The following is a 72,089-nucleotide window of genomic DNA, read 5'->3' on the forward strand; positions in this document are numbered from 1 at the left end:
ACTGAGATAATAGAGTCCAAAATTTTCCTTCCTAGGACGAAATGATTCTGTTGTCTCGAAATCAGAGATTCTAAAAAAGTCAAAATCCTAAGAGTAAGGACATTGGATATGATATTATAAAAAGAGTTACATAAACTAATGGTTCTAAACTAGTCCATACTATCTACCCTTAGCTTTTTGGGTATCAAGGGAATAAAAGTACCATTCAGTTCTTTTGGAAGTTTTCTAGAGCCAAAGAATTCTTTAACCCCATTAGTAATGACTATATGTGCTAAAATGTGGGCCTTTGTGATTCACACACACTTAAAAATGATCATTATCTAAAGAATCATACTAGAATGAACATGGGATTGTTCATTTTAAATAATCAACAAGTCAATTTGTTGCCTCCTAACTAGAATAATTTTGCTATTTACTCTCAAATCAAGAAACTAGCAACTAGACATCTAGAATGAAGGATTTTAAGCTATATGATATGCAATATTTATGCTAGATGAGATGCAATATTAATCTATAAATATAAAGAATAGATTAATCTATATGAATGCATGATTAATCTATATATAAGATTGCAAATATGAGAATATTAAGCTAAATGCAAGAGTAATTGCGTCAACAATTCAACATAAGTTTGATACTATTCAATTGCCAACCTCCATAATGAGGAATTAAGAGTTTCTTAAATAGAATTAAAGAATTGATCAATGGTTGAAATCAATTTTAATGAATGGTTAAGAGCTGAAGAAGATTTAGTCAGAATAGAAAGTTTCCTTATGAAAAGGAAGTTAACCGATTGCTTTTGAGTGGAATAAGGATCTAACTAATTTAATTCCTTTTCTAATTTTACTCAACTTAGAGTCTCTATTTCTCAACTCAAGAGAGAATATTGGAGAAGATATTTGATTTAAGGAAATTAAATATGACCTCATTATAGAATATTCTAATCAGTTGAATAATTAAATTCAATAATTACAATTAGGATATTTAATTAAATAAAATATATTTAATTCCTCATGTATATTCATTAAAGGGGTGAATTAAATTAAAGTAAAGTACTAGGACTTATAATCAAATTAATTCAAAAAAGGTTAATTTAGCCAATTCAAAGAATATTCAAGAATTAATTAAAGTAAGTGATTAATATAGATTAATGATTTTCTACATTTGACATTTAGGTCGAGTAGAGATTATTAGAATTAGAATTGCCTAGTAAAATATGACTTTAAGATTGATTAAATAGACCAAAATTGGTTGAGCATAGAAATGTGCCAATTTTGGGGTATTACATTTGCCCCTCTTTGAATGAATGTGCGAGCAAAAAAATTGATTCAAAGGAATAAATAGTATGAAGTATAAATCAAGAAATGAGATTGGTTCCGAAATTGATGACATGAAGACCAATTGATAAGCTTTTTAAGGTTATCTCCAGAATGAAGCTTTACCTTAGGGGATCTAGATAGAACACCTAGATAACAAAATTGATAATTTTTTTAAGGTTATCTCTAGAATGAAGCTTAACCTTAGGGAATCCATATAAAAAACCTAGATACCAAAATTGATAAGCTTTTTAAGGTTATTTTCATAATGAAGCTTAACCTTAGGGAATCTAGATAACACCTAGATACCAAAATTAATAGAAAAAATATTGTCAAACTTCACAAAATTGTTCCTAGAATGAGACTCAATTCTCAAGAGTTAGGGTTAGACTATCTTGATACATGTCCATTAGAAGATGAAAATATTAATCATGATTCATAAAATTATCCCCAAAATGAGGCTTAATTCTCAGGAGTTAGGGTTAGACTGTCGCGATACTTATCTATTGAATAGTGATTGAAAGAAAGAGCTTAGAATTATCCCAAAATGAGGTTGAATTCTCAATAAGATTTAGGATTATCTCAAGAATGAAACTTAACTCTCAGCAAGAATTTGGAATTATCTCCAGAATAGAGCTTAATCCCTAGAGTCCAAATAGAACATCTGAATATTAGTCCATAAAAGATAACAAGACCTATCATGATTTCTAGAATCATCCCCAAAATGAGGCTTGATCCTTAGGAGTCAAGGTTAAACTGTTCCAATACCTATCCATCAAACTCTAACAAGAAATGTTATAAGATCGATCAGCTAATCAAAAGATTAGATAGATGATATATGATGCCAGATAGAGGGGAACAAGATGCCCCAAGTGATGAGATACCCTGAGTGATGAGGACATAAGTTTTAGATTGAATTAAAACTAGTTTTAAAACATTCAATGATGTAATCATCCTGCCCCCTTGAGAGTGAAATCGAAAGATGACACACCAGAGCAATGGTGCAGAGTAGTATATTGAAATATACTAAAAAAATCTAACATTTAGAAAAATTTAGAACATATCGAAAGAGTTTAAAGAAAATTTGGAGTCGATTCAAAGTGATTTTGAGGTCCAAAAGACCAAGTTTGACCAAAGTTGACTAGATTTGACCTTTTCCAAAAATTTTGGAAAATTTGAAGAAAGATGTGATTTAACAATATTCAAAGATTCACAGAGCATTAGAAAATTGGATTGCACAAGCGTTCGATGGTGTTGGTCCCAAAATTTTAAAATGTAATTTTGAGTAGTTTAAGAGTGTCAGGTTTTGAATTTGATCCCGAAAATGGGTTTAGAGCAGCCAAATTAACCAGGGTTGATTTTTACACCAATCGGACCACTTTGAAAATTAGGTCAAAACCTATATAAGGCCCAAAAGGGTAATTTGCAATTCATTTGTGCATTTTGACTTTTGTGAGAAAGTAGATTTGGAGAGAAAATGGTGGTCCTTATGCATCATCACCAATTTGAGCATTTCAGGTGACATAGTTGGCTGATGAACTATAGACCTCTGGTGAGTCATTGATTATCCTACTTTCCATTTGAAATTTCATGCATTTTAAGAATTTTTAGCATGGTTTTTTATGGTGTTTGAGTTTTCCAATGTCAGATCTCACACAAGGATCTTGTTCTTTGCATGGTTTTGAATCACCTTTTGCATGAGGAAGTACCAAATCAATATTTTTTCATTGAGTGGATAGTTTCTTTGCACAGGAGATACCCATCTCTCATGTGAGATACCCTAGTTTAGCTTGAATTTTTTTTGTGCATAGTGATTGAACTTGTGCAAACATTTGACTTCTCGTGCAAAAAAGTGTGATCTTGCGCGAGGACTTGAATTCTTGTGTGAAAAACTGGTGTTGTGTACAAAATTTTAGTTTGAAATTATTATTTTTCATTGATGTTTTGCACTTTCCTCACATGTCTAGTACTGATCATGTTTATTTGTGTTTGTATTCATAGGTTAGCTTTCCAGACATCTCATTTAGTTCTCATTATCCTCCTTGTGAAGCATTGATTAGACAACTAGATGAGGTAGACATGACACATATTGACACCCTCGGCCTATCATATCTTTGTCAGATTCCCACCTTACTAGTGAATCATAGTTTATTGACAACACTGGTCAAGCATTTTCATTTGGAGACGAACACCTTTCACTTGCCTTAGGGAGAGATGACCATCACTCTAGAGGATATCTATAGGATTCTATGGATCCCATTCCATGACCCTTAAGTGGTATATGACACACAACCATAGATAGGTACAATGGCATTGAGAGCCATTTTCTAGGAGGACCTGATCATGGGTAGAGCCATCGCATGGGATGAGGTAGTGCATACTTATGGTCCCACCCAAAAGTTGGTAGTGGTACTTGGTATATTTATTAGCTATTTTCTAATGCCTAACAGAGGTCAAGATGGACTCAAGTGAAAATGGGGTAGGATGCTAGAACAAATGCTAGATTAGCTAGTTCATTATGGATGGGGTTAGTGCATGATCACACATATGTTCCATGAGATGCATGAGATTGTCTACCATGAGAGGAAGAGCATGGATGCAAGGGTCTATGTTCTTTAGGTGTGGGCATGGGAGCACTTTCCCATTACAAGGCCAATCTTTGCTGATGAGAGGCAAGATCTAGAGTGTTACATATGTAGATATCATGGATAGTTGACCTAGACAACTTTGGGTATGATTGAGTAGTGGAGAGGTTGATGAGATGACCTAGTAGCAGTGGTGTGAAGACCATGGAGGGAGACTAAGGCATGGAACAGTGCACCAATGGAGATAGGGTATATGTTTTCTTCTTGACCATTGATTGGTCACTTCATGTAGATTCTTGTTGACTCATGTATGGTGATAGGATGGTCAACCCCAAGACATCCCATAAGAGTATTGTACATATGCATGCTTTTCCACTGACTTGGATTGTGCGTGGTTTGTCAAATTAGACCTAGATAATTCAATGACTGATGTGCTTACCCTAGTTGCAACATAGTGGGATTATATGGAAGGAGTAGTAGATGGGGGGATGAATTTGTTATACTAAGCATCTTTTATGAGTCATCCTTTCCCTCGTTTCACAGATCTAGTAGGGATGACAACACTATTACAACCAGTATGGGCACTATAACCACTGTTGTCATAGTAGCCAATAGCCACAATAGGAGAGGCCTAGGCAAAGGACACAATAAGTTCATATTCCTCCCTGATAGATGGGAGATGATGCAGGTGCTAGCAGGAGTTAGAGAAGACAAAGATGTCCTTGTGGTGAGATGGAAACCCTAGGAGCTATTGGAGGAGATACATAGAGATCTCATACAAGGGAGAAAATAGCTTAGTAGGTGGAGCCTATAGTGGGTGATGAGGAGATGAAAGATCAGCCTACTTTTGAGGCACAATAGGATGTTTTGAGGTAGACTAGAGAGTGACTATGAGTAGCATAGCGATAGCTAGTTGATATGTAGATACAATTGATGGTGTAGGATTTACATGTTAGAGATTAAATGCAAGAGATCTAGGATCTTCGTGTAGAGTTAGAAAAGTTACATGAGGAGACTCAACTATAGAGTGCTGGCATGATGTACTATTATACAAGAAATATCACAATAGTTCTTGAGATTGCAGATTAGATGCCTCATGTTTCTAAGTATGCGATAGCATCAGATGGTGTCTGACAACTAGTGAGACCAGATGCCCCTTCTCCTCCTCCTCCATCGAGGGATGAGGGAGAGGAGAACCTTTAGATATGCTTACTTTTGACTTTTGATTCTAGCTATGTATCGATTGGTGTGCCATCACTATTTGTATCATTTTGAGATCAATAGCACTTGAGTACTATTCAAATTTGCATTGATGTACATAGTTGACTCTACATATATATGAGATTTTTTATTCGAGTATCTTTGCATGTGTCATCTTTTTCCTTTTTTATATTATTGTACATCAGATGTTTATGATATGATTATAAATGAAAATTTGATATGATGTGTGAATGTAGTGTAGATGAGATGAATCATGAAATTATGTATGTGAAATGAAAAATGTAAATGAAATAACATCTCATGTAGTGTTCCAATTTTGTTGATAGTGACAAGTATCCCGTGAAGATCAAGAGGATGAATCAAAGAACCAAATGCTTGTGTAGTTGTGAAGAAACATTATACTTTGAAGAAACCAACAATCCCTCATCATGAAGGATGCAAGTAAATTAGTTATTAAACCATGTGGTTATGAAATACGCTAGATGCAACCCTAAGTCTAGCTACCAAGATTGTAAAATTATCAACACGGAGTGTTTAGCTAAACCCACAAATGTCATACAATTCTCACTGACATTGCAATCATGAGAATATGAATATGACTCATGTTCCATTTTTGTTTGGATAAAATGTAAGCATTCGAGGCACGAGAAGTCAGAATGACTAGAATGTTTGTCCCTTTTGATATAGCAAGAAAACATAAGCATCAAAGCATAAATGCTAGGATGACTAGAATGTTTCTTGCATGTAGACACACTAGGCACACGAGAGATACTTCTTATGCTAAGTAATTAGTAAGTATTTTGTTTGTAATGACCCTTGTGTTTGTAACTTGAGACATAAGTGTGCTTAATATATTCATAGTGACCCGTACATTCAATTAGTAGGATGAGTATCCATACTTACTATAGCATAGAGAGTTCACTCAAAAAAGCAAGGAGAAGAATCAACCTCAGTGAAGAATACATATAAAATGAGTTGAGGTACACTTGACCATCCAATACGAGATAGAGGCTTTTATAGTGGACACCCCATTTATATGGATGCTTCAAACCATTGGAACTAAACCAACAAACAAAAAGTAAAGAAAATATCATACCCCCAGTCCTCGCTTCTCTAGTAAAAAGTGACATAATCAAGTTTCTTGAAGGAAAATGATTTAGTGAAAGAAAAAAACAAAGAAAAAATCAACATATTACAAACCTTGTCAACATGTTTAGTTCAAATTTTTTTTAGTGTTATAGGATTGATGTCAAATGTCAATGTTTAGAACATTTGTGATAGAAATCTCTTCAGTAGGAGGACGATAGTAGATAGACATAGTTTGAACAACTGGTGATTGAAGTCAAAGAGGAATCTTCAGTGAGAAGAACCTTAGTAGGAAACTGAGTGACAGTAGAAAAACTCATTTAGGACAACTAGTGATTATCATGAGAGAGATCTTCCATGAGAGTATTTCTTAATAATGGCATGAGCGACAATAGGTAGACTTAGTTAGAACAACTAGTGATTGACATGACAGATCTTCTTGGAGAGGAATCTCAATAGTGACATAAGTGATAGTAGGCAGATGTAGTTAGAACAATTGGTGACTGAAGCTTAAAAGATTCCTATGAGAGGAATATCAATAGTAACATGAGTGATAGTAGGAAGATGCAATTAAAACAACTAGTGACTGAAGCTTAAGAGATTCCTATGAGAGGAATCTTGATAGTTACATGAGTGACAATAAGAAGACTCAGTTAGAACAACTAGTGATTGAAGCTTAAGGGATTCTTATGATACTATAGGGTGTTACCCCCGAGTTATGACAAGATTCAATCCATGGATGCATGTGTGAAAGCAGCAAACTAAAGTAGGAAATAAACTATACAAGGAGCCAAAAGATGCATTGTGAGATAAAGAATTTGAAACAAGAGGTGTCTGTTTACTAGGTTTTCACTTTCTTGGTAGAAATTCTTTTTTTTTTACTACCATCATGCCTATTTTCTAGGTTTTCATCAATGATACTTTTTCTTGTTTTTTATTTTTTTATATTTTCCTCTTTTTGATTTTTTAAAATATTTTTTAGTTTTTGAATGTTTTTGGCATTACCAAGGTGCATATTTCTAGGTTTTCAACAAGATAATGATTTTTTCAAGACTTTTAAGTATGGAATCATGTTAGCTATAAAATTACTTCAGATGGAGAGTGTTGATGTGCTCCTTGAGCAACTCTTCCTCGGTTTCAGAAAGTTGGTAAGCACTAGATCCAAACACTATAGTAACTATGTATGGACCAAGCTAGTTGGGTTCAAACTTCCTTTTCTGTACCCATCATTGCTGATTCTTAGGGTTTTCTCTCAGAGCAAGATCATCCAGTTAGAAGCCATGTTGCTTTTTTTTCCTTATCATAGCTTCTAGAAAGACATTGTTGATAAGCTCAAAAATAATTGCATGCCACTTATTGATGTTTATCTAACAATTCTAGCTCTTGAAGCTAAGATATTATATAGTCCTCATCAGTAATGAGGCCTTTCATGGAGATTCTCAAAGTAGGAATCTTGACCTCAATCAAAAGCACAACATCTACTCCATATACCAAAGCAAAAGGTGTTGTACCCATTGGAGCTTTGATACTTGTTCTATAAGCCCATAAAGCTAGATTAATTTGAAGGTGCTAGTCCCTTCTAGATTTATTGACTATGTGATGCAATATCTTAAGGATAGCCTTGTTGGATGCTTCCACTTGACCATTACCCTGGGGGTAATAAATAGAAGACCAATGTTGCTTGATTTTGAACTTGTTGCACAACTCTTTAAGATCCTTATTTTTAAACTATCCTCCATTGTTAGTATTGATGGAGGTAGGTACACCATACCTACATATGATGTAATTCATAATGAATAGAGCTACCTTTTTTCCATTTACCATAGAGAGAGGGACTACCTCTACCCATTTAGTGAAGTAGTTTGTAGATATAATAATGAACTCATGTCCATTTGAAGAAGACAGGTGAAACTGAACCACTAGATTGAAGGATCATTATTGAAATGGCCATAGTTTGATAGATGGAATTAGCTCTCTGGTTGGAGAATGAATCATATTGCCATGGAGTTGGTATTGATTGTAGGAATTGTTGTATTTGATTGCCTCTTGCTCAATATTTGGCCAATAGTAACTAGCTCTAATAAGTTTACGAGCTACTGTCAAGCTATTAGAGTGAGATCTACAAATGCCCTCATGTACATTGATTAATGTATGTTTGGACTCATTGGGTTCTAGAAACCTAGGGAATGTTTCATCAAGACCTCTCCTAAACAAGTCATCAACAAGAATGACATAGCATGAAGCACTATAGATAAGGTGATGTTTTTCATTTCGATTTAAATTGTCTGAAATTGTTTGGTCATGCAGGTAAGAGAAAATATGACAATAGCGAGATGAATCATGTCCAAAAATAGAACCGATCATCTAAAATTCAAGGGCGTTATAGGCAAGGTAGAGTAATGTCTCCACCAGGAACTTGTGTAGAAGATCATTCCCTAGCATTTGTAATATGGAAGCAAGAGTAGCCATTGCACCAAACACTTTGTTATCCATCCAAGGAATTTCCTAAAAAGTGATATGAGAAAAGTATATCTTCAGGTCATCCACCATACATTTATAAGGTATCAATTTCTCATCCTTCATCTGATACATATCATTGATCTGGTTGATTATGAGCTATGAATCACCATAGCTATTCAATTCATCAACTCTCCATTCAATTTTAATTTTCATGCCATTGATTAGGGCTTCATATTTCACAATATTGTTTGTACAAGGAAACATAATCTTGTACGCCTTAGGCAGTGAATATTTCTGTGGTATTATGAATAAGAGCCCAACACCAAATCCCTATTGTGCAAAGGAGCAGTCAAAGAATATCACCCAAGTTTGATGTGTTAGCATTAGAATTGATTCATCAAGAAAGTTAATGTTCACAGGAAGAAGACTTTGTATTGGTACTTCTACTAATTGATCAACAATTTCTTGTCCTTTGATAGGCTTCTTTTCAACATACTAAATATCATATTTTCTTGGTATCTTGATCCACTTAGCTAACCTTCCTATTAGGGTTTCCTTGCTAAGTAAGTATTTTAGTGGATCAATCTTAGCAACTAGTTATGTAGTATGAGTGAGCATGTAGTATCTTAGCTTTTGGGAAGTGAAGATGGCTACCAAGAAAACTTTCTCAATGATGCTATAATTCATGTCATAAGAAATTAGTATACAACTCAGATAGTAGATAGCTTGTTCCTTTCTATCATTGTCTTCTTGAGCTAGCAGGATACCAAGAGATGACTCTATTGCTGAGATGTATAAAATGAGAAGCTTCCCATAGATAGGAGGCATTAGGATCAATGGATTAGCAAGGTATTTCTTTATCTGTGTTAGACTTTGATCACAATCTTTGCTCTAGTTATATTTCACACCTTTATGCAAAGTCTTAGTGAAAGGTTGTGACCTATCTGCCAGCTGTGAGATGAATCTAAGAATGGATTGAAGTCTTCCTTGTAAGCGCCTCATTTGACTAATATTATGAGGTAGTGGCATGTCCCTAATTGCTTGAACTTTCTCTAGATTGACCTCAATTCTCTTTGTAGGGACAATGTGACCAAGTAGTTTCCCATATGTTACACTAAATTCACATTTCTTGGGGTTGAGTCTCAGACTAAACTTCTCCATATGATCCAGGATAGGTCCCAAATCTTGAAGATGAGTATTTAATTTTTTACTCTTAACCAAGGTATCATCAACATAGTCTTTCATTGTCTTGTGTATCATATCATAGAAGATGGTTGTAACTACCCTCTGATTCATGACACCAACATTTTAAAAATCAAATGGCATTACATTCTAGCAAAAGGTTCCCCATGCACAAGTGAAAGAAGTCTTTTCCTAGTCATCTAGTGCAATTTTAATCTAGTTATAATCAAAAAATTCATCCATGAGTGAGTACATTTCATATCCTGCTATCATTTCCACTATGATATGAATGTTGGGGAGTGGAAAGTTATCCTTTGGACATGATAAATTTAGCTCTCAGAAATCCATACAAACTCAGATATACCTGTCATGTTTTGAGACTGGAACAATGTTTGATATCCATTCAGTGTAGTTGATAGTACATATGAAACCAACCTTGAGAAGCTTTTCTAGTTTATCTTTAACAAGTAATGCATCATGAGGATGCATTTTCCTAAGCTTCTATTTGATTGGTTTAACTCTTGGTGCAATAGATAGATAATGCATTATGATATCAAGATCCATGCCTAACATGTTTGAGTATGTCCATGCAAAATTTATCCTTTTCTCTTGAAAGAAGGAAATTAATTCCTCTTTTTCCTCTAGAGATAACAACTTTGCAAGATGTATCATGTGAGGTTGTTCCTCTATTCCCAAGTTGATCGATTATGTTGGCTCTATCAACACTGATGATCTCTCTTGAAAATGTCTAGGAAGTGCATCAAATATCTCATCCTTAGGTGCCTTCGAGAGGTTTTCATGTTTATATATGTCTTTAATTTTTACTATTTTAGGTTACGATACTACCATGACGTGGTTTTCACCATCAGACCTTCCATTCTTTTTCATTTTTATTGTGTGACTAAGATATTTGATGTTAGCTTTAGTTATGTTGACACTTTGTTCATTGGTGGAAGATGTTATAGGTTTGACAACACTTAAGTAGCAGGAAAGAGCATAGTCATTTTGGAATGTAGGGGCTTCACTAGATGCATTAAAAATCTAGTCTATAGGCTTATGATAGGTGAGTGAAAGAGATGTGGTGGGTTTGATGGTGTTTACAATATAGTCATTAAATGCTCAAAGTGTGTTCGAATGCCTTAGAGTTCTAACATCATTAATCAAAGACTTGATGACATTGGTTAGATTAGACTCATTTGACCTAACCCTAGACAATTCACTTACTTTGAGCTGATTTTCATAAACATGAACTTGATCTATATCTTTGTCTATAGTTGCTTCTAAGAAAGAATCAAATTCATACTCTTGAGAATCTATGTTGCATGGGGATAGATTACGTAATTCCCCTTCTCCTTCATTATTTGGATTTTTACAAAGTTTCTCAATGACTAAAGCATGACTAGACTCTCCTTGTTCCTATTGAATATGGGGAAAATTAGTAGTGTTGTCAAAAGAATCATTATCAATATCCACAATGCTAACATGTGGTACAAAATCATCTAGTTCTATAAAGAATTTAGCAAGATCAAAAGGAATTGGATAAGGGTAAGGATCCCAATCATCAGTGTCATCTTGAGGATCATCTAACTTAGTTTGTGGCTCATGCTCTTATGAACTCTCAAATTCTACCGTAAATTTGTTAATCCCTAGATGAAAAGGGATCTTCTTAAACTCTAGGCCTATTGTATCTCAAGACCTTCTAGCAATTACTTTGATAGGATCAATTAAGCCCATTTTGTTGTGTCCAATTGGACCATTCCCTTTGTAGCCAAAGCGTTTCATGCGTTTAAGAGCTAGACCATACTTTTTAGGAGTAATTTCACGAGACTGCTCTATGAGATCAACTAGAGTTTCCTCTTTGTATATCCATGTAGCAATGGCTCTATTTTCATCTTCCTCCTCTAGAGGTATAGTATCTTTAAAAAAGGTACCATTGTATTTAGTTTGAGGTGTTAGCACAAGAGGTTGCTTTGTTTTAAATGGTCTCCCAGAATCAAGAGGAGACTCAGGAAGAGATGTTAAAGATAGAACTAGTTCTATGTGATATTTTCCCATCCTAGTTTCTTTTAAATTGGGGGACTTATTGATTTTTTTCATCTTATCATCATGTGATCTATAAATTCCCTATTAGTAGGCACAAACCTTTCTACAAATTTCAACATGTTACAGGTGTAACTAGTATTTTGCAGGTATGATCACTTCAGAGTTGTGAAATGGAAACTTGATGCATTGATGGTAGGTTGAAGGTACAACTTGAATTTCATGTATCCATGGTCTCCCTAGTAGGATGTTGTATGCTAAGGGAATGTTGAGGACTTGAAAAGTGACATCCCTTTCTATAGGACCAAATCAAAGAGGCAACACAACAAGACCTATGGATTTATGCTCAACTTTGTCATATGGTTTGATAGTTATGTCGCAATGAGGATCAATGGACTCTTTAGAATAGCCCAATTGTATAAGTAAAGTAGTAGAGACAATGTTTAAACCAACCCTATTGTTAATGAACACATGACGAACATGCTTCTGGTGTATCATGACTTCAATGTGCAAAGGTTGATTATGTGGATGATGCAATGAATTGTCATCCTCCTTAGAGAAGGACATATAGAGAGGTGAGGCTAGATGACCTACCATAGATTGGAACCTTTCAAGATAAAGATCTTGAGGTATGTTTTCCTTAGTGAGGGATTCATCGAGGATCTTCCTATAAGTAGGCAATATTTTGAACAATTCAAAGATTGTTATTTTAGCATTTGTCCATTGCAATTGATTGAGGAAATTGAAGCTAGTAGCCACAAAGGATGTTGTGACTTTTATACCTTTTCTAGATGGACCAACAAAAGGTTTGTCATTGTGTTGTTCTAAATCAGGAGTGGAAGGCATAGGGCCTGTAAGGACTACCTTGGCATGAGAATGCATAACAACGTTGGCACAAGATTGTGATGGTTCTTTGTCAGATGTAGTAGATGTAGCACCCCTTAGGACAAATGGTGTCTTAGGTTTGGTATTGTCTTGTTTTCCCTTGATGGTAATGATGTCACAATACTCAAAATCCATAGGTTCTACCATGTTGATCACATCATCATCATCAGAGTACATATAATTGACCTTGTTATGTGATTTCTATTTAGAGTTTTCACCCTTTTCATAGTGTGGGGATGACTCGTTGAAAGCCTTATGATCTATACTCTTGTTATGTCCATCCACAACAATTTCACCATAATCAATTAGTCTTGAACTTTGTGAGGCAAGTTGATGCAATTGCTAGTTTTGTGACCTTTGTTCTAATGGTATTCGCAAAACACAGTTTCATTCCACCATGAAGCTCATGGTTGTGGATGATAAGGACGAGAATTATCCAATGGAGAAATGAGCTTTTTTTGTAGCAAGGTCTGTACTCTCATTTTTGGTGTGTGACCCAAGATGAGTTCTTTGTTTTATTTCCAAATGTCTTATTATTAGGAAGAGATTTATCAACATTTTTAGATGCTTTGAGATTTTTTGTAACATTGAAAGTTGTTTTAGTAGTTTTAGGAGTAATGTTATCAAAAAATCCATCATGTACCACCTCTTGGTTCTGGTTCACATACTTGACTTATCCTTGCTAGAGGTTGACCCTTGTTTGGTGTGCTTTTGAAGGGTTATTTCATCCTTTTTGACCATAAATTCCTCTATTCAAATAGCTTTTGTGATCATGTCTTCAAAGGTGTGTGGACCTTGAAGTTAAACTTTATACTCAAAGTCAGGTAAAAGATTATCCATGAAGATATCAAGTTTTTCTATTTTAGGAATCTTTTGTGAATATTTGGTATGTAGTTGTCACCACCTCTAAAGGAATGTGAGGAAAGGTTCCCCAACTTTCTGTTTGAGGTCATACAAGTCATGTATATTAACTAGATGTTGTATGTTGTGTAAGTACCATTGAACAAATAGGTTATCAATCTCATCAAATGTTTTGATGCTAGTAGGCAACTGTAAAATCCATTCCATCGCTTGACCACCTTGATTCTGTGAGAATAGATACATAAGATATGTGTGATTGTGCATGAACTTCATAGAAAAAGCACTAAATTCCCAAAAATGATCTTAGAGATCAAAGTTTTTGAAGTATTTGTCATACTTTGGTAACTCAACTCCCTTTGGAAAAGGATGCATGTTTAAACTCTTCTCAAAAGGAAATAGACAAAGAGTGTCTAGGGTGTATGTTTTGATTGGTTTGTCCTTATCATGCATCACTTGGGTCAACTGTTCTTTCATGATCTTTAGTTATTAGCGTAACTGGGAAGTTTCAATTTCTTCTTCATGTGTGACAATAGTCTCAACATTAAAGTGATGAGGTAGTTTTTCTCCTTCTTGAGAAAGTTTGAGAAAGTATTTCTCTTTCTATTCATTAAGAAAGATCTTCATGACTTTTTGGAAGTGTTTATCCTTACAACATATTTCAATGTCTTTGAGAAGTATTTCAATAGTTTGTTTAGAGATGTACATGTTTTTATAGTTTCAAGATTCTCTTGATATAAGGGATTCTAAGTTTGCTGAAAGTTTATAGAAAATGTTCTTTGGACATGAGGTGGACTAACATGTGAAGGATATCATGAAGACCCCTCACTAGATTCACTAGATTCAGACCATGTATAAACTAGGCAATGACCTCTACCATGATTTTGACCCCTATCTCCACCTCATCTAAGTCTATGGGGAGGAAACACATTTCCATTCCTTGTTGCAACAAACATAGATAGTGATAAAAAGAAAAGCTTAAACAAGGACCATACTAGAACATGGCCTCAAAGTGAGATAAGAGTGTTGTATATCTAGGTATGAGTCATTTGAGTAATGGCTAGAATAGCCAAGAGTTATGAGTATCATGAAACAAGGTATGCCAAACACAAAAAGATAGAATAAGATAACCAAGTGAGGAGAACAGTTCATGTGTAGATTACAAGTTATCAACTAACAAAGAAGTCAGAGTTGGACACTATTGTAGATAAAGGAATGACCAAGTGTTCCAAAAATAGATCAAACTTGGATTAGATTTTGAAGAGGGAGCTCAAAATAGCTTGTTGTTTTTGACAAATTTTAATAGACACACATGAGAAAATGACACTAGGACAAGGAAGTAAAAAAAACTAGGCAAGCAGACACAACTGATAGAGTAGTTTTGATAGTTTTAGGATAAGATCCTATGTGAAGATTCATAGAGAACCACATGAGAAGGCACAAAGAACCAAAAAAAGTTTTAGAACAACAAATTTAGACCAATTTTCTCATGTGAGGACTTAAACAAAGCCGTGTGGGGATCTAACAAGTTGACCAGAAAAGGAAAGAATTTTGGCTTGAATTGATAGTGTTTGGAAAAATCTCACACGAAGATTCACATATAGTCAAGTGAGGAACTACAAAGAACCCCATGAGGAAGTGTAGACAGAGGGTTTTCTTGCATGAAATTGTGTAGACTTGGACACAAGAAAAGGACCAGACTGATAGTTTTTGACCAAACTTGAAGACATTTTTCAATGGTTTTGATAGTTATGAATAGAAGATTGATTGTGTATACAAGTTTTAGGAAGATATCAACATAGTTTTCAACTTTTGGATATCATTTTGGTTTAGTAGTAGATAGTTATATTCAAACATGGGAAGCAAGCAGTAGTCACAAGCAATCCAATGGAGGATGAAGCAACTCAGAGGGATGGGGAGTCTTGAACTTTTATTTTTTTAATAAATTTGGACAAGTTAAAAGACTTGAAAAAGACATTCTTTATCCCTATAACCAAAAATGGTAGAGGAAGCAAAACCTTTGTCTCACAACTTATGTGCATGCATTCAGCTCACACAATTGTCTCACCCCACTAGAAGGAACCTATATTTTTGGTGTATTCTAAGGACTCAATAACATATACACTGAATGAGCACCCTTGTGGTAGGGGTCAAATGCGTATACCACCTTCTAGAATTTAGGTACATGCCTATGGTGAGTATCTACAAGAGATATTTTGCCCCCTCCTTCCACAAAGATTATGCCCCCTTTTGGAGGTGAATCGGGTAGCAACTAACTAAGAGGTTTTTACTTGGCTTCCATTCATATTAAGCCCCAGTGGCTTCATGAATGAAGTTGAGGCCAACAGCACACACCAACATCTAAAAGTGCACACACTTGACTAGTAAGACTGGGGTCAATGCCAACCAATACAATAGACAGAGCCTCTTCTTGATATGTGATATTAGAATGAAGAAGAGGAAATTAACATGGCTTTGGAGTCTTTCTCTCTACAAAGCTTCTTTATTATAGTGAGTTGGAATCATTGAAAAAAGGTTTGTACTCACTTGGATCATTATTGGAGGTTGGATCACTATGGCAAGCCCTCTAAAGGTTGACTCGTACTAATGGTTAAGATCTAAGGGTCCAAGTTTCTAATTTCTCTCAAGGGGAAATAGCATACTCCTCTATTCAAACATGCATGGAGTTAGATTATCAATCCCAATTTTTCTTTTTCTAAGACTTTGATTCCCTAAAAGGAAATTATCATCTCTTCATAAAAAAATTTGCTTGGGAGAACACCTTACCCAAACATGCAAAACATGTTCATCACGAAGTTAGCTTATCAATCCCAATTTGTCTTTTTCTAAGACTTTAATTCCCTAAAAGGAAATTATCATCTCTTCATAAAAAGCTTTCCTTGGGAGAACCACTAACTTTTTTGCCTCCCTCGAGTACCATCTTCCAAATGTGTTTAGGTTTCTGATTTACTCTTGGGCATCACTTGCAAGTAGCAAAGAGCATACTCCCCTATTCCTTTGTCTATATGATATGAAATATTTATGCTAGATGAGATACAATATTAATCTAGAAAAATAATAAATTAATCTATATGAATGCATGATTAATCTATATGAGACTGCAAATATGAGAATTTTAAGCTAAGAATGCAAGAGTGATTGAGTCAACAATTTAGCATAAGTTTGATACTATTCAATTGCCAACCTCCGTAATGAGGAATTGAGAACTTCTTAAATAGAATCCAAGAATTTATCAATAGTTGATATCAATTTGAATGAATGATCAAGATCTAAAGAAGATTCAGTCATAATAGAAAGTTTCCTTATGAAAAGGAAGTTAACTAATTGCTTTTGAGTGGAATAAGGATTTAACTAATTTAATTACTTTTTAAATTTCAGTCAACTTAGAGTTTCTATTTCCGAACAAAAGAGAGAATATTGGAGAAGATATTTGATTTAAGGAAATTAAATTTTTCCTCATAATTAAATATTCTAATCAATTGAATAATTAGAATGAGGATATTTAATTAAATCAAATATATTTAATTCCTCATGTATATTAGCTAAAGGGGTGAATTTAATTTAATTAAAGTACTAGGACTTATAATCAAATTAATTCAAAAAAGGTTAATTTAGGCAATTCAATGAATATTCAAGAATTAAATAAAGTAAGTGATTAATACATAGTAATGATTTTTTGCATTTGAAATTTAGGTTGAGTAGAGATTATCAGAATTAGAATTGCCTAGTAAAATAGGACTTTAAGATTGACTAAATAGACTAGAATTGGTTGAGCATGGCAATGCGCCAATTTTGGGGAATTACAATGGCCTCATGTATGATGTGCCAATAAGTTTGGAAAAAAAGGAAGGGAAAACCATCCAATCCATGTGCCTTGTTACCATCAAAAGAGAAGATAACCTTTGTGATTTCCTCTTTAGAAGGAAAAACAATGAGACCTTTATTTAGATCTTTAGTAATGCTTTTGGGAATATAGTGAAGGAATTCCTTTCGTTTCTCCTTGTCTTGTTGAGGTTCTTTTTCCAGAAGTCCACTAAAAAAAACTAATAGCTTCCCCTTTAATATCATTATCATCCTCAATAATAACAAAATTCACTTTTAGGCTAGAAATTTTATTAACCATTCTATGTTTTATAGTGGTCATATAGAAATACTTTGTGTTCTTGTCCCCTTCTTTGAGAAACATTTTTCTAGATTGTTGCTTCTAGTAGATCTCCTCCTTGTAAATAATATTATGTAATGAACCAACTTTGAATCCTCCTCCTTCCTAGAAAATTTCTCATATCCCTCAAATTGAATGTTTTCTTGTATCACCTTTAGTTCCTCAAGAACCTTTCTTTTACTATTAAAAATGTTCCCAAAAGTTTCTCTAGTCCATATTTTAATGTTATCCTTAACATTTCTTAGCTTCTTTGCAACTTTAAACATTGCAATTCCCTCAACCTTAACTTGCCACCAATATTTTATAAGATTTTATAGACTAGGGTGTAAAATCCACATTTTTTTAAAAATAAAAGGAAAGTTCCTTTTAAAAGAGACAGGGTTAGCTAGAAGAAAAATGGGTTAATGATCAGATCTTGCTCTAACATGAGCTATTAAGGAGAAATTAACTTTGAAACCAATCATTACCAATAAGTTCTCTCTCAAGTCTAACTTATATAAGATCCTTACCCATTCTTTTGTTAGTCCAAGTAAAGTCTATACCTTGCAAGTCCATGCCATGAAGCATATGATTATTAGTAAATTCCATCAAGTCCATTCTACTGTCCAAATTGGGTTGATTTCCCCCATCTTCTTATTTTATTTCAAAGGTGTGTTGAAGTCCCCCATAATAACCCAATCCTTATCCACAAAATCCCTATTAAGATTAGTAATAACCATCCAACAAACTTTTCTTCCCCATTTAGTATTAGGTACATAAATATTAGTTTGCACACAAGAGGTGTTGTCCTTAGTATTAAAAAATATGTCATTGATCATATTATTGCTTTGAGATATAAGTTCCCCATGAATATTTTTACAATTCCATATAATTGACATCCCACCAGAAGCCCCATCTACATCACCACCTAAGATCTTTCCATTGCTAAAGAAAAATAGATTTTCTACTTTATCTTTTGGCATCTTTGTTTCTTGAAGAAGCACAATATCTAGTTTGTTATCTCTTATCATATTCCTCACCATATCTTTCTTATGAGGATTATTTAATCCTCTAATATTCCATGATATCGTTGTCATTTCTTATGGAATACTTTTGAGTCTAGGATAGTCCTTTGGCTACCATCATCTATATTCCTGCTTGCCTCCATTATTCTTTTTTTATGATTTGAAGCCCTCCCTATTGGTGTATGAGTATAACTCACATGCCCTATTTTATTACTCCTTGTGATTCCAATAATCATTTGATTTTCTTTTTTATTCTTTTGGTTATTCTCTTTTCTCTTATTCTTCCTTTTTTTTCTTGTTCTCCACATCTTTTTATTCTTCTCCATTTCCTTCATACCAACCCTACAAGGCCATATCAATATCTTCTACATCCCCCCATTTGGGTGTTTGATTTTCTTTTGGGGATAAGATTCCCACCTTGGGGGTGAGTTCCTATCACCTTGGGGGTGAGTTCCTATTGCCCTTAGTGTTTAGTTGAGAGCATTTAGGTAGACATAGTCCAAGAATAATGCAATTTTGGGCATCTTGATAATCCATTTTCCTTCTATTAAAGGTACTCAAGCCTAACATTTCTCTTTCAACCATACTCACATCATGTACCTCCTTTTCCTTTGCCATAACTATCCTTCTACTTCAATCTTCCCCTTCGGAGGTATCCTTTACTACTAAATGCATATGGAAATTAGTTGGGTCCTTCTCTATAATTGGAATCCAATCCATTGTTGATGAAGAGTCCTTATTCTTATTCTCCTTACTACTCTACTCAACAAGATTAGCATGGGAACTAATAGTAACATCTTTCACTTGCTTCTCCATTTGAATTTAATCCATAGACTCAATTTCCATTCCACCTTTTTCAACCCATTCTTTTCTATATTTCTTCAGTATACTGACTTTATTAGGGCATTTCTTTTCCCAATGTCCTGACTTTTTGCAATGGAAATACACAAATGGGATGGATTCATATTCGATCTTTTGCTTCTAGGCACCTAGTTTAGATTGAAGAGTAATGGAATTAGACACATCAACCCCCTAAATGACTCCCATACATATTCTGTAAAATGTCAATCTCCTTCTTGACACTATCACTAGATCCATTTATAGAAGTTTCACAAAGGTATTGGCTATGCCTTGGAAAACATCTTCTACCCAGAACTCAAGAGGCAATCTTGGTAGTTTAACCCAAATAGGGGTATGCTTACCCACTAACCATAGTCAACTAAATAAGATATTTATTCAATCTTCAATACATGAGAAGTAGAAGGATGGGCTACCTTTTGACATAGCAACAACATCAACCTATCCCTTCAAGGCCTATTTCCTCTTAACAAAGGCTCTACCTATCTCAATATTTTTTCTAGCTCCCAAGAATCTTCCCAAAAGGGTATTATCCATCTTAGATATATTTTTATCAATTATTTGATCCAAAATTTCCAAAATAAATGAGCCTCTCTTGGTAATAGAGATATTTTTAACTAAAGGGAAAGAAGACTTACCGGTCGGCTTGATGCCAAACAAATCTGAGAAACTTTTGATAGGAATTGGGATAGAAAATGAAAACCTATGTCACCCACTAGGCCCCTAGGCACCCCACCTCCATTGGGTTCCTTCCCTTGATGACCTTCCTCCACATGCGCCTCATGTTGACCTCCCTCTCCTGACAGGCTTGCAACATTCTTGTTAGAAATTTGAATTCCCCCTTTCCCACTCACCACCCCAGCTCCACCCACTCCAACCATCACTTTTAATAATTCTTAGTTAATAAATTATACTATTAATAATAAATAATAAAGTTTAATGATGTATATGAAGTAATGCAAACATGCACCAATTCATACAGAAAACTTACTCTTAGAAAAAAGCACAAAGGAAATCCATATATAACCATAATTTTGTTATTAGTAGTAAAATTAAATACCTCTTAAATACATCAAAAATAAACTTCAAATCCTTGGACACATAGCATGTTATCAAAATCTCTAACCATAGTAAAAATTATTTAACCTAACTTAGTGACCCAATGACTGAAATGGAAAACTTACTTTTTAACTCTCCAATTGTCGAAGTGATGCCAAGTTAACCTTGAGAGTGTATAAAAAAAGGAACATACAACATCAATCATGAGCTCTCAACATCAAAATGTTATGTCAAATTAATCACAAGATCTCACAACAATAGTCACTAAAACTATCATCTCCAAGTCTCTATATAAAATGGTTAAGGAATCTAACCAGTAGAACTGAGAGACTAGCCATAACAAATTATTAGTCTTGTTCTCTCTAAAATAATATAATAACCCTTCAAACCAAAATAATTGGGTAATAACATAAAATTAACTAGCACATGGGACACATGGCTAACATTCGGGTTCTCTAGCCCAAAATTCATAATTGTGAGAGAAGCCTACAAGCTAGTTAAAAGCACAATATTTAAGTCACAATACTACATTAGAGCCATCCATGTGTTCAATTCTTTCTCATTCACTAAGTGCAAGATAATATTCTATTTTATATAGAGATATAGTGAGAGACTAAGGGAAAATATAGTTAGCATTAAAGAACTAGACAAGCAATATATAGTATCTCACTCTTGACCTGACAACATGCGAATCAACAAAACCTTATGAGTAGGTGATGAACATAAATAATTAATTGATAACAACATAATCAATATCTCATAACCTCAACCATATAGAAAATGACTAACCTTGAGAGTTGGAGATGATACAAAACTTAACAATAAATTGATATAATCGCTAGCTCACCAACATGAAACCTTGACATTGAAACAACTTGAAAATCAACAAAATTGTGAAAAAAAACACACTCACTCACTCTCATATATAAAATGTAATACAACTTGAAACAAGTTGAGAACCAATGATAATGTGACACTCACTAACTCTTGGATATTAAATTTAACACTAGTAACAAATCAAGAGCCAGAGATAATAGAATGATTAAACATGCTCGTTAACCCACTAGCATAAAAAAGTACAAAAGGATAACTCACGATAAATTGGTATGTGGTAAAAATCCTTAGCTACCATTTTCACTAGACAAGAGATGATGGAAACCAAGGAAAAACCATTTATAACACGAAGACCAACCATTATAGAACATGGTGTTATTTTCTTATAATATTAATATATACATTAATTTCAATTTATTCCTTTAGAGTAATCACTTGTGTAACCTCAAAGCTCCTACATTGTCAAACATAGAAAAGTTCTCAAGTTATAAAATATTTTAAAGTTTATCTTTGACACCTTTCGATTGTATTTTCATGGTATCTCTATGAGATAAGATAGCATCATTATAGTGTATTTTAGATTGATGATTTCATTTTTTGTATTTTGTTAGGAATTCACATGTTTGTGTTATTATTTGTCCCATTATTTTTCCTACTCTTTCATAATGTAGTACTATGCATGGTAGAGTCTATAAAAATTTCATTAATTATGATTTTTTGTTTAGAAGGGAAAAATAACATTTTATTGGAACATTTTTTTGATCATAATAGTCATTGTAATGAGACGATTCTCTTAAAAGTGGATTTAGATTCAAATAACACACAAATACGATATTCAAATTATAGATTATATAACAATTAGTTAGAATTCCCAAATAAATTTTGGAATTTGATTTGAGCTATAGGAAATGTATTATAGTAAAATGAACTAGTAAGTGCACACACAACCATAGGTGTTTAGCTTCCAAACTGTCAAAGGTATAGAAATCAACATAGAACCTCTCCAAAAAGATACACTTTTCTATTTTTGATGAGTTATCCTGTGTCAATTTTGAACATTGTACGTGGAACATCTCACCTAGAAGAAGAAAAACTCTTTTTGTTAACATGACATCCTCAATGTTGAACATTTTATGGACTTGAATCCTATTGTAGAATCTAAAGTAGGGGTTTTGTTGCTTTAGAAAGGTCAAGGAGAAAGAATACTCCATATTTTCATGCTAAAAAGCTTCAAAAAATACACCAATTACAATGTTTAGCTCTACCAAGCACATAGTTTATAAGGAAAAAATTACACTAACAAGGCAGTCTCCATATTTTTGTTATGATATACCTTAATGATATGTCAAATCTAGTGCAATTTACACAAGACACACAAAACATCCTTGTCATCAATTGCATTTTGTAATAAATGGACAAAACAGTAAAGGCCAAGTTTGAAGAAAGGAATGAATATTAAGGAGAACAATCATCAATTTGTACTTCAACAAAATCTTCAAGTGCAATCTCATTTAATTTCAAATTTAATGCCCAATCAGACATCTTGTCAACCTCCTTATTTCATATACCATTTTAAAATGGAAGCAATTAATTTTGAGAACTTTTATCCCTCCTTAGTGTGGTTTTGGTCTCTTTTCCTTCCTCCAAGCTTGCTCACATTTCTAGGCCATCTCTTATTTTATAGTGTGGCCCTTTAGGTGTTATTTTATCACCTTTTTTGGTCATAGTCTCTAGTGGCTTCATTATTTCTTGGATCTTTCTACACTTCCTTCGAGACCTCAAGGACCTCCTTGAGAATAGGTTGACCTAGGTTGACCTTTTCTTTGAAGAGACAACCCAAGTTGACCTCTTCCCCAAGGTTTTTGAATCCTGGGTCCCGAAGTGTTTCAGGCTTTTAAATTGTTTAATTTTGTTCCTAGGTCATCTTGTTTTTTTTTAATCACAAACAATAGTACATAAAGAGGCTTGGGCTCTTCATTTTTATAAACATCATTCTACAAGAAACTATGAGAAAGCATACACCTTCTCATGAGACTTCAAAGAAAGCACTTTCAAGCATTCATCAAGATCAAGCATTTCCTTCTTGCATCAAGATTCTTCCTTCAAGGTGGTAGTGGAGTGTGGTTTACATGAGGAGATATATCATTTAAAATCATTCATGTTATTCCATTCTTTTTCAAGGAACATCAAACACATTCCCACTCATGAAGTTTTGAATTTTATGATTTCCTTTTGGTTTCTTTAAGTCAAGGCTAAATTACATTTGCATACTTTATCACACATTAAAGTCAATTGTATCTACAAAGGTAATTGTATTTTTCATTGATATATTTAGTCATATTATTTTTCATTGATATATTTAGTCATATTACATGCTAGAATTTCCTTTTTAGTACTTTACATATTAAGTTAAGGGTTTATTCCTCAATGTAGGGATTGACCAAGGCAAAGCCTCATCAAACCAAAACAAAAGCCAGGCTATACCATGTGCAGGAGAAGGACATCAAAATTGTAACCACAAATCTACAAACTACTCATTCAGACCTTTCCAATGTTGGGATGATTTTTCTATAGTATCCTAAGAACATTCCCATCTTCTCATGTAGTATGCAAACACTTTACCACCAAGTTGACCTATTCCTGGAGGTTAAAGAAAAATAAGGTTTTCTAGGTTTTTTTCTCATGATCACAAATTTACAATAAAAAAATTAGTCACATTTTCATAACCACATTTTTCAGAGAAAAAAGGAATATTCCATTTTACATTTCAAGGTAATTTCTTCATCATTTTTTAATCTCTTGGTATAGACCTATTCTTATATTAACTGGGCTGATTGCATATGTTTAACACCTAGATCTATCTTACTCTTATCACTAAATCAATTATTTCAATTCAAATTTATATTTCACATCTTAAATCAATTTACATTGCATGAAAGAAAACTTTCTTGCATACTTCCTTGATATAATTTAGGTTTAGTATTGACATCCCTTCATCCATTTTGGTTTTTCCAATCTAACTTTGGTTATATTGATAATTAGGTTATATTGATAATTATATTTGGAAGCCCCTCTTTCTCTTGTATTTTAATGTTAGTAAAAAGTGGGAACCCTATATTTATACATTATTTAACCTCTTCCATTTTCCCCACTAAACATATTTTGGTGAACTCAACATGTGTCCCTTTATCATTTTTGTGGATTTATGTTGTTTCTTTGTGCATCTGGTTAGATCTCCTTTTTGTATTTACAATATTTGAATTTCATATATTGCATTGAGAACATACAAAAAAATTACATCCTATATTCTTAGATGTTATTATTTTTAGTGTCATTGAATTTCCTTTCAATGGGGTGTGTATCTTTCTTTATGGTCTTCAAGATATTCTGTTTAATGTTTATGATGATGCTTCAATGTTTTCTTTCATTGAGGCTCATCTTTCCTAAGATGATGTTGATCAAGCTCTAGGGATTCATGATGTTCCTAATATGGATAATCCTAGTATTTGGAATAAAACCTTAGATAAGGGCACAAATTACTCCCTTCCTCTTGAAGAAACCTCTATACAATTGGATGATGACATTGTTATTTTTTCTAATGATTAATCAATTTCTTTTCATTTCATTGGCATTCCTTCTATGTATGATGTCTTGATGAGTTATGTTTGTCCTTCTCCAAAAAATACCTTAGAGGTGAAAGATCACACCCTTGATTCTTCTTCTTTCTCCTCTCAAGCCACGACTCAAATGAAATTATATATTATTGAAAAAGATGATTTTTATTACCTAATTTTCAAAAAAAAAAACTTTGACCTTAGTTGCATTGACCCTATAAATAGCTTCTCAACTCTTGAAGATTGGGGAAGCTTTGATTTTACACCAAAATCCTATACCAAAACACATGTCCTTGACTTTTCAAATCAAATACCTTTATTTGAAGAGTGCATTCAATGCTTCTCTTTACATTTCAATCTAACATTTTGTATGATTTATCAACTTTGTAAGACTAGTCCATATCATTATTTTCCATAACCATGAGAAATGAATTCTTTATATGGAAAAAAATGATATGGACTAGTCTTATGAAGTTGATGAATTATTTTCCTATCTATATATATAAAAGGATCCATTTTCTCCCTTTGTTAAATTGTTGTCCTTTTATATGATGATATATTTTCTTGCATTTATTTATTGTGTTATGAATGGAATAATATCCCAAGTGCACTATTATGTTTTCTTGAAACCACATGTCTAATATAAATTAAAACCATTTAGGGAGACATAATGTGTGTGTCCTTGTTCTCTTTTTGTTTTCATCCAATATCCCTTTTGAACTTACATTATTTTATTGTTTTATGTTATGTCTTTCACGAATCTATAATTTTACATACATATTAAAATGCTAAGTGTAATATTATGCTTGTAAATGCATGTGTTATAAAGGATTTATCATTTAGGGTATATCTTGGGATTCTTTTTCATTTTTATTAGGGATTCATTATCTCTTTGTTTTTCCTCTAGTGTTCACTAATGTAGGCATAACATGGTATGGTGCCATCTCCCTCTTTCATTTATCTATAGCTTTGCATTTTTTTTACACTATATTCTTAACTAGAATATATAAATTCTTTGTTTTATATGAGACAAGATTGCTATTGCCTAATCATTTCTTCCCATGCCTTGGATTTTAATGTTTGTCATTTAAAAATTGTCTAGGGTTTTCTTCGTATGTGATATATTTTCTAGCATAACATTATGTGCATTTGAATTGTATATCCTATGATGTTTCTTGCCTTTTTCTACGGTGTTGTATTATCTTACATCTTTTTTGAAATAGGTGTTTTGTTTTGTGCATGGCTAGATAATGTTTTCTTCTTACAATTCATTTTGATATCTTATAAGATGTAATTTCATGATATTCCAGGGAATTATCTTTTGTGCCTCATGCTTTAGGGGAAAGGTTTTTTTTTCACATAATCTCTCTTTCTCTAAGGATCAACCTTCCTTAGTACATTCACATTTGTTTATCAAGTGACATTATTTTATTATAAGGAATTGTGTTTTGATCATGACCCTCTCTTATATACAATAGGTGTATGTCCTTGATCATCACCTCTTCTTTGTTTAAAAACCTATGTTCATTATAAACATTTTCCCTTATTCTCACCCTTCATCCAAGGATCCCTATTCCACCTAGATATAGGGGGCTAAATATGTGCACTATTTTTTTCTTCTCCTCTTTTGTCTTGAAGATGTTATCTTTGTTCATATGCTCCTCTTAAATGTTCTTTTATTGTCAACAAACACTCTTCCTTTGAAGGGTTTATTCTCATAAGAAACATAGTCTTTCATAATTTAACTATTTTCTTAGGAAAATGAAGAAGGAAACTGAGAATAAAAGGATTATAATTGGGACTAAATACTGAAACATTGAAACTTAAAGCTTGAAATTACACTAAATAAAGTGAATACTAACTTAAGTGGAAATAAACATTTGTGAATGATACTTACTTATAGGTAGAGAAAATAAATAACAAAACGTATGAAGAATCGCCCATGCATAAATATTTCATTAACTAGTTAGAATGATGCAGTCACCAAGAAGGAGTTTTTTTATTAAAAAAATGGTACTTACTCATTTAGATAACATAATTAATAACCTACACAAATGATTATTTGTAGAAAAGGTATAAATCTACAAGATGGAAGCTACAAGGAAGATTTGAAAACATAAAATCACTTTTAGCTTCATCAATCAAGTAGGATCAAACAAGCTTTGCAAATAGAACTAAGACCTAAAACATATTAGTACTAATAAAATATTGAATTACAAAATATGATAAATAAGAAAAAGGATCACCAAAATCACTCCAAATCCACTAATTAGTATTGAGAAAAGAAGAAGAAGCGAGTAAAAATTAGTAAGTACATTCTTCGACCACCATGGGTCAAATGTTGAAAAATAATCCCTCAAACAAGACCTAGAACCTCATAATATTAAGTGTAAACCCACTCAAAGCTCCACTAAGTCATAAGTAACCTTGCAACTCATCAAAATTGACCCTAAAAATCTTCCAACTAACCATAAAGATTCTTTAACCACCCTTGATAAGTAAAAAATGACTCATACTATATTCTCTCCAATCCCTATATCTACTCCACATGTTTCTAGTCTAACTACCCTATACATTTGGTCAAATTATCAATGCAATCCTATCTCCATTTACTTAAGGACACATGTCTCCAATTTGAACTTGAAGTCACTGTATCATGAGTATAAGGTGCAACAATAAGGCTTTTGACATTCATCTCTTTTTGTATTTTTAAATAACATTACCATATAATTTATAGGGATATCATTTGATAACATTATTTTACAATAAAAATATGTAAAAAAAAAAAAACAATAAAATGTAAAAGAGATAAGTGTCAAAAAAGCTCAACACCTACCCTTAACACCTGTGGCATACATTGGAAAATTTCAATAAAAAATTCTCTTAAAAAATGAGCACGACTATCCTCCCTACAACCTATATAGTTGACCAATTTTTAAAAAATTGAAAACATCATGGGTTTTTTTTGAAAATTTTAGCATTTGATCTTCATGATTTGCATAGTTTGTAGTGAAAACCAACAAAAAATTTGGAAAAAAATCACTATGTTTTTGTGAATTTGGTAAAAAAAAAGTTTGACTTTGTTTTATCTTTAGTGCATTTTGTCTGGAAATTAGCCTATCCCTTAAAAAATAGGGTGAAATTGAAAGTTTTTCAGAGAGGAACTTAAAAGTTATATCACATTTGATAACCCTAAAATATTATTCATTTTATATTTGGATTTTATGGAAAAATCTTGGCATATAAGATTGACACCCTAGCTGCATGGTGAAACCTTAGTAGAGGCATCTTGGGTCAATTTTGAAGCAATTTTTGTTGAAATCTAAAGCTTGAACCTATCATTCTATTGTCATTCTATCCTTTACATCTCTATAGAACACTCTAGTGAGCAATTATTTCATTATGCACCTTCTATTTTCCTCATCAACACTTTTATTGATCTCTAAATGTGATTTTTTTAAAAGCTAGGTTGTTATTCTATTGATTTTCAAGAATCTTGCAAAAAAGATGAAGAGTTTTTCTTTTCTTTACTTACTATGGAGTTTGTTTTGTTATAATATTTGTTGAAGTCTAAAGAAAACAAATCTGTGTATGAAAAATTGAAGCGTTACTTGAAGCTTCCTATAGGAACTTCCATATCCTTCATTTTCCTCTTCCATTAATGGTATTATTGAAGTTACATATTGTTAGAAATAGATAATATAGAGGGGGAGGGGAGGGGGCAAGCTGTGTTTGAATTAGTATTCTAAAAAGTTTTGCCCATAACTGAATATTGTTAATTACTTTATAACTTGCATATGAAAGTAAACCAACAATGCTAAATAGTAAATATAACTATGCACAAAGAGAACTCATAACACCATTATTTGTTAACTAGGGAAACCTTGGTGAGGATGATACCAACTAGATGATTCACTTAACAAAAGAATCATGTTAAGGATATTGATCCTGTTAGGAGTCTATGAAGTACATATAGTGTCTTGAGTTCTTGTTAGAGGATAGGCCTTGTTAAAAGCCTCAACCCTATTAGGAGCTGGTAGATCAAATACAATGACGCAAGAAGATCCCACTGCCCTATATAGGCTTACATACAATACATATAATATATGTATACATACAATACTTTATTAGTGTTGAAACTCACACTTGATATGATCATACATTATATTTTGTATCCCATAAGGATCGCATATCTTTCAAGCTATCTTCACAATAGTTTGCATGTCACACATCTTACACATTATTTGCAAAAGATAATATCTTTACTTATATCTCACAAATTAATAAATCTATGGTTAGTCATCCTTCAAATCTTCACATGCTTGACTTGATATAAAATCACTTAGGGATTAATATCTATAATCTAGGCTCATCATGACTTAGTAATTAGTTTGTCACCAAAAAAATTCTTTAAGTCATACAACTCATATTTTTTGATATGCTCTGTTCTATCCTATTAAATACCTGAACTGGTAAATCAACTGTAACTTGCACCACACTATCTGTACACATCTGCACACTGACCTACATCATCATGACATTGTCATGTAACTATCCTCAACTGCACATGACCTAACTTGAAGTGTGTCATTCATACACATCACATATGTCTCTATATTGTTGCAAACTGTCTAACACTTAGATAATTTTCTAACTCTAAATATATAAATGAAATACTTGAATACATGTTGCCATAAATGACAACTCTCTAGGCCTCTAACTAACCATATTTCCAACAATCTCCTCTTTTGGCAATTATGGAAACATTTGGAAAAATTGGCTAAGTCCCAAAATGATGTCATACAAAACATAAGTAAATACAAAAAGTAACTACAAAAATTGCCTTCAAAACAAAAAATATTTTATTCATGTTTTAATGGATCATTACATTCCTTATAACATATACATATACATATACATAATTTTTTTTTCCTTACATATACTTCTCCCTAAAACATCATAAACATAAATAATTTTCCTTACATATACTTCTCCCTTAAATATCATAAACATATACAATTTTCCTTGCATATACTTCTCCCCCTTTGACATCAATGACAAAGGTGTCAAAAACTATATACAAAACTATGTGCCCTTTTTCTAATCAACTTGTTATTCTAGAAAAGTAGTCTACATAAACAAGTTTTAGTCTCTCAACTTCTTTCTTCAAGTTCTCCTTAATTATGTCAAAGATACTGATGAGAGCACAAAGTGCATAGGATGCCACTTCTATCACGTTCAAGTCAGTATAAGAAATATTTTCATGGGATGCCTTAGCTGTAAGACACTCCTCCAATTTCTTCTGAAAAATACTAATCTTAGGTGAATTTTTTTCTAAGAGTAGAGAACCTTTTGATTACCTTTCCCTTATCAGTCTTTATGCCTCTGATTGCATTGTGAATCTTTTATACTTTAGTTCCAAAATATTCAATGTTGGCCTTTGGTAACTACAACCTAGTGGTGAGTGTATAAAGCTCACTGATTTGACCTTTGACCTTATTCTCAAAATTTGATAGGTAGTTGTATGATAGTGTGCACTTGTGCATACTGAATCCCTTGATGCATACATCTAATGACTTTATGTCATTTCTCACATTTGTGCATACTGTATCAAATATTGATGCATCATTTCTTGGCCTATGCTTGTACTGAAGTAATTTTAGGCAAGGTTGTGAATTCTTCATCAAAAGACTTGACCAATTCTTTAGCCTTAGTCCATAGGTCTAGATTTGTGGCAGTTGTGTGAGCTATCTTTTGCATTCTCTCTAAGACTTCTGATAATGTCTTTGCCAAAGACTTAACTGATTTATTCTTTTGGAGCAATTTTCTCAAAGAATTCATCAGTCCTTTATGATGATGATGATCATCAGATAATACTATTGTTACTACTATTATTGGAGTTGTTGTGGGAATAAGTGTAACTACTTTCAATTATGTACTCCTTTTCTCTTTCTTAGTCTTCTTCCTCTCTTCTTCTATTCTTTCTTTCTTAGTTTCTTTTTGTTTCTCCTCTTCTGCTATATTTTTCTTTTCTTCTTCATCTTCTTGTTTCTTCTTTTCCTCTTCTTTTACCTATTTATTCCTTTCTTCTTCTTCCAATATTTTCTTCTCTACAATTTTATTTCTTTCTTCTTCTTTATCTTCTTCATTAGAACTGGTATAGGTAGTAATATTTCCAATAATTGATGTTCCATAAGCTACAAAGGGGTTTTCTTTTGCATATACTATTATGTGCATATTATCCCCTTGCATGGATTCAATACCCATAACTATGTGAGGAGATGATGGTGCTTTCTGTGTATCTTCAAGACCTTCTTCACCATCAGTGGGAGTACTAGCTTCCACATAGACTATACTATCTGATCATGGCTACACACTCTCCTTCATGACTAGAGGTACTAAAGTCATGTGTTTCATAATGGTTTCCTTTGTTTCTTTCTGTACTTCCACATAGTTTCCTCCCATAAGAAGAATAAATCTTCTTTTATTCCTTAGTAGGGGTTCAATTCCTTTCAAAATTATGTCCAAGTCTTCCTTTATGTTTACTTCATATAATTTGTTAACCATGCTCTCTCTTGGATTGGTGTCTTCTTCTACTACTCTCCTTTTTCTATTTAGTAACTTTTTATAGAGATTTGTTGGGATTTTTCCTTGTATACTATCAAACCTTTTTTTCCTCAAGATCATATTCCTTACTAGTACATTCTCTAATTTCCTTCTATCCATATTATTATACAAGGTATAATACTTATTCAATTGTACAAAATTATCATCATTAATAATCTGCATGTTCAAATTTTCTACCTTTGGTTTCCATGCCTTCTTACCTACTAGTGTTCTTCCTTCTTCTATTGCTTGTTCAACTGGTTTCTCCTTAGTTTCATAATCAAATTCCTTAGAATAATTGATTTGTAGTGTCTTTCTTCTTTTCTTGGGTTCACTTGTAGTTTGCTTGACCCTTTTCTTGTAGGATGGTGTAGGTTCTTGCTTTATCTTCACCAATCTCTCAATTTTCCTTTGCACAATAGGTGTGGAATCATATGATTTCCTCGTTTGTTGATCATGTTGAACTCTAATTAGTTGTACTTTCACAATTTTTGCATAGGGTACAAGTGTTTATACATTGGGTTTTACAATAGTTACCCCTTCAAATGGTGCTACAATAGCAATTGGTGTTTTTGCTATCACCTTAGTCTATCCACTCTTTTTCATTTCCATCACAATATCTTTGATCTCATTAAACTTCTCTCAAGTCATACCTAATTTATTCAGGATGAAATCTATCTTCTTTTCAGGTATGCGAAACTCCTAAATCCTTATGTATGTCCTCATCTCCAATTATTTCAAACTTGTAATGAGTGTAACTTTGAACATCCTCTACGTGAAGCACATTCAGTGCTATTTGCAAAAATGTTCCCAACAGATCATCCACTAAAGAAACAAATGGATTTTTCTTGAACTTATACCTTGACCTATCACTTACAACATATATTGTCTGACTTGCCATAATTCTTAGCTATATACACTAGAAATTTAATTCAAGCTTCGTAAAATACCTTGAAATATCAAATTTAGGGCTTCTACAACTTTTTACTTCAAGTGCCTTTCTTCACACTTGAAATAATTGTCAAATCATTCTTAAATCACTCTAAAATCATTACATGATCAAATGGTACTCACAATATTGTTTGCAATATTTAAATCACTTTAAATCAGACTCCACATTAAATGTTCATCTACCGCAAATTCAAAAACTGCCACTGATCACCAATAATTTTTTTTTTATGTCTTACAACTTCCTATGAGCATATCTAAGTTTGTGCACTTGTCCATAGATTCCTCTCTATTTATTCTACCTATTATTAACTGCATAACTTCTAATTCTCTCTTTAAAATCAGTTTTGATTAACTGATGCTCTATCTCTACTAGAATCGCTTAATTCAAATAGGTTAAGTCACAAACAACTTTTGACTTCAATTTCCCCTCAGGTGCATCAAAATATTGTTCTTCCATCATTGTATAAGAACTTTATGGATTACATGATTTCATGAATTCTTCTTTGAATTCATCAACATGTTCCTTGATTACTTTCTTCTAACTATTGTCACTGCCATTATCATTTCTTCTATTATTTATGTTATTGTTCCTTCTATAATTAGGATTCTTGTCGTAGTTCCTTCTATCCATTTTGTAAAATCATGCTGTGTGTCCAAAGTTATTGCATAACTAATATATAGGTGTATTCCTCCTTTGATTGGTTCCATTCTGACTATCACGCGCTCTACAATTCCTAGTAGTATGTTCAGGATTGTTACATTTGTAGCATACAATCTATTTTCTTTCACCATTATATCTTTCACCATCATTTGATCTTCTATGTGATCTTCCTCTTTCATTACCTATAGGGTTAGTATTCCTATACACTCTACTACTTACATTATTACTATCAAACTTTAGTTTCTTACAATCTATTGCTTTATGCCCATAACCATGAAAATTATAAAAATAGAAATTAGTAATAGGTTTGAAAGACTTACCTATGCAATCTCTTTCATATGACCAACTTCGTTGAATATGAAACATTTACCTCTGAATTCATGTCTAACTTCATTGGGTGATTCAACCTACTTTGTTATCTTAGGTTCATTGGGTTTCTCAGACAGATCAACTAGTTCAACTCCTTTTGATGAGTTGATCTTATTCTAATCACTTTCTTTAAGGGTTTCTACAATTGGATCTAGTTCTTTCCTGATTTCAACTTTCTTGGTTGACTTTTCTCCAATAAGATATCCAAGACCTATTTTGTCATAAGAGGGTCTCTAAAAAAATATCTTTTCATCAATTTTCTCACCACTTGTATAAATTTTCTCTAACTATTGTTTAGCCTATGTCAACTATCCTTTCACAATAGTGTTGTAATTTTCTAACTCAACATGTTCTATCTTAATAGAATCTAATTCAGATGTTGCTTGAATCAACTGGGATCTAAGGTTTGCAATCTTAGATTTTAGATCAGGTTCATTCTTAATTACTATCATTCTTCTTAAGGCTCAACTTAAGTTCAACAATTGTCAACTCGTGCTTCAAGATCTCATTTTCTTTCTTGAGATTTCCCACTTCATCATTGTCACTAGTCTACACATTTGATTCATTACCAGATTTTAGATCATCAATCTTATCTTTTAGTTTGCCAATGTAAACTTTTTCATCTTCATATCTATCTTTCAAGTTATCTCTTTCTACTATAAGAAGGCCAATATTCTCAAGAGCTTCTTCAATATTTCTCTTTAACTATTCCATATCCATAGTGATCTTATTCAAGCTATTAAGCCTCTTCAGAGTAATTGTACTCTATTACCAATTGTTAGAAATAGATAACACTAGTGGAGGGAGGTGAATCAATATTCTACAAACTTTTGTTCACAACTGAATATTGTTAATTACTTTATATGAAAGTAAACCAACAATGTTGAATAGTAAATATAACCATACACAAAGAGAACTCATAACACCATTTTTTTAAACTAGGGAAACCATGGCCAATGGAAAACCCTTATGGGGATGACACCCACTAGATGATTCACTAAACAAAAGAATCATGTTAAGGATATTGACCCTTTTAGGAGTTTATGAAGTATATACATTGTCTTGAGTCCCTATTAGAGGACTAGGCCTTTTAAAAAGCCTCAACCCTGCTAGGAGCTAGTAGATCAAACATAATGTATGAAAGAAGAGCCCACTGCCCTAACATGCAATAAACAATAAAGTTCTTCACAAGTCTAGGTATACATACAATACTTTCTTACTGCTGAAACTTGCACTTGATCTGATCATACATTAGATTTCATATCACATAAGGCTCACATATCTTTCAAGATATATTTGCAATAGTTTTCATTTAACACATCTTACACATTATTTGAGAAAGATAATATCTTTACTTATATTTTGCAAATTAATAAATCTCTAGTTAGTCTACCTTCATATCTTCACATGCTTGACTTGATATAAAATGACTTAGTGATTAATATCTATGATGTTAGCTCATCATGACTTAGTAATTATTTTCTAACCAGAATAATTCCTTAAGTTGTTCAACTCATATATCTAATATGCTCTATTATTTCCTCTTAAATACCTAAACTAGTAAATCAACTGTAACTTGCACCATATATATACACATATATGCATTGACCTATGTCATCATGAAATTGTCATATAGCCATCCTCAACTATGCATGAGATCATCTATACACATCACATTTTGTTGTATACTATTGTGAACTGTCCAACACTTAGACAATTTTCTAACTCTAAATACATAAATGAAATGCTTGAATACATGTTGCCATAAATGACAACACTCTAGACATCTAACTAACCATATTGCCAACACATATGCTCTCTTATATAAAATTGCAAGTTATGAGTTGGGTCTACCTCTTTCTATTCTGTTAGAAAATCTCACTTTTACCCACAATCTCCAGAATCTTTCCTTGTTGAGATGGTATTTATTTTTTAGACGGGTATTCATTTTCTATGAAACTGTTGGTTCCAACCAGTACTTTGAGTGGGGTGAATAAGTACACACAATTCTACTTGTTAAAATAGTAACTATTGTAACAAGATTAAGTAATGACCACCTAAATAACAATACAATGAAAAATATAGTAAGATAGAAGCATACACACTCACACACAAAAGAATTCATCAAGTGACACATAGATTTATACATGGAAACACTTGATGAGAGGATTAAATCATGGTGGGGATAATATACCCACTATTCTTTTACTACAGATAAAAGGTTTCTTGGTTAAGAGCTAAAATTTTTTCCTTTTGGTAACCCATTTGGTCTACAACTTGTTAGCATTACTCAGCCTGTTAAGGCTACCCCGTTAAAGAATTTTATCACTCCTTTTGAGAGGCACCTTGTTAGGGGATTTACAATATTCTTGCTACTAAAGAATGTCTGGTTAAGATCTTACAAAATTATTACAATGATTAGAAACAAATCAAATATAATCTAGACCAAATGACATACCTTTCTTGACGGATCTCCAGTGTACATCTAGAAGATATCTTGATCTTTTCTTATTGTTTAGGTGATCTCTATGATAGATTCTTTATCACCACATTCTTTATTTTCTTGGCCTTGTTTGCACTACACCACTATATGTTGGCTTAATTTTACTCTTCATTCTTTCTTTGTTTAACAACACTTATTGTGTTTGATATTTTCTTCTCTTCTTACATTTATTTTTTCTATCCAAACTCTTATTATAACACTTGAATAAATAAATCCCTTTGATTATATGTGTCCTTGCATCTTTGGGTGTTAAAACTCTAAAAAGAAATCCTACCTAAATCAATGTATTCAAAATTTGAATCACATTTAAGAGTAGTTCATGTATAAAGTATGACACCTACATCATAGGGTCTAGACTAGTAGCTTTGCTAGTATGTGCTAGGTCTAGCCTTAGCCTTTTCATCCTTTCTTCTTTCCACCATTTTTATAGATGCAAATCCTATGAAAATGTAGATCGTATCCACTCTATCATTTCATAGTGATAGCTCATCATGCTTACTATTGTATGCCTAAAATGTGAGCACACTTCTATGACTCATTATATCCAAGATTTCTCAAGAATGAGGTCTCAAATTATGGCTCATAACTCTCTATTCATGGAGTGAAAGGGTTTGTAATGGAGGCCCTCAGTTTGACCTAGTTTATGCCCATGTAAGTACACCATGAAACAAGATATTCAAGGATAAAAATATGAATGCAAATGAAGATGCAAACTAATCTAAATGATAACAATGCAAAGCAATGCAAGAAAGGAAATCTAATCTATAAAAATAAATAAAAATGCAATATTAACCTATGAAAATAAATATGACTCTAAGATAATATGAAAATGCAAGGATGAAACCTCATGATGGAAGCCATGGATGCAATAGAGAAAAAGACAAGAAGATAGAAGTTCTCCATAAAAAGCTTCAATGCTCAAACTCCTCCAAAAATTGCTCTCCAAGGCATAACAATAGCATAATCGTGGATGTCAAAAATGAGGAGCGGCTCTCCCTTATAAAGGAAAATATGGAGGTGAGAGGCTTTTCACAACCAATATGGGATAATAGAGTTTGATCCATGTGAGACAAAATTCCACCAATGAGAAAAGAGGAGTGTTTGAGAAGAAAGTGGAAAGAGGAAAAAGAGGACTCCCACTTAGAGATATGTGCATTTAAGTGTAGAGAAATTTTTTTAATTTTTTAAAATTTTTTTATTTATTTAATTTCCTTTTTCAAGTGGGTTTAGTTTTTATTTATTTAATTTCCCTTTTCATCACAAAGCGATATTTAAGTGGGAATTTTATTTAATTAAAAGGGAACAAGTTCTTTTAATTAAATAAGAAATATTTAATTAAATTAAAAGAGGGGTTTTTCTCTTAATTAATTAAACGTGGATGAATTATTTAATTAAAAGAGAGGTTTTCTTTTAATTAAATGGGGACTTATTTAATTTAATTAAAAGAGATATTTTCTTTTAATTAAATAAAACTTAGGATAAAATGATCAACCTTAGGAAATATTGAAATAATCAAATTTGATCAGGGAAATTGATTTAAATTGATTTAATAAAATATTGTAATCCATTGATTCAGGAAATTGATAAATTGAATAATAGAGGCCTATAGTCTAGGTGACCATTTTAGGGTGCATACATTTGCCCCTCTTTGACTAATGTGTGATTGATTTGGAAACACATGTAGTCAAAGAAAGAAATTGAAGTGCGAGATTGATTTGGGACCACAAAACAACCCATATGTGTGGTCAATTCGAGAACACATTAGGACAAAGAATACAGATAAATTTTCAAGAACTAAAGTTGATAGGTACCACCCCCTCATGATTGAAATTGAAATGAGATAGAGGAGAAACAAAAAATTGATACATTTGATCAAATCGAACAAAAGATAAAGTTTTTGATGTAAAATGAAAGATATAAGAATCACAGAACCAGGGTAGATCATCAAGCATGAAATATTATGCCCCAAAGTTGAAGTAAAAGAAAATAAGTGGGGTGAAAGTGAATGGAAGGTAGAAATTTGGAAGATATGGAAAGAAATAAAAAGAAGAAAATATAATACCCCAAAATCAATCAACTATTTAAGATAGAAATTTTGATTGAGATCACAAGAAGATAAGTAAATGATGATAAAAACATGACCACAGTTGATTAAAAGTCCACAATAAAGATGAAGCGAGAACCCTCTCAAACTCATAATGCAGCCTAAAAATGCAACTAACATGAAGTCTAATAATGTAAGCTACATGAAAATGCAAAGGTGTACTTGCAAAAGAGAAACTGTAACATAGGATTTTGTGTTCATCATTCATTAGTGAATGTAAAGGAACTTAATTTCATCATTGGGCAATTATTAATGGACTTCAAAAAATCACACAATCATCACTAGTCACAATTGCAACTATGAAAATATGAATGTGATTTATATCAGATTGGAATGTGGAAAGATTCTAACATAAGCATCAAAGACATAAAGGTCAAGATGATTGTGATGTTAGCTTACCCAATTTAATGTAGCAAAACCATGCTTTTATCAAGTCATAGATGCCAGGATGACCATAAGAACGGTTGTGCAAAAGCAGCCAAGGATGATGCCTCAAATCTCTTGAGTATTTCAAGGGGACAACAAGAGACACTCTAGAGTTTCAAGACCACACCCACAAGTAGAAAACAAATAAAAACATGCTCCATGCCCCAAGTCCTCTAGCTATGCAACCCAAAGAGACTTATTAGACAAGGAAACTCAACAAAAATCAATAATAGTTAGCACACAAAGAAAAGATCATGACATAAGTCAAGAATTAAGTGTTGCATTTAAAATTTAAGTGTGTTAACTGATACTAAGTTCTGAGGATAAGGATCAAATGCTTGCAAGTAGGTAAGATCACATGATAAAACTGGGTAAGACCAAATTGGTAAGTGTTGAAAAACACTCAATGTTAGGGGTCGTATTGAAAAATACAATTGGGATGGTGTTGAAAAACACTAGTTGTGAGGTTTCATAAAGACTAACGTAGCCAAGAGACCAAAGCTAACACAGTTATGCCCCCTAGACAAAGATCGATTCCAAACCAAGGCAACAAGGACAAGGCATAATGGAGAAAGGCTAAGTGTCAAGGATGCATGCTAAGAAACAGGGGTATAAAGGCCTCAATTAGTGCCTGTTTTTAGGTTTTCACCACTTGGATTTTTTTTTTTTTTTTTTTTTGGAATATATAATTTTTTTAGAGATACACCAAAGCGCCTATTACTAGGTTGTCACTAAGATGATCATTTTTTCAGCAAATTTTTCAATTTTTAGAATTTTCACAATATATCAATTTTTAAGGATTTTTTTAGGATCAATAAATATGTACAAATATGCCCCTAGATAGAATGAGCATCACAGATAGAACTTCTTCAGGTGCAAGACATTGACAGGAATAGGGAGTCGCTCTCCCTCTACTATAGATAGTAAATAGGCACCAAAACCAAAAGCTACTGTAATAATGTAAGGTCCAAGCCAATTAGGTTCAAAATTACCCTTTTGATCTCTATTTTGTTGATTCTTAGGATTCACACGTAGTAAAAGATCTCCCACTTGAAATTCTCTAGGGTGAACCTTTTTGTTGAATGCTTTTGACATGTGCTTTTGATAGACTCTCATATGGTCAAATGATGCTTGACACTTCTCATCTAGAAGTTCTAACTCTTGAAGTCTCATGGTGTGATAATCTTCATCTGTGACTAGACCTTTGAGAGAAACTCTAAGTGAAGGAATCTCAACCTCTAAAGGTAACACTACTTCAACACCATATGTAAGGGCAAAAAGAGTAGCCCCAGTAGAAGTCCAAATACTTGTTCTATAGGCTCACAAAGCTAGATTTATCTATAAGTGCCAATCTCTACCATTCTTATGAACTTTTCTATGCAAGATTTTAAGAATGTTTTTTGTTTGATGCTTCTTCTTGACCATTTCCTTGCAGGAAATAAATAGAGGACCAATGTTGTTTTATCTTGAACTTCTTACAGAGTTGCTTAAGGTCCTTATTTTTAAACTGACCTCCATTGTTAGTGATAATCTCAGAAGGCACTCCATATCTACAAATAATATGATTCAAAATAAATAGAGAAACTATCTTACCTAAGGCAACAGAAAGTGGGATAGCTTCTACCCATTTAGTGAAATAATCAGTGGTAGTGATAATAAACTTGTGTCCACATGATGAGTTGGGATGAATTTTCCCAACAAGATCAAAGGCCCAACACTGAAACAACCAATGAGAAATAGAAGGAATGAGCTCCCTACCTAGAGTATGTATCAGGTTACCATGTTTTTGACACTTTTCACATGACTTTGCAAAAGCTACTGCATCAGTATGCATTTTGGGCCAATAGTACCCCACCCTAAGCAATCTTCAAGCCATGGAAAGACCATTAAAATGTCCCCCATAGATACCATCATGGATGTCAACTAACGTTTGATTAGATTCTTCCTTTTCTAAATATCTAAGAAGTGTTCCATCTAGACCCTTCCTATAGAAATCACCAGAGATAAGGGAATGGTGAGAGACATTTCAAATAAGGTTTTTTCTTTTAGATCAATTAAAGTTTTTAGGTATAATTCCATCATGAATGTATGAGTGAATGGCACCATAATGGGATGACTCACGACCAACAAGGGTACAAATAACATGAATTTCTTGGGAATCATATATAGAGTGATGTAGCTCTTTCATCAGGAATTCAAATCTTGATTCATGTTTCTCTAATTGAAGAAGTGAAGCAAGTGTAGCCATAGCATCAGCTACCTTATTTTCTACTCGAGGGATTTTCTAAAATGAGACGAATCTGAAGTAGAGTCTCAAGGAATCAACCATTTTCTTGTAAGGTACCAATTTCTCATTTTTTGTTAGAAAATCATCATTGACTTGGTTGATTATCAATTGTGAATCTCCATAGATGTGTAACTCCATAATTCTCCATTCTATGGCCATATTAAATCCATTTGTTAAAGCTTCATAGTCAACAATGTTGTTTGTACATGGAAATAATAACTTGTAAGATTTAGGAATTGTGTACCCATGAGGAGAAACAAACAACACACTAGCTCCTAAACCACTTTGCATAAAGGACCCATCAAAGAACATCTTCCATGTTCTTTCAGTCATATACATGAGGTGTTCATCTAGGAAATCAACTTGACTAGGTGCGTCATCTTGTAGTGGGAAATCAACCAATTGATCTACTATGGCTTGTCCTTTGATTTATTTACGCTCAATGTACTCTATGTTAAAATCTAAAAGGATCATCATCCATTTAGCAAGTCTACCTGTGAGGGAAGCCTTACTTAGTAAGCACTTGAGTGGATATATTTTTTCTATGAGGTGTATAGTGTGTGCAAGCATATAATGTTGCAACTTTTGGGGAGCAAACACAACTATGAGGCAAGCTTTCTCAATATTGGTATAATTAACCTCATATGAAACAAGAGTATGGCTAATGTAATATATTGCTCTCTCTTTTCCATGTTCATCAAGTTGAGCTAATAATGCCCCCGAGGCAGATTTTGTTGCTGAAATGTATAGGATAAGTGGTTTCCCTAGGATAGGAAGCATTAAAATAGGAGGATTTGCCAAGTATTTCTTGATTCGATCCATGATCCTTTGACATTCGTCATTCCATATACATTTGACTCCTTTATGTAAGTTCCTATTGAAAGGTTGAGCTCTATCTACCAACTATGAAATAAACCTCCTTATAGATTAAAGACATCCTTGAAGAATCCTCATTTGAATAATGTTTTTAGGAGGTGGCATATCCATAATTGCTTGAACTTTTTCAGGGTCCACCTCTATCCCTTTTGCTGAAATAATGAAGCCTAGTAATTTGCCAGAGATGACTCCAAATGCACACTTTTTAGGATTTAACCTTAGTTGAAATTTTTCCATACGATCTAGAATGACTTCTAAATCATCTAAGTGTGTATCTCTTTTCTTAGATTTGGCCAAGGTGTCATCCTCATAATCTTCCATATTTTTATGCATCATATCATGAAAAATAGTTGTCATAGCTAGTTGATAGGTGACTCCTATATTTTTTAATCCAAAAGGCGTAACGTTCCAACAATAGGTACCCCATGCATGAGTGAATGTAGTCTTTTCTTGATCTTTATGAGCTATCTTAATCTGATTATATCCAAAAAAAACCATCCATTAAGGAATAAATCTCATAACCCGCAATCATATCCACTATCATGTCTATATTAGGAAGTGGAAAATCATCCTTTGGGCATGCTTTATTAACATCTCTAAAATCTGTGCAAACTCAAATGGTTTTTTCATGTTTTGAAATTGGTACAATGTTTGATATCCATTTGACATAGTCAATAGTTCTTATGAGATTTGTACCAAGAAGTTTCTCTAATTTTGCCTTGACTAAGAGAGCTATGTGAGGATGCATTTTTCTCAATTTTTGCTTCACTAGTTTAACACCTGGAGCTATGGATAAGTGATGCATAATAAGATTAGTATCCAACCCTGGCATATCTGAATAATTCCATGCAAAATTAATCTTCTTTTTGGGTAAAAGCATAAACCTGTGTCACCTTTTATAAAGAAATGAGAGATCAGAATGTGATAGTTCAATATTAATGACAAAAAAAATGGTATTTGTGTTTAAAATATGAAGATGATGTAGATTGATGAAATGTGTAGGACTGGATGAATTTTATGCCTATAATTTTTATAATTGTTTTGAGTAAGAATTTATTCATTTTATTTTATTTTGAAGTCCCTTTTTTTACTGTAAAAAATATAGGGTGTAGCAACAAGTATATGCAAATCATTTTTTTTTGTTCTAGTTTGAAAATATCTTATAGATGACATGTATAGCTAGTGAACAAAAAAAGAAATAATTATTTTTAATGTATATTTTCTTTGTTATAAGTACTCAAGTTCGACCTTATCAGAATCTAACAATTTTTTCCTCCCGTCAAAACTTCCCTATCAAATCTATACCTTCTTGAAAAAAATTACATGTTTGCAAAGATGATTCTCTCCTCTAGAGATAAATATAATTTTTTAATTTTTTTGATATGATTTACTATTTTTTTTCCTTTTTTGAGGAAGCATCTTCTGAAATGTTGAAATATTGACTTATAATATTTTAATATTATAAAATATTATAACTAATCAAAACACTCAAAAATTTATATAATGATGATATTGAATCTGAGATCTATAAAAGGGTATTTCTAGTTTTTGAAAAAAATTGAGTTTTGATAGAGAAATGAGATTTGACCAAAACAGGTTTTGGTATCATAAACAATGACATAGATTTGTGCTTTTACCCTTTCTTGTAAGAACTTATTATAGGCTTATTTTTCTTGTGATGAAAAAGACTAACCCAAATGTACCATTTGTGGAGCCTCATCTATGCCCAAATTGACTACTTGTGTTGGTTCAATAAGCACTAAAGATCTATAACTAGGGAGACAATCAAGTACCTCATCCTCAGGTGCCTTAGAGAGGTTTTCACCCTTGGATATGTCCTTTCTTTTTACTTTTTTTTTGTTTTTGACATAGCCACATAGTGAGTTTCGCCATCAGAACTCCTATTCTTTTTCTTTTCTTTTCTCTTTATTTTGCAACTAATGTACTTGATATCTGGCTTTGTCATACTGGTAGCTTGTTCACTAGTAGGAGAGACTATAGTTTCAATGGCATTCAAATAACATGCTATTTCATAGTCATTTTGAAAAGTTAAGATCTTAGGTTCTTGATTGTGTCAGGACCAATCAATTAGGTTAGGATGAACAAGGGGTAAATCAATGATGGGTTTAAGGTTGTGAATATGAATGATATCTCTAGTGATTGAAGATTCAAAGTTTGTCAAGTAACTTCCTAAACTACCCAAATCAAGATTCATCCTCACAAACAAAGGATCATCCACTAAGGCAACATGCGAGTTCAAATCCTCTAGACCTATGCGTGACTCATTGACTAACTTGGGTTGAGAACTATATGAATGAACAACATCAACATCCATATCAACTATGGAAGGGTCTGAGAAAGAGTCCCATTCATACTCATGTGAATCTATTTCTGAATCTTGACTTGGATGTTTACACCATGAAGACTTTGGTTGTCTAGATGTGGATGCCTCAATGTCATTAAGGGTCACACTCTCATGTTCTAAATTTGCAACTATCTCATGAGATATTTGACTATCTAAATCTCCCCAAAGGAGATTAATAGAAGGTACCCAATCTTTGCACATATCTTGTTGATTTTCTAAATTAGATATACATTTAGTCTCTTCTTCACTATCTGACTTATCAAGGATAGGAGCAACATTCTTATTGTTATCCACATACCCTAGGCCAACTGGCTTCTTAGACTTGCATCCAAAAAGACCATGATCAAGGGGTTCGACTCTAGCATCCAATCTATTACTAAGAGGACCTCATCCAGGATAGCTCATTTTCTTGAAAAGAGTATACCCTCTTCCATAAGGATTAAGAGGAGTGAAATATTCATTGTGCATATACTTGTCTTCTCTATAAATCCAATCTTTGATAGCCGCATCTTCTTTCTCATCTTCAATAGGTTCTGACGATTGTACAAATGTGTCAAATAATGTCATAGCTTAAGAGGAAGGTTTTATCTCTTGTAAAGGTTTACCATAAGACCTAGGTAAAATTGGTAATGCTATGAGGGAGTTGAGTTGACATCCCCCCATGCCAAGGTCTATGGAATTAAACTTGTTTTTTCAATAAGCTAAAAATACATTAAATCATTTGCTTGTCTATTGAGGGGAACATGCATACTTGCTAAAATTGAGTTAATAGACAAACTATTATCCCCAGGAATACATATCTCCATTCCATTGTAAGGAAACTTAACACATTGATGATAGGTAGATGGCACTACTTGCATATCATGAATCCATGGTCTACCAAGTAAAATGGTGTATGCAAGGGGTAAACATCTTTGATAAAACATCAACTATTTGGAATAAAACATTTTTTTTCCACAGGGGCAATCCTAATAGGAAGGCCAACCAAACCATTTGAACTTCTCTCTACCTCATCATAAGCTTTGATAGTAATCTTTCTTCTAGTATCAATAACATGTTCAGAATAACCCAATGTCTTTAAAAGATTCAAAGAACAAATATTAGACCCAACACCCCCATCTATCAACACATGCATAACTTAGGTCCTATGTATCATGACCTCAATATGAAGGGCAAGATTGTGTGGATGGCTCAACGATTTATCATATTCCTTCAAAAAGGAAAGATAACGAGGGCTCGCAATATGATTAACCATGTTTTGGAATTGATCGAGATCTAAATTATTGAGGATATTCACGATGCACAAAGCATCCTCAAGGACCTGCTTGTATCTTGGAGACAACTCTAAAAGCTCAAAGATTGAAATCTGAGTGGAGGTTCTTTGCAATTGATCAACAATATTATAATGCAACTTAGGATTAACCACTGCTTTTGAACGAACGTTCTTGGATTGCACTTGTTTTGGCTTACTTGGTTGGTTTAAACTAGGTCCTTTGATAACAAGGGGACCTTGACTTCACATAACAACATCGAGACTTTGGGAAGACACTTGCTTAGGTTTACTTGACTAATTTGAATTGGGTCCTCTAATGATAAGGGGACCTTGAGATGACTCTCTAGAGTGAGCACCCCTTAGCACCAATACAAGTTTCTCACCAGGGATAGGAGAGCTCAAATTTAAATCACAACCATTGGGATTTTCATCTTCCATCATGTTGACACTTTCTTCTAAAACCTCAAGCATATTGACAACATTTTTTTCATTTGCATAAGTGTAATTGATTGCAACCTTGTCGTTCTTAAGTTGGGAAACTTCTCCTTTCTCATACTTGGCCAAAGGCTCTTTGAATGTTGTGTAATCAACATTGGTATTTAATCCATCTATTTCAAGTTTTCCATTCTCAATAAGATCTTGAACAATATGCTTAAATCTCCCACAATTTTCAATATTGTGTCCAATGTCATTGTGAAGATTGCAATAGGCCTTCTCATCCCACCACCATGGCTTAACTTTAGGTATGTAAAACTTTGCAAAATCATAAGGGCACACAAGATTACGTGCAAGGAGCTTTGTGAATATCTATTCATATGACTCACCCAATTGTGTAATGTTATGTTTCTCTCCTTTATGCCTTTCTTGATACCTTTTCTTGTTACTTTGTTGATTAGTACTAGCCAAATGGAGAACAACTTGGTCTTTAGGCCTTGAGGAATCCACAACTCCATCATTAACCACTTGTTTTTTGTTATTCCAATATGTGTTCTTTCCTTTATCCTTGTTATTGTTGTTATTTTGACCATTGTTGTTTTTGTTTCTATTTTTTGTCAAAATACCTTGCTCTTTCAAAACATCCTCAATTCTAAATGTGGTTTCAATCATAGCATCAAAAGACTCAAAGACCATCTTCTTAACTTCATACTTCATCTCAGGAACCATGTTACTAATGAGGATTTCAATCTTTTCTTTATTAGGGATAGTACTAGAATAATGAGAGCATTGTCACCTCCATGTTTGTAACAAAGTGGAAAAGGATTCTCCTTGATTTTGCTTTGTGTGACATAAACCCAACAATGAGATAGATTGTGAAAGATTGTATGCAAAGTGTTGAACAAATCTTTGAATTAACTCAGGGAACATCTTAATAGGGGGAGTAATATTGGTGAATCATTCCATTGCCTAACCCCTAAGACTCATGGTGTAAAATTGATGCACATTATCATTCAGATCCCCATTTATATCATACTTGTCATATTGGGGAATCTCAATTTTCCTAGGAAACTCCTTCATGTCAACACTCTTATCAAAAGGATTAGGAAAAACTGAATCAAGTGAAAATGAACTCTTGGGTGCTTCCATTTGCACCATTTTCTTTTTCATTTTCTCAAATTCTTCTTCCATAAAAGGAGCATGCTTTTGAATCTTTTTGTCTACATCAAATTTGTAAGGGACCTTAGCACCTTTTTTGGCTAAATGTTGTAAGCACACATCTTTGTTTTGTTCCATATATGCTTCTACATATTATTGAAATTTTGGATTTTGTTGCATAACCATGAAATCATAAGAATGACCTACCACCTCCATATTGTGAACCATGATGAGCTTGTTGTGAAGGTTTTCTTGAAACTCTAGGAGGTGTTGGTCTCTTATAATCATCATGCCTTGAAGTTCTCCTTCTTCTAGGACTAGGGGATGGTGAAGGTGTTCTCCAATGTTTTCCATTTCATGGACTCTTAGGAGGAGTGAGTGGAGGAGAGTTGTTTCCACCACCAATATGTATATTGTCAAGTTGTTGAGCCATGAGATCTTGTTCTTCTTAGTGAGCTTTTATTTCAATCTCAATCAATGCTTTCCTTTCTTCCTCTAGGCATCTTCCTCTAGGCATCTAAATTGCTCTTCCTTCTTAGCTTGTTCCTCTAGAAGGGCTTTCTTCTCATGCTCAATTTTTTTAAGTCTATCACTCGCATAACCCAGAGGTGTTATGAGCAGTGTACATGGTCTTGGCATCTAAACTGGTTTCCATTAAATGTTGCATTGACATGAGCACTAGAAGGCTCACTAATTTGATCATCATGTTGGGATTACTCTTCTTGATAGGCAGAATGTTTACTTTTCTCAACCCTTTGATGTTTATCCAAATACCTATCCTTAATAAGAGGTGAGGTTGGTCTACTTCCACGAGTGGGATCACCACTCAAAAGGTCAAAATAATACTTACTACTTTGATTCTTCTTATGTGGAGCTCTTGTAAAAATCATATCCATATTTGAATGAGGTGATGCTAAGGGTGTACTCAACTCAATAAGATCACCACTAGGGTCAAACAAAGCTTTTGGAAGACTCTCAGATGATTTAATAGACATAGGTTCCTTTCCCTTATGTCTTTGATGAGTTTGAACTAAAGGTAATTGTTTAAAGACAACTTGAGGTTGCTTTTCTTGATCTACTTGATATCTTGTTCTAACTAACATGAAAGAAAAGGTACTAGTTGATAGAATAATCCTAAGAAATGTTGGTACCAAACTAGGATAGTAAAAGCACTAACTTGTCCAATAGAGAGATACAAGATAGAATTTTTCAATAGGCATAAACCAACACTGCCACAGAGGTGCCCATAACTTTGGGTGAAAACCATAGCACATATGGACTAGGAGGATGATTTACCCAAATTATAAATAATTAAAGTTGAATTTTTATGAAAGTGGATAGAGAAGAAATTACTAAGACTCTCCAAGCGTAATATTAAAGAATCCAATGTATATCTTTCTCAGCAAGGACAGTCTCTAACTCACCAACTCCAAACAAGGTCTCTTGTGAAATCAATGATTACTAATTCAAGAGGTCAAAGCATAATAACCCAAGGTGAAAACAAGCTTCTAACAATGGGGTAAGTATCCTAATCCAAACTGGATCAAATTAGGGAGTTTGGAAATAATAGGACAAAAAAGTAGTTTGATCATAAAGTCTCATCCCAAGAACTCAGATTTTGTTCATTTTAAATGTCCAACTAGGTGTATCAATAGATTTTTAATCATGAACCAAGCACACAAGACAACAATCAACGATTTCAAGCAAATGTCTTCAAACAATGAGCAAGGGACAAAGCAACCTTGCAAATGAACAAGAATAGTGTTATACTATCAATCTAATCCCTAGAACCACTATTGTGTGTGTTCTCAAAATGTTTTCCAATCATGCACATAGTCTTAGAAAAGAAAATTTGGAAACACTATGGTTCTTAGTAATGTCCAACTCTATAGCTTTTGCAATCTAGAGTGGGCAAAATCTAATCTTGACGCACTAGGGTTTTGACATATTCTGAGAATTTAATCAATTGGAGATATTGAGGAGATCTAACAATCCAACAAAAGACTACATCTGTAAGGATTTTCTCCACAAGGATATTTATATAGCAGTTGCTACTACCATGTCAAAAATGGCTATTACTACTTAAGGTACCATCCATGTGGTTGACCTAATAAAGGGAATGCCCACTATGGTTTAACCCTCTCTAATCAATGAAGACTCACAATGTTGTACCACATGGGGACTTGGTTTGGATTCAAGGGTTCCAAGTTTCTAATGTGCCCAAAAGGGAACAAAGCATACTCCTCTAGCCTCTTAACCTTACCCAAACATAGAAACCAAGATTCTTTGACATGCTAATTTGAAATCACCTCACAATTTTTTTGAAAAATCCAACAATAAACACCACCAATCTCAAAAGAGAAAGTACTAATGGATGTTGAGGACAAATCCAAGCAAAATAGTGAGATAATAACAAATGTCCTTCCCTACCTACAAGGGGATCCGTCATCAAGAGGAGCTTTGCACGTAAAGAAAGTGAATGAAGCTCAATCTCTCAAAATCTCCCAAATAGTGTCCATAGGACCTAATTACTATGTGAAACACAGATGTGTGAAAGCAAATCTAGATCCAATTTTAGGGCAACAAATGAAGTGTGAATCTATGAAAGCATGTAAAAGCACTCAAGCCAAACACATGAGACAATTCATTTTACTTCCAAATCCAAATGTTATAGAGATCCAACAAAATACCTGGTAATCCTTGCAATGTGTCTTTTCCCAGTTGTACCTTTCATTTACGCTTGAATGCTCACTTGCAATGAACAAAGCAACAAGAAAAACAAGTAAACACAAGATATGCAATATATATCCAACTTATGCAAAACTAGGGTTAGATCTAAAAATCTAATTTTTAAGAGTAATAATAATAAAAAATAACCCAAATGAAAGCTCACATCATGGATTGATCCATTGTAAAAATTAAATGCTTGCTATTCATTAAATGCCCCTTTTTATTGATTTTTGATATAGTCATAAAGATTGGACCTATATGATATGAATTCGGATCCAAAACCCTAAATGCAGGAAAGTGACCCCTATCAAAAATTAGAGAGATTTCCAAAAATGTGAGAATTTTGAAAATATCTTTCCATTTGTGCCCTAGGGAGCCATTTTGTCAAAATAGACCAATTTTTGCAAATCAAAATACAAAGAACCAACTCTATTTAGAATTCAGAGCGCTTTCCAAAAATGTATAATTTTCTCCTTAAAACAAATTTTTATTAAAAATAAAGAAAAAATTATAAAATATCTAAAATACCTTAGAAAAATTTGAAAATTGGATTGAAGCTTGTCTAATATGTTGCCACCTTGCAAAAAAAAATTAGATCAAAATACCTAGCCGTTTGGAAGATATGATCAAATCTTTCATATCTAGGGTTTTTTGCCTTCAAACAAATCTGCACAAGGGGGTTAACTCCAAAAATGTCTAAAACCAACAAGCAAAGGTGGGTTGCCCCATAGTAGGCACCAAAAATGTATGCATAAAATGTGAGCACACTTTTATGAGTCATTATATCCAAGATTTCTCAAGAATGAGGTCTCGAATGGTAGCTCATAGCACTCTGTTCATAGAGTGCAAGGGTTTGTAATGGAGGCCCTCAGTTTGACCTAGATTGTGCCCATGCAAGTACACCATGAAACAAGAGATTCAAGGATAAAAATATGAATGCAAATGAAGATGCAAACTAATCTAAATGATAACAATGCAAGAAAGGAAATCTAATCTATAAAAGGAAATAACAATGCAATATTAATCTATGAAAATAAATATGACTCTAAGATAATATTAAAATGCAAGAATGAAACCTCATGATGGAAGCCATGGATGCAAGAGAGAATAATACAAGAAGATAGAAGTTCTCCACAAAAATATTTAATGCTCAAACTCCTCCAAAAATCACTCTTCAAAGCATAACAATAGCATAATTGTGGATGTCAAAAATGAGGAGAGGGCTCTCTCTTATAAAGAAAAATATGGAGGTGAGAGGCTTCTCACAACCAATATGGGATAATAGAGTTTGATCTATGTGAGACAAAATTCCACCAATGAGAAAAGAGGAGTGTTTGAGAAGAAAGTGGAAACAGGAAAAAAAAGACTCCCACTTAGAGATATGTGCATTTAAGTGTAGAGAAAATTGAAAAAAAATTATTTAATTTTCTTTTTCATCACAAAGAGATATTTAAGTGGGAATTTATTTAATTAAAAGGGAGCAAGTTCTTTTAATTAAATAGGAAATATTTAATTAAATTAAAAGAGGGGTTTTTCTCTTAATTAATTAAACGTGAATGATTATTTAATCAAAAGAGAGGTTTTCTTTTAATTAAATTGGGACTAATTTTATTTAATAAATGGGAGATTTTTTTTTAATTAAATAAAACTTAGGATAAAATGATCAACCTTAGGAAATATTGAAATAATCAAATTTGATCAAAGAAATTGATTTAAATTGATTTAATAAAATATTGCAAACCATTGATTCAGGAAATTGATAAATTGATAAATTGAATAATGGGGGCCCATAGTCTAGGTGACCATTTTAGGGTGCATACAACTATAACATACTACCTTGTCTTGTCTTCATCTCCATGTAGATTGATGTAGATTTCTACCAATGATCATGAGATGGTATTATTCATACTTGACCAACTACAAATAAATGATAACACTTTGGTGTGTGAGATATTAGAAACACTAATTTTTCCTTCTTAATGCCAGTGATACTTGTAGGGTCAATAGGAACTCTTGTGGTGGTGTTGTTTCAAAACTATAACTTTCTTTCATTCCTTCCAATGGGGCACTTGTAGAGCCACATGTTCTACCCTTTACTCTTTTATCTCTTGGTGCTTTTATCTGCTATGATTTTGTGTCCAACCCTAGGGATTGTATGTTTTTCTAAGATGAGAAACATATAAAGTTGAAGTATGTTCTTTGGTATTTTTGATAAGGATCCCTTTAATGTGATATATCCTCTTTATTTAAAATCCTACTTGCAACCAGCACTCTAATATTATTTATGAAGGCTATGTCCTAACTAACTAAGCTAAAATTTAAAGAAATTTGACATTTTATATTTAGTTCCATTTCAAAATGGTATTTAATGAATCAAACATAGATTTGAGGTTTTGTAGATTAGTTTTATTGCATCCTTGTTGAAGTTTCACTTTCTCCATCAAGTTGTCTAGTATCTCTTTGGAAAAAAATCAATTTCTAGCATATATCTTCATTATCTCTTTGCCTATGTATAACTCATTTGAGTTTTGGTTTCTTAAAGATGTTGAAAGATTAAAAAATGTATAGAATTTGACTTGGATTTTGCTAAATATAGCATCTTTCAAGTTTTAACTAGTTTCTCAATTTTTACAAGTATAAGTCATATTTCAAAGAAAATTATCTTCATATGTATAAGAAGTTCATTATTTTGGCTTCACTTATCTTAAAATTGTAAGCAAGATTCTTTGACATATTTTCATGTATATTGTAGATTGTATTTTCTATATTATGTTTCCCAGATTTCTTCATTTCTCTACTTAAATTTTTGAAAGAATTTTCTTGTAATAGTTTCATAGGGACCCTTGAAAGTTATTAGTCTTCATGTTGTTTTAAGTTATCAAATGAATATTTTGAAGTGGAAAAACTAACATAAAACCACTCCTACCTTCATATTCTAGTGAACAAAAATATTCAATACTTGAAGTATCACCTTCATTTCTTTCCCCTTTTGACTGAAATTGCTTTCTTGGCATCTTTCATCCTAGAAGATATTAATAGTGGATAAAAAGTATCACCCACTCTTCTACACTTTGTTGCAATTATGTAGCATCCATTTTAGTCTATGGATTTGACAAAGACTTCTCACTATAGTGAACCCTTTTAAACCTCTTTGTTTCATGGAAAATAAATTTGGATCTACTTACCTTGCATTGAAGTGCATTTGTCCAAAAAATGTTGACAAAACCTTCCTTTGTACTTCCAATTGATCTCAAAAACTCTCTAAACAAAATAATCCCTTTCCCATACCATGTGTTCTCCTAGGAAAGAAAGAAATCCAAAAAAAAATAGCATCATAAAGATTGGAAGTGCACAATGCACTACCTAACATTCCATTAACCAATGTCTATAGATTTCTATCACTATACATGCATTATGACCCTAAAAAAAGACCACTTAAAATTTTTGTCGGCCAATTGAGAAGTATATTTATTAATCTATTAATGCTTCTAATATGGTATATTTATTTCATTCTACATTTTTAAAAAATAACTTTAGTATCTATTTTGAGTGCTTGAGATCTATGATGCTTCATATTTTTAGAGTGGAATAATAACCTTTCTCATACTTTTGGTGCCTTATATGATTTTTTTTTGAAGAAAAGTAAACTCCTTCCATTCATGATCAAAAAATTATGTTTGAAGATAAAATACTTTTGTAATAGTGCTCAAGTATAGTGATATTAGTTGAAATCCTTTTTGTTTGAAAGCATGCTTCACTTTCCTTTTGAGAAAAAGGACCACCTCTTGTTTTAAAAACATGATGATCCAAATTTAAAAAGAACCTATGAATTTGGATTTCCATCTTTCAATTGTGAGTTGCACCTTATCTCTTTACATTTTTAGTCATAGTATGAAATATTTTCATTGCTTCTATAGTTTGTAGATGACTCAATTGAAAACATATATGAATTTGTCTTTGAATTATCATGTTGTACTAATAATTTGTAGTTACTTTTCATATTCATTGATTCTAGATCCTACATATGGCTGATTACTCATGTCTTTTCTTGCATATTCTTTTCTCCCTTTACTTACATCCAATGTCACAATTGTTCCATATCTACCCCTATTGAAATCTATCTTACATTCTACTATCTTCATCTAATGCTAGTTATTTTCCAATGAATTACTCACTGTCATAATTAGATTGTAAGTGTTGATCACTAAGCCTTGTTGCCTATTAGTGTCCAACACGTAGTCATTTTCTAGGCATTTTTTGTTAGTCATCACTGTGATTGAGTCATCCAGAGAAGGTCGACATACATGGACTTTTTTATATTTTAGTATATGTTGAAGAAGTCAAAGGTTGCCAAGCACCCTAGTAGAGACCAAGATACTATACATGTTGAGTAAAAAATATGGAGACTGAGTGATGTAAAGATAACTTATGCCAAGTGAGTCAATATATGCCAAGCCTATAGAAGCTGAGAGGTATCATGAATATTAGTTATGACTGATCATCAGAACATTCAATTTCTGAGTAAACTAGTTTTCATATATGTGTTTGTAATGGCACAAATAATTATATAAATCATTTTGGCCAACTTCTATATTACATTTATAGATTTTTATAGAGATAAGGAGAAATTTACAAATTTTTTTAGAGGGCATTAATCCAAAGAAAGGTAGATTAACCAATCAAAAAATTAGAGGGGTAAAATGACAAAAGGACAAATTGTGGATCATTGATTATGATCTAGAACATTCTACTATTATCTATTTAAGAAGGGATCTAACCCTAAAAAATTATGAAGTGATATGGAATGATATGGAAGTGAAGGTATGCGAAGGAAGATCATGGATGAGAAAGGAAGGCTAATTTTGATAGAGTCATTAGATAGAGAAACCTAGAAGTATAGGCTAGAGCATAGAAAATTAGATAAGGAGATCAAATTAAGAGGTTGCAAAGAGGAGTTTTTTATAAGCTTCATAGAGAAAAAAAAAAAGGAATTGGTACTGAGACATTCTAACTAGTGAATTAGGGAAAATCTCTTAACAAAGTGCTTACTTCATTGCAAGTTTACATCCTTTAACCAAGGTAGACCTAATAGTATTACAATGATTTTAACCAAGCAAACCCCTGATAGGGTAGATCATAAAAAATGATCAAATTATAGCCCTAACAGGTGAACTTTATTGTTGCAAAAGAAAATATTTGTGCATATTATTCCCACCCTAGATTCTCCTTTACCTTGGAGGATTTCTAGGTTACCCAAATATTTGTGTTATAAGTTTATATTTTCATGTTAATGTATGTTATGCTTAGATATATTTTATTTAAGTTTTATAGTTTATGAGCATATGATATCTGATATAAGATATGAGATGGATTAGGAGTGAATGAGGTTAATCTATTATTTAATTCTAGAAGGAAAAAGTTTTAATGGTCCTAATTCACTCCCCCTATCAGTATCTTAGTTTCCCAATAAACTCCCAATAGTTGGTATCAAAGCATAGTTCTCTTGAAATAAGTCTAATAGATTAAGAGTTCAGATCTTGGAGATGGTAGCTTATAAATTGGGAAAGATTATTGAGAATCAAATGATTAAGATCCAGATCATACTGCATCTATTAGGAATAAGGTGTCTCAACCTTGTATAATTCCTATTCTTATTATTTGTTTTGTAAAATGTATTTCTTGCAAATAATGTTGATGTGTCGACATCTTGAATTGTGTGTAAGGAGATCATGACTAAAATGGTTATGACACATTCCTATGACACGTAAGAGCTATGTTAGGAAGATTCAATGACAGGTGAAGACATGTGGCAACTAAGATATTTGAGTACTGTACACTCTACCCCAAAAGTGGTAAAACACTATTTTTTGGGGTTCCTATTTTCTTGGAGAATGGTAAAACCCTAATATGGTTTACCTTTTGGGAGTAGCCCTAAAGTGAAGCACATGTTATAAGCATTTTTAGGGTTGCGAAGAGATGTGATGCGAAAAAGGTGTATCGTTGGTACTGGGAGTAGCTACTAGAGTCTTCTGTTGTCGATGTTGAACTTGCATTGCAAGTGTATTGTAACCTTGTGTTGAAGATAATACATTGTGTAGGTTCTGAAGGGGTGGGGTTGTTTTACCAAAAGGTTTTTCCCCATCGAAAAATCCTTGTGTTATGTGTTCTTTTCTCTATCTATTTTCTGTATGCATGGTTGGCTACAATATTGTTGTTTACATGATATTGAATCTGTAAGTGTAGAAGATTTTAATAGGATTTGCATCATACTTTCCTTATGAGATTAGTTTAGGAAGCTATTTTCGCACCTGAGTTTCCTTTCAAGTGGTATCAGAGCTTGATCAACTTTTGATCCTAGTTGTTGGGTAGGGTTTTTTGAGCTAATCTCAAGTTGAGTGGGAGTTTTGTGCAGAGCATCTTGAATCTTATTTTTAGAATGAGATGGCGAGTTCATCATATGGAAGAATGGAGGTGGAGAAATTTAATGGCACTAATTTTGAGTTGTGGAAACTCAAGATGGAAGACATGTTGGAAGATCGTGACCTATGGGAAGTGACTACAAGTGCTACAAGACCAGCAACTGTAGCTCAAGAAGATTGGGATATCAAAGACCGTAAAGCTAAGGGTATCATAAGACTTTGTTTAACCAATGCAATCCTTCTGAATGTTCTAGATGAGAAAATTGCATATAGTATGTGGGAGAGACTTGGGGTCGTGTATCAGGCCAAATCTTTGGTGAACAAGTTGTTCCTGAGGAAGAAGTTGTATTCTCTGCGAATGGAGGAAGGTGGATCCTTAACGGATCATTTAAATGCATTTAATCTGCTAGTTGCATAGTTGACATTAGTTGGTGTCAAGTTAGAGGAGGAGGATCATTTCTACACACTTTTGTGTTCTTTACCGGATTCATGGGACCATCTTGTGATGGCTCTCATAAGCACATTAGTCACCTTCAAAATGGATGATGTGGTGTCTTCGCTGCTATCAGAGGAGATGCGGAGAAAGGCTTCTATTTTGGAAAAAGAAGCCCTTGCTGTTCGTGGGAGATCCACGAAAAGAGGGAAGAAAAATCACAATAAGTATGACAATAAGGGTAGATCCAAATCCTGTGGGAAATCAAAGACTTCCAATAAGTCCAAGGCAAAATGTTGGAACTGTGATAAGACTAGGCACTTTTGTAAAGACTGTAAAGAGCCTAAGAAGAAGAAGAAAGCCTTAGATTCTGGTTCTGAAAAATCTCAAGAAGATGGCGATGCATTCATCATAGCTTTGGTAGCCCATGCATCTGATGATGTGTGGTTCATTGACTCGGGTGCATCTTTTCACATGACCTCTCATCGAAACTAGTTCTCAAGATATGAAGAGTTTGATGGTGGAAAGGTGTACTTGGGTGATGATTCTCACCTAAAGATAGTTGGATGCGGAAGGGTCACTATAAATTTCCTGATGAACGAGTAAAGGGAATCAATGGAGTTATGCACATTCCAGGTTTGGTGAAACCTATTATCTTTAAGTATGTTGAATGATGTAGCTGTGCAAGTTTTTTTTTCTAAAGATGGATGTAAGATGATGAGAGGAGCTATGGTGCTTGCTAAGGGTACTAGGAGAGGTACTTTGTTTCAGCTTGATGCATACATTTCTCAGTGTAATAGTTCTTCTATTTCAAAGAAGAGAGAAACTATCACTTCATCCCCACCATTTGAACGAGTAGCAAAGAAGACTGTGGTTATTGGTTCTAATGGAAATGCAAACACTTTGGAAGGTAAGCTTCCTACAGAAAAGACAATTTTGTGGCATATGAGATTTGGCCACATTGGTGAGAAGGGTGTCAAAACCCTGAAAAATAAAAATTTTGTTGAGGGGTTAAATGATTGCAATCTCGAGTTTGACTTCTATGAACACTGTGTATATGGTAAACAAAATCGTGTTCAGTTTTACTCTAGTTCTCACAAATCTTCTGATGTTTTGGATCTTATTCATTCTGATGTATTTGGTCCTGTAAAAGTTCCTTCAATCTCCAAGTATGTATTTTTTGTATCTTTCATAGATGATTATAGTAGAAGGACATGGATTTATTTCCTTAAAAGTAAGACACAAGTCTTTAGTCGATTCAGGGAATTTAAAGCCCTTGTAGAGAATCAGACTAGTAAGAAGATTAAGTGTGTGAGAACTGACAATGGTGGTGAGTTTTGCTCAGCAGAGTTTGAATAGTTCTATAAAGAACAAGGTATCGAGAGGCATAAGACAACTCCTTATAACCCGCAGCAAAATGGAGTTGCAGAGAGAATGAACAGGACACTGATGGAGAAGGCTAGGAGCATGCTTAGTGGAGCTAGTTTAGAACAAAGGTTTTGGGCCGAAGCTGTGGCCACTAATTGCTATCTGGTTAATAGATCTCCTACATCAGCTCTTGTTGGTAAGACACCCATGGAGGTGTGGTCTGGTAAGAAGCCTTCAGTTAGACATCTTCATGTTTTTGGTTGTGAAGCTTATGCACATGTTCCAATGGAGAAAAGATCTAAGCTGGAAAACAAAACTGTTAAATGTATTTTCATCAGGTACAGTGCTGGTGTGAAAGGATACAAGCTTTGGGATCTTGTGACTAGTAAGGTGTTGTATAGAAAAAATGTTATTTTTGGAGAGCTAACATCTTCTCCTATTGTGCTATGACCAGATGAAAAAGAAAAGGAAAAAGATGTTGTTCAGTTGCCTCCTACCCTTGAGAAGACTGAACAAAGAGACCATGTTGGGTCTAATAATGAGGAGAGCTCTTACAGCTCTGATATTTCAGAAGAAGAGGAAGAACAACCTCAACCTCAGCCCTTAAGGAGATCCATGAGAGAAAGAAAGAAAACAAAAAGGTTTGGTTATTCTATGTTAGATTCTAGTTGTGCTTTTGCTTTGATTAAACACTGATGAGCCTAGATCTGTGAAAGAGGCTTTGGGCATGGAAGATGCAGGTTCCTGGATTGAGGCTATGGATGATGAGATGGCTTCATTAGAGAAAAATAAAACATGGGACCTTGTACCTTTTCCTAAAGGGAGAAAATCTGTTGGCTGTAAATGGGTGTTCAAGAAGAAATTCTGTGCAGATGGTAGTGTTGAAAGGTGCAAAGCTAGATTGGTTGCAAAGGGGTATTCATAGGTAGAGGGAATAGATTATGGTGAAATATTCTCTCCTATTGCAAAGTTGACATCCATTAGATTTCTATTATCTCTTGCTGCATCATATGATTTAGAGATAGAACAAATGGATGTGAAGATAGCTTTCCTTCATGGTGATATGGAGGAAGAGATTTATATGTCACAGCCTGAGCACTACATTGTTAAAGGTAAAGAATCCTTAGTTTGCAGATTAAAGAAATCTCTATATGGTTTGAAGCAATCTCCTAGGATGTGGTACCTTAAGTTTGATGCCTTTGTGTTGTCAATTGGATTTGTAAGATCAAAATCAGATCATTGTGTTTATTTCAGAGTTGAAAATGATCGCCTTCTTATTGTTGCATTATATGTTGATGATATGTTGCTATTTGGGAAGGGTAAGGGTATGATCTCTAATTTTAAATCTCAGTTGTCAGAACAGTTTGAATTGAAATATCTTGGGGCAGCTAGGTACATCTTGGGTATGGAAATCAATAGAGACAGGTCTAACAGAAAACTTTGGTTGAGTCAGAGTAAGTATGTGAAGTCTATGTTGGACAGGTTCAACATGGCAGATTTTAGACCACTATGTGTTCCTATTCCTGTGGGAACAAAATTATCTGTAGATGATTGTCCAAAATCTCCTAGTGAGGTGGAGGACATGAGTAGAGTACCTTATGCTAGTGCAGTTGGCAGTCTTATGTATGCTATGGTCTGTACTAGACCAGACATTGCCCAAGCAGTGGGAGTCTTGAGTTGGTTTATGGCTAACCCTGGATGGATACATTGGGATGCAGTTAAACAAGTATTTAGATATTTGAGGGGTACATTAGATTACTCCATATGTTATCATGGTAACTCTTATGGATCTCTAAATTCGATTTGTGTTCATGGGTTTGTGGATTCAGATTGGGCAGGTGATATTGATCGCAGGAGATCCACCAGTGCTTATGTGTTCACTATGTTTGGTGGTGCCATCAGTTGGATGAGCAAGTGACAACCTGTGGTTGCTTTGTCCACTAAAGAAGCTGAGTACATGGTTGCTACTCATGCTTGTAAGGAAGCCATTTGGCTTAAGAGATTGTGTTCTGATGTTGGTGTTGATGTAGAACAAATTACTATTTGGTGTGACAGTCAGAGTGCTATTTGCCTTGCAAAGAATCCAACTTTCCATGCTAGAACGAAGCACATTGATGTGCAGTATCACTTTGTGAGAGATATGGTGGAAGATGGAAAGGTAAATTTGGAAAAGGTAGATACTGTGAAGAATGTTGCAGATGCATTAATGAAACCAGTGGGCACTGAGAAGTTTAGATGGTGTTCAGAGTCTATGGGCCTTTCGGCCTATAGCAGTTAGTTCTTGTTATGTTCTTGTTGCTCTTACAAGGTGTTTGACAAGTGGGAGAATGTTAGGAATAAGGTGTCTCAACCTTGTATAATTCCTATTCTTATTATTTTTTTTGTAAAATGTATTTCTTTCAAATAATGTTGATGTGTCAACATCTTGAATTGTGTGTAAGGAGATCATGACTAAAATGGTTATGATGGATTCCTATGACATGTAAGAGCTATGTTAGGAAGATTCAATGACAGGTGACGACATGTGGCAACTAATATATTTGAGTACTATACACTCTACCCCAATAGTGGGGTTTGGGGCATCACCCCGAAAATTTTTTTGGGGTTCCTATTTTCTTGGAGAATGTTAAAAACCTAATACGATTTACCTTTTGGGAGTAGCCCTAAAGTGAAGTGCATGTTATAAGCATTTTTAGGGTTGCAAAGAGATGCGATGTGAAAAAGGTGTATTGTTGGTACTGCGAGTAGCTACTGGAGTCTTTTGTTGTCGATGTTGAACTTGCATTGCAAGTGTATTGTAACCTTGTGTTGAAGATAATACATTGTGCAGGTTCTGAAGGGGTGGGGTTGTTTTATCGAAAGGTTTTTCCCCACCAGCAAATCCTTGTGTTATGTGTTCTTTTCTCTATCTATTTTCTGTATGCATGGTTGGCTACAATATTGTTGTTTACATAATATTGAATTTGTAAGTGTAGAATATTTTAATAGGATTTGCATCATACTTTCCTTATGAGATTAGTGTAGGAAGCTGTTTCTGCACCTGAGTTTCCTTACAACATCAACTTGATGAAAAAATGAAGAGTTAAGAAAATCCTTAAAGAAAAGGAAAGACATGGCCATTTAGTAGAATGATACTCTACATAAGGAGGTTGATACCAAAGGATTGCTTCATAGTGGGAATTCTAGTGAAAGTGCTACAAAAATAGCTAACCTAGTAGAGAAGAACATGATTATGAGTGAAGAAGTCAAAGGATTGAAAAGAGAGCATATAATTCAACCCATAAGACTATGCAAAGTGATTGAACAAAAGAAGAAAGATGAAGAAGACAAAAGAATGGATACCAAACTTGAAAAAGGTTATTCGATGTGCAAAAACTTACAAATAATTAGCTGGACATGATGAATTAGTTGTTACTTGCAAATTAGGAGCTAAATAGAAAGGATACAGAGATCACAAATCTGAGATCACATAGTGACTAACTAATGAATGAGTTGGGATATAAGAATTAACTTCTAGAAAGAATGATACTTATTGAATTTATAAGATACTTTGAAGAACTGATGAGATCACCAAGATCATCTAGTGATACTTGTGGTCTATGGCATATCAAGCATTCTTCATCTACTGAGGAAGGAGAATCATCCAAGAGTGGAGAGAAAAGGAAAGGTAAACCTACATGTCATCATTGTGGAAAAGTAGAACATAGAAAAAAAAAGTAGAAGCAAGAATTGTATGCAAAACCCTAAACCTAAGTTTACTAGGAATTATTTTAATTGCAAAAAACAAGGGCATAAAACACATGAATGTAGGTCAAAGACAAGTGAGATACGTACTACACCTAGTTTTGAAGGACATTGCTCTATCTGTTAGAAATATGGACATAGATATGAAGAATGCATATCCAAATTAAAATCCAACTAGAAATCTAAAAGGAAAACACATGCACCTAAGAAAGGAAACTCTTACAATTGGGATTACAACACATGGTATACTTGTCATTATTATAGAGAGTATGGATACATTATAGAAAATTGCATTAAGATACATTTCAGAGGTAACTACAAGAAATGGTTGAATGGAAACATAGTTTTTTTTAGTTGTCTCAAGTTTGGACATGTTAGTAAGAACTATAAGATCTTAGCATCAACACCAAAAAATGAACACAAAAAAGGAAAATGCAATATGAATCCAACCTCAAAAAAGATAGTAGAAAATGGAGGTAGTGGATTAAGCAAAGCTAAGATCACCCAATCCAATGGATCAGGTGATCACACCACATCCAACAAAGAAAAGGAGGTATGTAAGGAATGGTAGACTTGAATGATATATTACACACTAGTTCCTAACAAGAATTGTGATTAAAATTCCATATCAACATGAATCAAGATGTACTAGGAGAAATCTAAGAGATAAATTGGGCAATATAATCAATTACACTATCAAATACCAAACACCATTAATGTTGTCTATATTGATAGAGCATTGCAATATGGACCAAAAGTTTACATTGATTGATTGGATGTGTTGACTAAACTAAATGACATTGACCAAGCTAAGTGATAGAAATCAAGTATTTGAATAGAAAGAAGTAGAAACACAACAATTATGCACCTACTTTAGTACAAAACACTTATTGCAGATCTAGATCAATAGATTTAAGGTATATATGAAAATTGCTATTCATTTTTCATTTACCAAGAAATTTTAGTACTCACAAGTGATTCAAAGGTGATCAAAGGAATTTAAGTGAAAGAACAAGTGAATCACAGAGTGCTATTGGTGATATTTGTGAAATTAAGTAAGGTTCTATGGTGCCGAGGTAAGTTGATTTCAAAATTGTTGAAGTAAAATTATTTAAACCCTAGCTTTGATAATGACATCCAATGCAACTGCATCTAGGAAGGAAATGTTGAAGGAGAGTAATGTATAGATTATGAGGAATGATCAATGTCCTCCACCCAAATTCATGACATACCCTAACATTGTGATGACTGGAGATGCATCTGATGCCATGTCATCAATTCCACCAAGATTATTAATGGATCACAATGTTTGATCATACTATATGTGTAAGATTGCAGAAATTGGAGATATGAATTGCAAGAAGATTATAATAAGTTGTGTGACAATGGAGTTTTGAGATATGTGAAAAGGATAGTTTCCAAGAAAGGGCTTACTCATGGCCTACAATTTCTAGAGGTATTCAAGGTAGAATATATCCAAATTTTACTAAGCTAAGTATATGACATGAAAATATGGTTGGAATATAGACCAGTAAAAATTAAAAAAGTAATAATTCACTAAGTTATTGGTTATCCCACTTTAGATAGAGAAAATACAATGAGATGTGTTGTGAAAGACGTTGTTGAGCAATAGACAAAGGCCAAGTGGAATGGATGAGGAATGTTAATTAATGGGGTTGAAGATCCAATTGTTGAGTTTGTTGTGCATGCAATTGCACATAAATTTTATCAATCAAACTAACTAAATAGTGTTCCTTGTGTGATAGACAACCTAGGTTATAATATAGTGAAGAAATATCATAGTTATGACTTAGTTGAGCTAAAACTACACAATTTTTTGGAAAACGTTGGAACAATTTGGAAAGCAAAGAACACTTCTTGTAAGTTTGGATCATTGTTAGTTTGTATATTCTTCTATGTATATAATTCATTCCCTACTATCAGCATAATTGCATGGGATACGAGTAGACTGACTACTAAATAGATCAATGATCTTATTGACCAATTGGGAGAAAATTTTGAGGCTACTATGGATAACTATTTTGATGAGTTTAAGAATAAAATGGAGAATAAGATGAGGATTCCAAAATTAGTGGTAGTTCATTATTTTTAGGATATATGTTTCATGGTAGTGTTGGGATACTTTAGAATAACTAAGAGGGGGGTGGATTGGTTATCCAAGTTCCAAATGTACAAATAAAACTTTTTAGTTCTGCAACTTATTCTAATTTATGCATTGAAAAATCAATATGTTAAACATATGCATATTGATGTCCTATATCAAAATAACTTTGCAGAAATGTAAACATACAATACCACAAAATCAATCACACATTTTAACACAAGAATTTTATGTGGAAACCCAATTTGGGAAAAACCACCAGTAACATGCTACCAATTTTCACTCTTTTGAAGTGAGCCCTATGAGGAGCCAACCCTATTAAAGGTTACAATGCACCCTATTAAATGTGACCTGGTTAAAGGATTTTAATCACTCTATTAGGAGTAAGCCTTGTTAGAGGACTTCAGCACATTCCATTAGAATGTCACCCTATTAAAGGATTTACTAATGACTGTTAGGTCAACCTTAGTCCAAAGGATTTATCCAGACTATTACAATTTTTAGATCATAACATCAAGATTTGATCTAATAATAGTCACAACTCGCTAGAAGATTACAGATCTCACATTCACTCCTCCATTCTGCTTGGCATTCATCTTGTTTATCTTTGACAAATTGTTCACCCTTCAAGACTTCGTCACCTTAAACCTTCTTTCTTTGTATGCCAACTATAGACTCTTCTATTCAACCTCCATATGAAGCAACACCCTATACTTCTTGTCTACCTTAGGGTCTCACACATGAAAAAAAATACTTTTGGCATGTTATTTCTATAAATAGAGAACTTGGATCTTTTACCACTTAACCATAATTGTCCATTCTAGGGTTAGGTAAGATTCAATGAATCTACCCATCTTTCCATTTTATTCCCTTTTAGAAAATTTCTCTACAATCCCCTTTTGAATTCTCCTCAAAATGGTTTATCTTAAATTTTGTGCCATGAACTCATCATAGTAATCTTTCACATGCTTCACACAATTCAAGAAATTAACTTTTTTGGGTCAAATTTGTTAAATCTTTGATCTAACTCATTTTTCTGGCACTCAACAATAACACTCTACTTTCTTTAATAACATTGAATAACATTGTCTTTTGTTAGGGAATCCCAAGAAAAGGAAAGTAAATGAGGCTTTTGACACCAATGACTAGATTCCTGAGATTCCGGGCCTTGGCCCCACTTCCTCCCCACTTCCTCTCCATCTGAGGGGAAGATAGATATTCAAGGGAAAGAGAGTGGGGAGGTGATAACAAAAAATAGGAGGAGGTCTTGGAGGAATTTTAATTTGAATACCACAAAATTGGGGATTGTCAAGGAGCTATTGAATATCTAAGTGATGGAGGACTTCGATGGAAAATCCCAGTATGATGAACTCATTGACCCTGCTTTGGTCATTATCTCTGATAATGCAAGGGAAACTAGGATTAACCTTTTGAATAATGCTAAGAACAACATGATAGAAAAATTTTTCTCTATCAAATGGTTATTCCATGGAATTGAAGACCTTAAGGGGAAAATAAGCTAGGATGGAAGCCAATGGCTCTTCAATGTCCAAGAACACAATGCTGACCCAGAGGACAGAATCACCAAGGTTGAACATAGAGTCCAAAGGATGGAATTCTCCCATCAAAATTTGGCTAATTAGGTGATCACTACTTTGAACACCCTGAATGAGAACATTAACAGTTTGTGTGAATCACTGAAGAGTGCTAGATTTGGTAGGGAAAATAAGGAGAAGGCCAGCTTAGACATTGGGTAGGTTGAGGATGATTCAAAAGAAACCAAGGACCCAATAGATGCTTTGAACCTAGACCAAGAGGATGCAAACAATAGGAAGACCAATGAAGCTACATGGACTTTTTATCAAGAGAACTAATAGTTAGTACTACTGTGTTGTCTCATATTTTCCTTGTGTAGCTAGTTGTTTCTTTTTCTAGTGTAGCTGGTTTTTTGTTTCCTAGCCATGGGCCTATTTTTTAGGGTTAGCTTTTGATAAGAAATTTCTCTGTAGCTAGACTTTTCTTAATATTTCTATTTCAAATATGTTGTAAAAACTTTTAGGTTTTAGGATCCCTGTAAAACTTGTTTTACTTAATAAAAAACATTGCCTTCTGATGCTTGATCAACACTAGGTTGCTTAGCATCCACTAAGTCTATACTGGTGCTTGATATGTACTAACTTTCTTCACTTGGCACCAACTAATTTTCTATTTGGCATATACTAACTTTGCTCAGCTTGCATTTTTTACTCAGTCAGGCTTGGAAGAAACATTTATTTACTTAGCCTTCTTCTAGTATTTGCTCAAGTATCCTTTCATTATAGCCTTAAGTAGATAAACAATACATGATATCATCAAGGTCTTGCTTAGTCTTAGTACCTTTTATTCAAATCTCTCCCTCTATCGGTATGTCCACCTCCCTCTGTATACTTTGATCTCTTCCTCTAATTTTTCTCTCATTTGGTCTTGTCCCTCTTAGACAATCTTTCTCCTTCCTTCTCAGATCTCTCATATCTCTCTATCATTCCAATATCTCTCTCTCCCTCAATATATGCTTCAGGTACAACTCTCTGTATATTCTCCCTCTTTATTTGATATCTCCCTCTTTGGCAATAATGCCAAAGATGTGTCATCTATACATGTAGATATAATCAATTCAGGTTCTCCCTCTATCACCTTGAATTTGACTGTAAATATTCTATTTTCAACTTGTTCTTTACTTCAGGTAGGTCCTAAAGTAAGATCCACTGCATCAGTTATAAAATATGTCATCCAACTTAGTTGATTTAGGGCATTACTCTTGCTTATTAAGTGATTTTGGATAGGGATATCACCCCCAATTTATCTCTAAGATATTCACATGCATCCTCAAGTAAAACATTTGTGAATATATTAACTATCTGTTCTTTTGTATTCACATATTACATTATCACTTCTTTGTCTTAAACCAATACTCTCAAGTAATGATACTTTATTGCAATGTGCTTTGTCTTTATATGCATCACAAGGTTCTTTCATATGTTTATAGAACTTGTATTGTTATGATAGAGTACCACAAGTTCAATAATTTTCTCCTTCATTTTTTTGAGTAACTATTTGATCCAAACCACATTCATTCAATTCATTGTAGCAACCACATATTCAGCTTCAATAGTAGATTGTGATATACAATTTTGTTTCTTGTTGGTTTAGGTGCCTAATCTTTTTCCTAAGAAAAATGCTCCACCACTTGTACTCTTTCTATCATTAGTGTTTCCATCCCAATCAACATTTGTATAGGCTCTCAATTCAAACTTGTCAATTTTCTTGTAGTATATACCATTGTCTTATGTTCCTTTCAAGTATTTGATGATCCTTTTAACAATAATTAAATGATTCTCATTAGGATTTGTATAAAACCTTTCAATAATCCCAACAACTAAAGCAATGTTAAGTCTTTTATAAACTACATATTGCAAATTTTCAATCATAGACCTATATAATGTTTGATTTGCTTTAGTAGAATCATCATTTTTGAATAGTTTGTGTCCTATCATCATAGGAGTACTAACAGATTTTGAATCCTCCATACCAAAAAAATTCAAGATTTCCTTCACATACTTGGACTAAGTGATGCAAATACCATATTTCATCTGATATACTTGCAATCCAACAAAGAAATTTACCTCTTCGAACATAAACATCTCAAACTCTTTCCTCATTTCATTTGCAAATTCCTTACACAATGCCTTTTGTCCTACAAATATGATATCATCAACAAATATTTCAGCTAGTAAAATTCCTTTAACTCCTTCTTTCTTCAAGTACAGATTATTGTTGTCATCAGTCTTCTCAAAATCAATCTTCACAAAATAGTTATGAAGTTTTTCATACCATTCTCTAGGAGCTTGCTTCAAACCATATAAAGCTTTGTGCTATCTACATACCATGTTCTTATTGTTTGGATCAAAAAATCCTTTAGGTTATTCTATGTAAACCTCCTCTTCTAGTATACCATTCATAAATGTTGACTTAACATCCATTTGATAAACTTTAAATCCTTTGTACACAAATTTCTTACTCCTTCCAATCTTGCAACTAGGGAAAATGTCTCTCCATAGTCAATTCCTTCTTCTTGTGTATATCATTTGCAAACTAATCTTGCCTTATTCCTTGTAACTTCACCATTCTCATCTAGTTTGTTTTTGTACATCCACTTGGTTCCAATAACATTCTTGTTCTCTGGTCTAGGTACTAGAGTCCATGTATTGTTCTTCTCAATCTTCTCAATCTCTTCTTTCATGGCTTTACTCTAGTCTTCATTTTCTAATGTATCCTTCATTGACTTAGGCTCATGCATGCTTAAAAAACATGTGACATTTCTCAACCTATTCCTTTTCATTGTTCTATCTTCTTTATCTCCAATAATTTATTCATCCTTGTGATGTCTTCTAACATACTTTGACAACCTTGGCTCAACTCTTCTTTTCATAATCGGTCTTTCAATTTTAGATTCACTGTGCATTTCTCTATTAGGTAACTTGACATTCCTTTCATGTAAACTGATCTTAGTATCAGAATGTACCTTGGGTTTTGATTTCAGTGTGGCACCCATTGTATGTGACTCAACAATCACCAATTCTTGTTGATTAGCAACTTGATTTGAAAAATTATCATCATCAGTAGACATGCCTTCATGTTAGTACATAAAGGTTCTATAGTTTTCAGTTTCCTTCTTTGGTTCATCTTCATGCAATTTTGTATATTCATCAAACTTTACATTTTCACTTTCCACAACTTTGCTAGTGTTAGTATTTAAACACTTATAAGCTTTACTGCTTATGGAATAGCCTAGGAATATACCTTCTTCACTTTTTACATCCAGTTTACTATTTTTGTTGTCCTTAAGAATGTAACAATTGCTTCCAAAAACCTTAAAATATTTGACATTGGGTGAGTATCCATACCATAATTCAAAAGGTGTCAAATTTGTACCATTCCTGACTTATACTCGATTCAAGGTATAGACAGTTGTACTAACAAATTCTCTCCAGTATTTCAAAGAAACATTCTTCTCCATCATTAGTGTTCTAGCATAATCCATTATAGATATGTTCCTCCTTTTAGAAATCTCATTTTGTGGAGGGGTCCTAGGTGTATAAGTTTTTCTCTTGATTCCTCTGTCATTATAGAAGTTTTCAAATTCATTTGATGTAAACTCTCCACCTCTATCAGATCTTAACTGTTTTAAGCTTTTACTAGTTTCCTTTTCAACTCTTGCTAGATAGAACTTAAACATTTCAAAAGCATCATATTTTTATTTTAAAAACATTATTGTCATCATTCTTGAGAAATCATCATCAAATATGATGATGTACTTGTCACCTTTGTAGCTTTACACATCAATTGGTCGACATAAATCATTATGAACTAATTTCAAAATTTCTTTTCAAGTACAAGTCTTATTTTTAAAACTAGACTTTGTCATCTTGCCTAACTAACATTGTTTGCAAAAAAGATCATCAGGTTTCTTCAGTTTTGACAAATCTTTGACTCCTTTCATCTTACTAGCATTGACGAAATTGTCAAAATTTACTTGACATAACCTCTTGTTCCATATCTACACATCATCAAATTGTACAACAAGACAAGTAACATCATTCATATCAAGATAAAATATATTATCTATAGTCTAATCTCCACTTCCAATTAATTTTCCATTAGTGTCATATATCTTAGCCTTTCTATTATCAAATTCAACTTTACAACCTGAACTATTCAATTATGACACACTTAACATATTATAGTTAAGTCTTTCCACATAGTAAGCATTATCACACATGATCTTATCTATTAATCTTATTGATCCTTTGCATCATTACCAAATCTAACACTATTTCCATTGTAATATTCAAGGGTAATGAACTTACTTTTGTTTCCATTCATTTGATGTGAGCATCCACTATGAATGATCCATTTGTCACTTTTTTTCACATAAAATATCAATGTAGTTGCCTCATCTTCTTCAAAATCATCCTTCATAGCAACATAGAAAACTTCATCATCATGATCTTCAGATTCATCATTGAATTCTTCTTCAACAATGTAACAAGCCTTCTTTCCCTTGTCCTTGTAGTCTTTGTTACTAGAATCTTTTCTACCTTTGTAATACTCAAGGGTAATGAACTTAATCTTGTCTCCAATCATGTGATGTGAGCACCCACTGTGAATGATCCATTTGTCACTTTTGTTCACATAAGATATCAATGTGTTGCCTCATCTTCATCATTTTATTCTTCTTCAACAATGTAACAAGACTTCTTTCTGTTGTCCTTGTAGCCTTTGTTACTACCATGTTTGAATTATCAGGACATCTTGTTGCAATATTACCTACCTCATGACAATTAAATCATATGATGGGTAACTTACCTTTGTATTTTCCTTTGCCTTTGTGAAATTTCCTAGATAGTATTGCTTCTAGTTCTTCTAGCTCTTCATCATCAGTATCACTGTCACTAGTAGCAAGTTTGACCTTTTCATTTTTCTTATCTTTAGGTTCTTTTATTGTCAGCTTAGATTTGAAAGAAGATTCAACATTCTCAGATTTGAAATTATCATAATTTGAAAGTTTAAAACTAGTGATTCTACCAACTAGTCCCTCAAGTGTTAGATTACAAATAGGGGTACACCTAAGTTCTAGTATAGTAGAGACTCTAATAGCACAGATAAGCAATAGGGTTCTCAATACTTTTCTAATCACTGTCTCATCTTCAATTTGTCCAATAGATCTTTGAATTGTATTAACAATATCTATGATCCTTGTACAATACTGGACTATAGTCTCACCATCTTGCATTTTCATTTCATTAAATTTTCTTTTAGACTTTTAGCTCTAGCTCTGAGCACATTCTTATCTCCTCCATAGATCTTCTATAGGGTATCCCATATCTTCTTGGCAGAATCACATCCTTTGATGTTATCAAACTTTGAGTAGCTTAGGGAGGATGCAATCTCCAACATTGCCTGATATTATTCCTTCTTTTGTTTCAATTATTCAACAATTGGGGCTCCAGTTGGATCAACATACTTAGTGGTTATAGTTGACTTTGCATAATCTCCAAGACCTCCTAGATGTAGCTTCATCAAACTTTTCCATGCAGGAAAGTTTTCCTTGTTTAACTTGGGCACCTCCTTTCTCTACATCTTGATCTTGATCTTTAAGTACCTTCAAACTTTTCTCTCAAGCACTTGGAGCTCTCATGGGTGTTGTGGGGGCTGAATTAGTTATCCAAGGTCTAAATGTACAAATAAAACTTTTCAATATTGCAAATTATTCTTATGCATGCATTGACCATTCAATATCTTAAACTTATGCATATTGTTGTCCTATGTCAAAATAAATTTACAAAAATATAAACATGAAATACCACAAAATTGATCACACATTTTGACACAAGGATTTTACATGGAAACCCAATTTGTGAAAAACCACTAGTAACATGTTACCAATTTTCACTCTTTTGAAGTGAGACATGTGAGGAGTCAAGCTTGTTAAAGGTTACAATGCACATTGTTAAATGTGACCTGGTTAAAGGATTTCAATTATTGTGTTAGGAGTTAGCCTTGTTAGAGGACTTTAGAAAATTCCATTATAATGTCACCCTATTAAAGGATTTATTAATGACTATTAGGTCAAACTTAGTCCAAAGGATTTATCTAGACTAATGTAGTTGTTAGAGAGTAGCAGCAGGACTTGATCTGATAACAATAACAACTCACTTGAAGATTATAGATCTCACGTTTAGTCCTCCATTATTCTTGACATTCATCCTCTTCATCTCTAAAAAATTTTTCACTCTTCAAGACTTCATCACCTTAAGCCTTCTTTCTTTGTATGCCAACTGCAAACTCTTCTATTTGGCCACCATAGGAAGAAACATCCTAGACTTCTTATCTTCCTTAGGTTCTCGCACATGACAACAATTGCTTCTAGACTATTATCTCTATAAATAGAGAACTTATATATTTTTTTCGCTTAACCACAATCATCCATTCTAGGGTTAGGTAAGATTTAATGAAAATACCAATCTTTCTATTT

Source organism: Cupressus sempervirens, chromosome 5 (genome assembly GCF_028749045.1).
Source record: "Cupressus sempervirens isolate cs-2001-9-10 chromosome 5, ASM2874904v1, whole genome shotgun sequence".
Lineage (NCBI taxonomy): Eukaryota > Viridiplantae > Streptophyta > Pinopsida > Cupressales > Cupressaceae > Cupressus > Cupressus sempervirens.